General features: G+C 33.3%; 1 protein-coding gene across 3 annotated transcripts; it reads right to left on the bottom strand.

Moving 5' to 3' along the window:
* Positions 1-24,721: 24,721 nt before the first annotated feature.
* LOC131616690 (MADS-box protein SOC1-like) lies at positions 24,722-33,048 on the bottom strand. Of its 3 annotated transcripts, XM_058888098.1 has the most exons (9): positions 32,690-32,915; positions 32,411-32,473; positions 32,151-32,337; positions 26,202-26,286; positions 25,759-25,820; positions 25,568-25,667; positions 25,452-25,493; positions 25,328-25,369; positions 24,722-25,213 (listed from the first exon to the last, which is right to left on the bottom strand). In XM_058888098.1, exons 3-9 carry the CDS (start codon positions 32,330-32,332, stop codon positions 25,043-25,045), a joined length of 684 nt encoding a protein of 227 aa, XP_058744081.1. In that variant the 5' UTR covers positions 32,333-32,337; positions 32,411-32,473; positions 32,690-32,915; the 3' UTR covers positions 24,722-25,042. The 3 variants fall into 3 exon arrangements, with proteins under 3 accessions (XP_058744081.1, XP_058744082.1, XP_058744080.1); XM_058888099.1 differs by lacking the exons at positions 32,411-32,473; positions 32,690-32,915 and adding an exon at positions 32,928-33,048; XM_058888097.1 differs by lacking the exon at positions 32,411-32,473 and having other exon boundaries at positions 24,727-25,213; positions 32,690-32,914.
* Between the last annotated feature and the right edge of the window lie 20,477 nt (positions 33,049-53,525).

Below are 53,525 nucleotides of genomic sequence, written 5' to 3'. Positions count from 1 at the left end.
TAACAATCCGAAACTTTGACAAATATATGGCCTTGTGTTTCAAAGATCCACCAGAACATATCTATTGATCACTAGCTTATCCTCATTTTGAAAATGCAATTTGTATGCACCAGTCAAATGATAACCTATGAGCACCATGATCTAACTTTGATCATCTAGCTTCTTCCTCAATTGCTCAGATACATGTTTGAAACACATTGATCCATATACTCTAAGATGACTAATGTTTGGCTTCATTCCTAAACAAAACATAACAAACAAATAAAAATTAAATATTAATTTAGGAGAATTAGTGTATGCTCGAGTTGTATTGAGAATATGTTATGTTGAACGACTATAAGTTGTGATAAGTATATGTTGTTGTATGAGAGTGATAAATGATGATGACTCTAAAATAGTTATGTTGTTATTGTTGTTGCGGTTGGTGATTGTTGAATAATAATTTATTGCGGGATTATTATGTTGTTGCCAATGCATGTTGTTTACGGTCGGTGTGGACCTTAAACGTTGTAGTTGTTGTTGAGTTGCATTGACTTGTATGCCATGCATCATATGTTGGTGTTGGTGAAAGAGGCTGGTTATAAGTCTTTGTGATGGGACTTGTGGTTGTCCCAAGCTAGGTCCGAGGCTTGGAGGTTGGTGATGAGTTAGGTTCGCATTTGATTGGAACCTGGTTCGTATGAAGAGCCAAATATTTAGTCGGTATCACATGCATATGAGTAGTTGATGTGTTACAAGTCGCATTGCATAAATAGATGCATAAGATTGTGATGTGTTAAATTATGAATACTTGTTATTATGATGAACAATTGACATGTGTATGAATCCATATGTAGTTATCTACTTTGATTGTTTATGCACCATGTATTATGTGATCATATTCTCACTCATTTGTTGTTGTGGTATGTGCTTGTCTTTGGAGTGCATACAAGCATATAGTTGATTAGCTGCTTAGAGATGGGGGATGGTGTTGAGGTTCTTCTTATTTTCTTCATTTGCTTGTGCTCTTAGAATAACGTTGCTCAGATCTATAATACGGGACAGGGTGTGTTATAACAAGATTTGTTGCTACAATAAGTGAAGGATAGAAAAACACTTAGAAAGGGGGGGGGGGGGGTTTGAATAAGTGTAGTCTAAAAACTTGAACGATAAAAACAATTTGCACAGTTATTTTTATCCTGGTTCGTTGTTAACTAAACTACTTCAGTCCACCCCCACGGAGTGATTTACCTCACCTGAGGATTTAATCCACTAATCGCAACAGATTACAATGGTTTTCCACTTAGCCCACGACTAAGTCTTCTAGAGTATCCTGATCACAACCTGATCACTCTAGGAACAAATGCTTAGACACAAGCTAAGACTTTCTTAGAGTATCCTGACCACCACGTGATCACTCTAATTACAACTGCTTAGACACAAGCTAAGACTTCCTAGAGTATCCTGATCAACACTTGATCACTCTAGTTACTTACAAATTAATGTAATCAATTCTAAGAGTTTTACAATGCTTCTGAAAATCTATAATCACAACAGTGATATTTCTCTTAAAGTTTAAGCTTAATCTCACTAATATATTACAACAGCAATGTAGTGAGCTTTGATGAAGATGAAGTTTCTGAGCTTTGATTTGAACAGCGTTTCAGCAAGTTTTTCAGAGTAAGTTCGTTCAGGATTGGTTCACCTTGCTTCTCATCAGAACTTCATATTTATAGGAACTTGAGAAGATGACCGTTGGGAGCATTTAATGCTTTGCGTATTCCGTACAGCATTGCATTTAATGTTTCACGCTTTTGTCAACTACCTCGAGCCTTGTTCACGCTGTGTCTACTGACGTTGCCTTTAATAGCTTCCAACGTTCCTTTTGTCAGTCAGCGTAGCCTGCCACCTGTACTTTCTTCTGATCTGATGTTTGTGTATACAACGTTTGAATATCATCAGAGTCAAACAGCTTGGTGCATAGCATCTTCTTGTCTTCTGACCTTGAAGTGCTTCTGAGCGTGATACCATGAGAACTTCAGTGCTTCTGCTTCTGATCTCAAGTTCTTCTGATGCTTCCATAGACCCATGTTCTGATTCTGCCTTGACCATCTTCTGATGTGTTGCTAGACCATGTTCTGATGTTGCATGCTGAACCTTCTGAGACAAAGCTTCTGAGCGCTGATTTGTGCATACTCTTTATATATTTCCTGAAAGGGAAATTGCAATGTATTAGAGTACCACATTATCTCACACAAAATTCATATCCTTGTTATCATCAAAACTAAGAATATTGATCAGAGCAAATCTTGTTCTAACAATCTCCCCCTTTTTGATGATGACAAAAGCATATATAAATTATATGAATTTGCGATCAGAAAGAGCAGACGGCTAAAGACAATTTACACAGCTATAGCATAAGCATGTGAATATGTCTCCCCCTGAGATTAACAATCTCCCCCTGAAATTAATACTAGAAGAATTTTAATAATAAAAGACTTCCCTGAGTATTTCAGTAGAGACGTTCACAGTGCTTGATCTACAGAACATTCATGACTTCTGATTTCTGCTTCCATAGGACAGCTTCAGAACATTGAATTTTTTTAGATCCTCAGAACATTCACAGCTTCTGACTTCTGCTTCCATCGGACAGCTTCAGAACTTGAATTTCTTTGATCTTCAGAACATTCCCAGCTTCTGACTTCTGCTTCCATCGGACAGCTTCAAAACTTGAATTTCTTTAGATCTTCAGAACATCTACAGCTTCTGATTCTTGCTTCCATTGGGACAGCTTCAGAGCTTGAATTTCTTCTTACATCATTTCATGCTAGATTGTATCAGAACATTGTTGAATGTACCAGAGCATCATCAGAGCATCTCTACATCCTGAAATGTTACAGAACAAAACTAAACGACAAAAGTCAGCATGAATGAGTCAGAACATAGAATATGTTTCAGAACACATAATATGTATCAGAGCCATATAGAATATATCAGAACAAATAGACATAATGTTTCAGATCATATTCTATCATCAGAATATCTGAACATTCTTCCTTCTTGCTTCTGATTCTGATTCTGAAGCTTCATAGCACTCAGCTTGCTTCAAGAATCCAAGAACTTGATTCATCTTGTTGCTTCTTATATTGATCTTGAATCTTCAATTCCTGCAACAACGCAACTTAAAGCATAGAACTTTGCAAGTTCTATTAGTAATGTGGGGCCTTTTTACCCGGTAACTGATAATATTAATCAGATCATTTATCATATATTTTCTCCCCCTTTTTGTCATAACATCAAAAAGAATATAGAAGATTCAGATGTATAAAACGACAAAGGAAAGAAACAGAATCAAACTTTTCATTGATTAAACAAGCAGGATTACAAAAGATGTATGCAGAACAAGCAGATGCAACAAAGAAAGAAAAACTACAAAGACCAAAGACTAAGACCCTAGCTTAGACAAAATCTGCGCCAAAATGTCATGAACCCCGTCAGTGCTTGCAGTTTGCCTTACCATGAAGGAGCGAAACTCAGCGTTGGCTGCCTCTTGCGCGTCCAAACGAGAAGCCAGTATAGCTTGATTCTGATGCAGAGCTTCTAAGGTCTCCATCAGAGCTGAGGGTTCACCAGAAGAAGAAGCACCAGAACTTCTGCCAACAGGGACAGCAATCTCAGCAGGATGATCTTCTGGAAGGTCTTCAGCTTCTGTACCTTCCATCTCAACATCTGAGTTTGACTCAGGAGCAGCCTCAACATATTCTAGTTCAGGCAACTCAGAAGCTCCAACTTTCAATGCCTGAAGAATAGCTGCTAGGTTTGTTGGAGGAGTAGGACCAACAACTTCAGCAGGATAAACCACTTCTGGAAAGACCATGTGAGGAGCACTTTCAGAAGGGTTCATTCTGAACCAATCAAACAACCATTGAAAATCTCCAGTCAGCACAAGATATCTTGGTCTCCATACCACGATGTCTCTGCAGGGATTTTCTTCTACCATCTCATCTGCAGGTATCCTCTCTTCAAGAACTCTTCTGTTCCTGATGAGATGGTGATAGCTGCTTTCACCAACTTCCAAGAGAAGACCACGAGCCCCAGGTGCTTCAGTCATGATCATTCTCTGGACATCCGTAGCCCTAACCAGAAAATCCTGGCGAAAGGCTTCCCAGAGGTTGTAGGTAACATACTCATCCAGATGATTAAGGTGAGCAGCACCAAGAATCTCCAACCAGCTATTTACATCTGAGTGTAAAAGCTCTAGATAAGCATGAGTGGTAGGTGTAGGAGGGTTAACAGTGAACCTGGAGTCAGGAAACACAAAACTGTAGGGGTTAGGTGTTCTGGTGGGAAAAGGGTGTGAGAGAGATGAGGAGATATCTGTGGGATGGGTTGTAGGAGAAAGGATATCAGATGGTGAAGATGGTGGTTCCAGAGAAGTGAAAGAAGAGGAAGAGGTGGTGGAAGTCTGTGAAGAGGGAGGTGATTGAGGGATACCATCAAGGGGTTGATACACACGTCTAGAGTAGTTTCCAGACATCATAGCTTCAAAGGGATTCACCTTGAGAGGGTCATAGGTGATCCTTACTCTTTTTGGTTTGTTTTCTGGTTCATCAATTGCCTTTCTCTTTTGTTTACGATCAGTTTCTTGATTTGCAGAACTTGACGAGGGATTCATGATGAAGTTGCAGAAAGTGAAAACTGCTGGGGTTTATGATATGAATGCAAAGAGAGAGAGAGAGCGAAAAAGAAACTGAATGAAAGAAAGAGAAATATAAGAGGGAAAAGAAACGTTTGAAGAGTATTAAAAGAAAAAGAAATAAATGGAAATGATGGATAGCATTTAATGTTACGTGACGTGAGGAGAGATAATAATGACAAAAGAAGTGATTAGCACAGTTACCTAAGTAGGCGTCCCCTCAACTGCACGCACGCTTGTCCAGAAATAGTGAACACGTGTTTACCATCTGGATAGCCAGTTACAGCTGTTTTACTTTTAAAGATATTCTGAGTCAACTTAGACAATGAAACGTTAGTAATAACAGAATCACTACTTCTAATTGATTACAATCAGAACTTCTTATAAAAGACTAATCCAATCTCATTTCAGAAGATATTCATACATAAGATCTTCTCATCTTCTCATGCTGGGCATAAATCCATACTAATATTCTTCAGAATGAACTTAAATCTATCTTCAGCAAGGGGTTTTGTAAAGATATCAGCCCATTGATGGTCTGTATCCACAAAGTTTAAAGATATAACACCCTTCTGAACATAGTCCCTTATGAATGATGTTTGATCTCAATATGTTTAGCTTTTGAATGTAAGATAGGATTCTTAGATAAACATATAGCAGAAGTATTATCACAGAAAATAGGAATGTTACTCTCATATATCTGATAATCTTCTAGTTGACTTCTCATCCAGAGCATTTGTGTGCTACAACCAGCAGCAGCAACATATTCTGCTTCTGTTGTTGAGAGGGCAATTGTAGCTTGCTTCTTGCTGTATCATGAGATCAGATGACTTCCAAGAAATTGACAACTTCCAGAAGTGCTCTTCCTTTCTATTTTATCTCCAGCATAGTCAGCATCACAGAATCCTACTAAGTTGTAATATTTGGATCTTCTGTAAACTAAACCAACATTAGTAGTACCTTTCAGATACCTCAGAATTCTCTTAACCGCAGTTAAATGAGATTCTCTCGGATCTGATTGGAATCTAGCACACAAACAAACACTGAAGAGAATGTCAGGTCTAGAAGCAGTTAGGTATAGAAGAGATCCAATCATACCTCTGTACAACTTCTGATCTACCTTTTTACTTACCTCATCCTTACCTAGGACACATGTTGGATGCATAGGAGTTTTGGCTTCTTTACTTTCAGAAAGATTAAACTTCTTCAGAAGTTCTTTCACATACTTCGTTTGATGAACATAGGTTCCATCAGAAGTTTGGTTTATTTGAATCCCAAGGAAATACTTGAGTTCTCCCATCATGCTCATTTCAAATTCAGCCTGCATAGACTCAGCAAACTCCTTTCCAAGTGTAGCATTAGATGTTCCAAAGATGATATCATCAACATATATTTGACATATTAAAATATCCTTTTTAAAGGTTTTACAAAAAAGAGTAGTGTCCACTTTTCCTCTAGTAAAACCATTTTCCAGAAGGAAAGAACTTAAACGTTCATACCAAGCTCTAGGAGCTTGCTTCAATCCGTATAATGATTTCTTTAATTTAAAAAACATGATTTGGAGACTTGGAGTCTTCAAAACCAGGAGGTTGATGGACATAAACTTCTTCATCTATATAACCATTTAAGAAGGCACTCTTGACATCCATCTGATAAAGAGTGATGTTATGTTGAGTGGCAAAAGAAATTAATAGACGAATAGATTCTAACCTGGCCACTGGTGCAAAGGTTTCTGTGTAGTCAATTCCTTCTGTCTAACTATAACCTTGAGCAACCAGTCTGGCTTTGTTTCTTACCACTTCTCCCTTCTCGCTTAGCTTGTTTCTGAACACCCACTTAGTGCCGATGATGTTAAATCCTTTTGGTCTAGGAACCAAGTCCCATACATCATTCCTTGTAAACTGATTGAGTTCTTCTTGCATGGCAATTATCCAGTCTGGATCTTCTAGAGCTTGATCAACAGAAGTTGGCTCGATCAAAGAAACAAGACCTAATTGACATTCTGCATTGTTCTTAAGGAATGCCCTTGTTCTGATGGGATCATCTTTCTTCCCAAGGATCACATCTTCTGAATGAGCTGAAGCAAGTCTAGGTGATCTTCTGACTGTTGGCTCTTCAGAAATCTTGAGATTCTCTAAAGATGCAGCAACTTGATCTTCTAATCCATTGCTTCTGAGGCTATCAGCTTCCGCAGCTTTGCTTCTTGGTTCTACTACTTCTGATATATCAATATCAAAATCTGCAAAATTCTCAAACTGCTTTGGTTTTTCAAGACCAAGCTTATCATCAAACCTGATATTGATTGATTCTTCTACAATCAATGTTTCAGTATTGTATACTCTGTAGCTTTTAGAGCGTTCAGAATATCCAAGAAGGAAACACTTTTGTGCTTTAGAATAAAACTTACCAAGATGATCTTTAGTATTCAGAATAAAACATACACATCCAAAAGGATGGAAATACGAAATGTTGGGCTTTCTGTTCTTCCACAATTCATAAGGAGTCTTATTTAGAATAGGTCTGATAGAGATTCTATTCTGAATATAACATGCAGTGTTTATTGCTTCTGCCCAGAAATTCTTAGCCATATTGGTTTCATTGATCATGGTTCTGGCCATTTCTTGTAGAGTCCTATTCTTTCGCTCTACAACTCCATTTTGTTGTGGAGTTCTAGGGCAAGAGAAATCATGGGCAATACCATTTTCTTTGAAGAACTCCTCAAAGAATCTGTTCTCAAATTCGCCACCATGATCACTTCTGACCTTTATGATCTTGCACTCCTTCTCAGATTGGATCTGAGTGCAGAATTCAAAGAACACTGAATGAGACTCATCCTTGTGTTTCAAGAACTTTACCCATGTCCAGCGGCTATAATCATCTACGATGACTAATCCATATTTCTTCCCTCTGACAGATGTTGTTTTGACTGGGCCAAACAGATCAATGTGCAAGAGTTCTAACGGCCTTGAGGTAGACACAACATTCTTAGATTTGAATGCAGGTTTGGAGAACTTGCCCTTCTGACATGCTTCACAAAGAGCATCTGATTTGTATTTCAGATTTGGGAGTCCTCCGACCAGATTTAGTTTGTTAATTTGAGAAATCTTTCTCAAACTAGCATGACCTAATCTTCTGTGCCAGACCCATTGCTCCTCAGAAACAGACATAAGACAAGTCACCTTCTGCTTCTCAAGATCAGAAAGATCAATCTTATAAATGTTGTTCTTTCTCTTGTCTGTAAATAGGATTGAGCCATCCTTCTGACTTACAGCCTTGCAAGACTTTTGATTGAAGATTATATCATAACCATTGTCACTTAATTGACTTATGGACAATAGGTTATGCGTTAATCCTTCTACAAGAAGTACATTAGTTATGGAAGGAGAGTTACCAAGACTTATGGTTCCAGAGCCAATGATTTTGCCCTTCTGATCTCCTCCAAACTTGACTTCTCCACCTGGTTTAAGCACCAGGTCTTGGAATGTAGACCTTTTTCCCGTCATGTGTCGCGAGCACCCAGAGTCCAGGTACCATGACATTTTGCTTTTTGTCCTCTTTGCTGCCAAGGATATCTGCAACAGAAATTATCTTCTCCTTAGGTACCCACAATTTCTTGGGTCCTTTCTTGTTAGTTCTCCTCAAGTTCTGATTGAACTTGGGTTTAGCAAAATATTTAATAGGGGGAACAACATGATATTCTTTAGGTTTGTCAGCATGATATTTCTTAGGATGTGTCACATGCTTCTTGGTGTGAACAGTGTTAAACTTCTGTGCATGTGAAGTGAGCCTAATATCATGAGCATGGCCATATTTGAACTGATCATACAATGGCTTGTATGTGATCTTCAGATCATCAACAGGTTCAAATTTATGTGAGGTATCACCCTCATAGCCAAAACCAAACCTTCTGTTTCCAGAAACACCATATATCATAGAAGCAAGATGACTTCTGCCAATACTTCTAAATAAGAACTTTCTGAAGCTCGAGTCATATTCTTTCAGAATATGATTCATGTTAGGAACGGATTTTTCTGTTTCAGAAGGAGATCCACTATCTTTGGATAGATTTAAAACTTTTTCCTTCAGTTCAGAATTTTCCAATTCCAGCTTCATAGTTTCAAATTCAAACTGCTTTTTCAGCTTTTTGTATTTGATACTAAGATGAGCCTTGAGTTCCAGAAGTTCTGTTAAACTGGAAACTAACTCTTCTCTAGATAGTTCAGAAAATACCTCTTCAGAATCTGATTCTGATGTAGATTCTGATCCATCATCTTCTGTAGCCATCAGCGCGAAGTTGGCCTGCTCTCCTTCAGAGTCTGATTCTGATTCAGAATCATCCCATGTTGCCATAAGACCTTTCTTCTTATGAAACTTCTTCTTGGGATTCTCCTTCTGAAGTTTTGGACACTCGTTCTTGTAATGTCCAGGCTCATTGCACTCATAGCAGACAGCCTTCTTCTTGTCAGATCTTCTGTCAGAAGATTCTCCTTGTTCAAATCTCTTTGAACTTCTGAAGCCTCTGAACTTCCTTTGCTTGCTCTTCCAGAGTTGGTTTAACCTTCTGGAGATCATGGACAGTTCATCTTCTTCTTCAGATTCTGATTTTTCAGGATCTTCTTCTCTAGCCTGAAAAGCGTCAGTGCATTTTTTAACATTAGATTTTAATGCAATAGACTTACCTTTCTTCTGAGGCTCGTTTGCATCCAGCTCTATTTCATGGCTTCTCAAGGCACTGATAAGCTCTTCCAACGAAACTTCATTCAGATTATTGGCAATCTTGAATGCAGTCACCATGGGACCCCATCTTCTGGGTAAGCTTCTGATGATCTTCTTTACATGATCAGCCTTGGTGTAGCCTTTATCCAGAACTCTCAATCCAGCAGTTAGAGTTTGAAATCTTGAGAACATCTTCTCAATATCTTCATCACCCTCCATCTTGAAGGCTTCATATTTCTGGATTAGAGCAAGAGCTTTAGTCTCCTTGACTTGAGCATTTCCCTCATGGGTCATTTTCAATGACTCATATATATCATGGGCAGTTTCCCTGTTAGATATCTTCTCATACTTAGCATGAGAGATAGCATTCAGCAAAACAGTCCTACATTTATGATGATTCTTGAAAAGCTTCTTCTGATCATCATCCATTTCTTGCCTTGTAAGCCTTACGCCACTGGCTTTCACTAGATGTTTGTAACCATCCATCAGAAGATCCCATAATTCACCATCTAGACCAAGAAAGTAACTTTCCAGTTTATCTTTCCAGTATTCAAAGTTTTCACCATCAAATACTGGTGGTCTAGTATAACCATTGTTACCATTGTATTGCTCAGCAGAGCCAGATGTAGATGCAGATGTATTTGTTGGAATTTCACCAGCCATCTTTTACTGAAGCATTTTTCTCTTCCTGAATCCTTTCTAAACACGGTTAAGTGCTTGCACCTTAGAACCGGCGCTCTGATGCCAATTGAAGGATAGAAAAACACTTAGAAAGGGGGGGTTTGAATAAGGGTAGTCTAAAAACTTGAATGATAAAAACAATTTGCACAGTTATTTTTATCCTGGTTCGTTGTTAACTAAACTACTCTAGTCCACCCCCACAGAGTGATTTACCTCACCTGAGGATTTAATCCACTAATCGCAACAGATTACAATGGTTTTCCACTTAGCCCACGACTAAGTCTTCTAGAGTATCCTGATCACAACCTGATCACTCTAGGAACAAATGCTTAGACACAAGCTAAGACTTTCTTAGAGTATCCTGACCACCACGTGATCACTCTAATTACAACTGCTTAGACACAAGCTAAGACTTCCTAGAGTATCCTGATCAACACTTGATCACTCTGGTTACTTACAAATTAATGTAATCAATTCTAAGAGTTTTACAATGCTTCTGAAAAGCTATAATCACAACAGTGATATTTCTCTTAAAGTTTAAGCTTAATCTCACTAATATATTACAACACCAATGTAGTGAGCTTTGATGAAGATGAAGTTTCTGAGCTTTGATTTGAACAGCGTTTCAGCAAGTTTTTCAGAGTAAGTTCGTTCAGGATTGGTTCACCTTGCTTCTCATCAGAACTTCATATTTATAGGCACTTGAGAAGATGACCGTTGGGAGAATTTAATGCTTTGCGTATTCCGTACAACATTGCATTTAATGTTTCACGCTTTTGTCAACTACCTCGAGCCTTGTTCACGTTGTGTCTACTGACGTTGCCTTTAATAGCTTCCAACGTTCCTTTTGTCAGTCAGCTTAGCCTGCCACCTATACTTTCTTCTGATCTGATGTTTGTGTATACAACGTTTGAATATCATCAGAGTCAAACAACTTGGTGCATAGCATCTTCTTGTCTTCTGACCTTGAAGTGCTTCTGAGCGTGATACCATGAGAACTTCAGTGCTTCTGCTTCTGATCTCAAGTTCTTCTGATGCTTCCATAGAACCATGTTCTGATTCTGCCTTGACCATCTTCTGATGTCTTGCCAGACCATGTTCTGATGTTGCATGCTGAACCTTCTGAGACAAAGCTTCTGAGCGCTGATTTGTGCATACTCTTTATATATTTCCTGAAAGGGAAATTGCAATGTATTAGAGTACCACATTATCTCACACAAAATTCATATCCTTGTTATCATCAAAACTAAGAATATTGATAAGAACAAATCTTGTTCTAACAATCTCCCCCTTTTTGATGATGACAAAAACATATATAAATGATATGAATTTGCGATCAGAAAGAGCAGCCGGCTAAAGACAATTTACACAGCTATAGCATAAGCATGTGAATATGTCTCCCCCTGAAATTAATACTAGAAGAATTTTAATAATAAAAGACTTCCCTGAGTATTTCAGTAGAGACGTTCACAGTGCTTGATCTACAGAACATTCATGACTTCTGATTTCTGCTTCCATAGGACAGCTTCAGAACATTGAATTTCTTTAGATCCTCAGAACATTCACAGCTTCTGACTTCTACTTCCATCGGACAGCTTCAGAACTTGAATTTCTTTGATCTTCAGAACATTCCCAGCTTCTGACTTCTGCTTCCATCAGACAGCTTCAGAACTTGAATTTCTTTAGATCTTCCGAACATCCACAGCTTCTGATTCTTGCTTCCATTGCGACAGCTTCAGAGCTTGAATTTCTTCTTACATCACTTCATGCTAGATTGTATCAGAACATTGTTGAATGTACCAGAGCATCATCAAAGCATCTCTACATCCTGAAATGTTACAGAACAAAACTAAACGACAAAAGTCAGCATGAATGAGTCAGAACATAGAATATGTTTCAGAACACATAATATGTATCAGAGCCATATAAAATGTATCAGAACAAATAGACATAATGTTTCAGATCATATTCTATCATCAGAATATCTGAACATTCTTCCTTCTTGCTTCTGATTCTGATTCTGAAGCTTCAGCTTGCTTCAAGAATCCAAGAACTTGATTCATCTTGTTGCTTCTTATATTGATCTTGAATCTTCAATTCCTGCAACAACGCAACTTAAAGCATAGAACTTTGCAAGTTCTGTTAGTAATGTGGAGCCTTTTTACCCGGTAACTGATAATATTAATCAGATCATTTATCATATATTTTCTCCCCCTTTTTGTCATAACATCAAAAAGAATATAGAAGATTCAGATGTATAAAACGACAAAGGAAAGAAACAGAATCAAACTTTTCATTGATTAAACAAGCAGGATTACAAAAGATGTATGCAGAACAAGCAGATGCAACAAAGAAAGAAAAACTACAAAGACCAAAGACTAAGACCCTAGCTTAGACAAAATCTGCGCCAGAATGTCATGAACCCCGTCAGTGCTTGCAGTTTGCCTTGCCATGAAGGAGCGAAACTCAGCGTTGGCTGCCTCTTGCGCGTCCAAAAGAGAAGCCAACATAGCTTGATTCTGATGCAGAGCTTCTAAGGTCTCCATCAGAGCTGAGGGTTCACCAGAAGAAGAAGCACCAGAACTTCTGCCAACAGGGACAACAATATTTCCTGAAAGGGAAATTGCAATGTATTAGAGTACCACATTATCTCATACAAAATTCATATCCTTGTTATCATCAAAACTAAGAATATTGATCAGAACAAATCTTGTTCTAACAATAAGTATCTATGTTTTGATGATAACAATATATATTTCTTGTGTAACAATTTAGTTTCTAATAAGTTTCTTTAGTGTGCAGATATTGTGTTCTAAGAGATTCTGGATTGTTGTCCGTGAAGAATCATAAAAAACAAGCAAAGCAACTGAAAAACATCATTTGCATCTGATTCTGAAGAACATCAGTAGTTCTGAAGAATATTGAATAATCATTAGAAAGTGGAGTTGCGGTGTGCTTCTCATAGTAAGTTGTCGCTTCAGAAGTCACAAGTAATGAAAAGATATAATTTCGTTAGAGCTTCTGTTCCAAGATCATAAATCAACATACAAGGCCGAGCCTTCAGGTCAGAATCAGAAGCCGAGTTTTGTTCATCAGAACAAAGTCGATATTTGTTCATTAGAACAAAGTCGAGATTTGTTCATCAGAAAAGTTGTTGCTTCTAAATTCTTAAGACAAAGTCAAAGATTGTGAATACATCAAAGGTCAAGCCATGAATACAAGATTAGACTCAAGGATGTACTGAAGATCATAACTGAGATAATCAAGCAAAATATTAGATATCAAGATCCAAGAATCAAAAGCGCTCTCAATAATGAAAGAATTTATTGTCAGATTGGTTGTTGCCTATATATCTGGAAAACAATGTTCCAATTCTTATAGGATTCTGAAGCAAAATCTTGACAAGCTATAGCATCACAAGACCACTCCAGATCAAAACTCGAGTATCAATTTTTAGAAGAGCTGTTGCTACCAGTTCTAATATACGAGACTCTCACTTTTACGAGATAATGATTATATACTTCACAATAAAGTAGTTTCTGAACTACATATTAGAATAATTATCATAAAGATGAAGACAAGTTGATCTCTTCCAAGCTTGCTACTTCAGAACCAGAAGTACATTATTTGAAGATAAGATCAAAGAACTCGGTCAAGAAGAAAATAATACAATAGTACATTACAAATTCCACTATAATCAAAAGGGAGTACTATTTTACAGAAGCTGTCTTCCACCAACTCACAACGTATTAAGCTACAAGACAAAGGAAATACTATCTATAGTAATGCTTGATTTTATCCATTTGGAAACTAGCCGTTGGAAGTCAAATGGACCTTCTTATCCTTCAACATCTCTTTTGAGAGCTATAAAAGAAGACCAAATCATTCAACAAATGTGACGACATTTTTGGAAACACCCATGTTATTCACATCACAACCATTAATTTAAATGTAGCTGCTGTAACCATTGATGCCATTGGTATTGCTACTGAAGTTATTACTACTACTGATGTTAGAGCTGATGTTCATACTGCTATAATGGTTATTGTCGTTGCAGTTGTAAATTGTTGTTTGGCTTGAATGGAACTCAACCAACACTGATTGACAAAGACCAACACATGAAGAAAGAAGATTCTACAAGATGCTACTCAACTCTAATCATATATATCTTGATAGAAATTAGAAGAAGCAAGGGGTTATTGCTCGTGACTTGCTCAACATGAAGATGAAGAAGAAGACCACTATAAGATGCTACCCAACATACAATCACATACATATTTGTAGAACAATGTAACGAACACAAGAGTTGTTGCTCGTACTGTGTTATAGGTTAGGATTCTTCATGTAAATTGTTTTAACATTGGAGTTGTTGCTCAGAACTGTGTTAAAAATATGTGCTTAATTAGTTATGTAATATGCTTAGAAGAAGCAATCATGTAAACACAAAGTTTATCAACTGAATATTGAGGATACCTTGAGAGACCGAGGGAAGGTCATAAGCTCAAGAAAACAATGGTTGTGGTCATTATGGAAATCTTTATAAGAGACTAAGTTGGTCAGATCTTATTGGGTCAGTGATAATCATATCTCAACAGGGACCGAGTGAAGGTCAAACTCTTGTGAGATCATTGTGGAGAAAATCCTCTTGGATGACTTGGTAGTCAGATTCCTGATAGAGGTCAATGAATGTTATATCTATTAAATTAGATCACTGAACATGTCATTATGTGTTAGTCACCGGCGGTTGCCCGTGAATTGTTGTTAGTCACCTACAGTTGCTTGTGCATTGTATCGTTAGTCACTGGCACTTTCATGTGTAATTGTAATCAGTTTAGTTATAGTGAATTAAGACCTTGTATAAGGCAAAATCACGTTGGTAGGTGGACTGGACTAGCTTGAGGATTTCTCAAGTAAACCAGAATATATCGGGTGTTATTTACTTCTTTTTATTACTTTCTAATGGTCACAAGCTCTAAGAAGACTCAAGTTTCAAAGAAGGCTAAATGCTTCTGAGAAACATTAAGCTTCTGATAAGTAAAAGCTTAAAGCTTCTAATGAATAGCAACTACTTAAGCTTCAGCACAAAAGTTTTATGAAAGGAATATTTATTGAAAACCCAATTCAACACCCCCGTTTCTTGTGTTTTTCTCCACCATCAGGGTGAATGATGATTACCATTTATGTTTATGTTAATTAGAGAGTTGGATTCTAAACTATCGTCGTTGTGACACTTATGTTGTTTTATGAAGTCTTTCACTGTATTTGTTTAATTTTAGTAAAGTATTTTAGTGAGACTTATATGATTTGTGAAGCATGCTTATTTGCTAAATTTAACTGTAATGATACTCTAATGTGAAGTTGAGCATGCGATGACAGGTGTTGAGTATTTTATTTTAAATTTGCGTTATAGATCATGTAGTGATTTGAGATGCGTGATATCCTAATGTGAAATATGTGATATATTCTTGATTTATTTCGCTATATTACACGCGGGGAAATTAGGGTGTTACAACTTCTAGCGCTTAGGTTTCTCCTTCGCCTTCGATGTTGGGTAGGTCTTCCACATTTAGGATTTGGCGAACATACCTTCTACGGGTGAACCTAGTCTCCCTATCCCACCGAATCCTTTTGTTATGGTGTTGAGCGTGTGGAATGCATCTTTACTATCCTCCCTCTGTGACGCCTCTTTTGCTTTGTTAGGCCTAGGGCTTCCAGCGTCATCTCGCCTTTGCGAGTTAGACTTGTCTTACCCATGGGAAGAGTCGCCCTTCACATATTTCTTGAGGTGTCCCTCCTAGATTAGTCGCTCAATTTCTTCTGTGAGTTGGTAAAAATCCTCAGTGTGGTATCCCTTGACTCTATGGAACTTGCACCATCTTCCTGGTTTAAGTGAAGAACCTTGCGCTAGATCTGTTCACGACGGGTGTTCAGGGCCATGATGTTCTTCTATGTCTTTCCTACTCTCTTAAACACGGTATTTTATTTTATATGAGAGATATAATTACTCTTCCTTCGGTGGTGTGAATCCTCGATGTCGGGAACACATTTCTTGACATCACAATCCTTGTGTTCGGTGTTGCTCTCTTATCCTTTTATATACTATTATGCTCTGGTGACCATTTCTGCCAATGAAGGCGCTTACTTCTGGGCGAGAGAATCATTTAAGTGTCCTACATTGAGTCCATTTGGAACGCCCACACAAACATTTATTGGTCGGGTGGGACGACGATGATGGTGGCTTTGTTAAATTGGGTGAGGTAGTCCCTTAACGACTCTGATGGATCCTATCTTGTGTTATACATGCTGGTGGTGGACATTTTCTTGTGACGGATGGCAGCAAACTAGTCTACGTGTTTCTTTACCAGCTGTACTATTCGAGTTTGATCCATTATTGGCATATTAATACATTTTCCAACTGAGATTGATATAAAAAGCTTTTGTTGTTGAACTTAAAGATGAATCCACAAGACTTCTTAAGTCTACTATTAACATTTAAGAAACAACTAATAACATAAATGGCAAAAAGCATCTTTTCAACATCTTAACTCAACAAAAATAAGATAACACACCACAAAGAAATGATTTCCCCTATGTTGAAAAAGGATTTTACCTTAGTTTTTTTTGGAGAGGTAAAGAAGTATGTCATGAAAAGTGCACCACTTTTTCTCTTAAATGAGATTCAGATCGGGGGATAAAGTTTTAACTAGTCGTGAATTTGATCCCCAATAAATTTTTTTTCGCATTTTCTTAAAAATACACTACTTTTTCTCTCGGTTGTAAAAATATCCAAGTGTGTGTGTGTGTATATATATATATATATATTGTTTTATTAAAATATAAATTTTATTTATTTTATATTATTTTATATCATTTTAATTTTAATCTTAAAGTACAAATTTGTTAACAAATTCTAAATCTTCTTCATCGTCATCCTTTTGAATGCTGGGGAAGATTCAATGTTGGATTTTGTTGCATACCCATATATATGCAATATTTTTCAATGAATTTGCATGTATTTATTTCAGGTATAAAATTAGAAAAGGTTAAATAAAAAACATAACTTATCATGTTGCAACAAAAGAGATTATGTAAGGAACAACAACCTTGAACCATTAATTTTTCTGCTCTTGCAATCAATTTCAGAGATTGTTTCCACACTTCTTTGAGTTTCACTATTTTAAATCCAAGTGTTTTCATTATCAATGTTTGTCTTTCGCAACTTAATATTTAAGATATAGTTGTGCTTTCGCATTGTGATTGTTTGGTGTGAGGATTTCACGTAGATCACTAATGTTTATTGTGGGTTGATGCGTTGACTATGCGTTGAGCGTTGATACTATATAAATGGACGTCAAAGATTCGTTTATAGACAATAGTTATTTTTCCTCTCAAATATTTTTGAACATCGAGGTAAGCGATTATCTCTTTTTAAATTATTAAAAAAATAAAATGTAGATTTTTCCTCGGTTGTCAGTCTACCCGAGGGAATAGGTTACTTCTATTGCAGACTTAAAAAGAAAATGGTGAACTGTAAGGAATATCACTTACAACTACTTATTATATATATTTTTTGGGTTACAATATCTTTTCAGGATGATTAAGAGTAGGTTTGTTAATGTTGTTAGTCAAGAAAAAAATTAAATCATTAAAATTTTGTTTTGGATGATAACATTGAGAAACTTGTCCCAAATATAAAAATGCTTTGCAAGATGTGGACTCAACAACAACTACACAATTTTGTGTGATAGATTGCAAAAGGAAAAAATGTTTTATTCAAAGTTGATCAATTTAGTTTCTTTAAATGAATGTAACAACAACATCAATCATGATTTTCACTTTTAAGACAACACTTCTAAGATTGTCTTAAATTGTCTTGATCAACTTATAAATAGTTTTCAAACCAATGTTTTAAAAATTGGACCGAATCGATCGATCAAACGCAGAAAGAGTTCACTAATTTGGTCTGATTGCTGGTCTGGGTAAGCTATTGAACTAGTGGGAATCGACCAGAACCGACCAAAAACTGGTAAAAACTGGCAAACATGTGGTTTTGAAAACTGGTGGTTTAAATGCTTGCTTTTTTGTCTTTTAAATAAAACAACGCCGTTTTGATAATATTTTTAAAAAAATAAAATAAAAAAATAAGTAGACTTTGTTAAAATTTTATTTGCAACAAATTTTCCTCATTGAAATTAAATTTATTAAATATTGTAATTATGTTGTTATTCAATTTATGTTGCAATTATATTTGGATTTATATTTTGTAATATTTTGTTGTGTGTGTGATGACTATAACTTAAATTTGAATTTAAAGAATGATCTTTGAAATTATGATATTTTGAAATTTGTAGGTGTCGTGATTTTTTAGAGACTCAGTCATCCTGTTTGATCGTTTTAATAACTGTATATTTTTGTTATATCTACCAATTTATTCAATCGAATTATTTAATTTTAATTTGATTTAATCATGTAATAGTTGTTCCTTAACCAATATATCAGTGACTCGATACTCTCATAAATTTGCCGATCGATCCGGTTTTAAAAAATTGCTCTTACAAGAAAAAATATTATATACAATATCTCTCTCAATCTCTTGACTTCTCTTTGTTAACTAGTATTCCTCATTCCCAAGTACTATCTCTTACTCCCTCCGTCTCATAATAAGTGTCCTATTTAAGTTCTGCGCGGTTCTTAAAAAAATGATTGAATGTGTTAGTTTTAATGAAATGATTAACATCATTTACTAAAATACCCTTATTTATTATTTGTAGTGAAGTAGTTGAAAAACGTGAAAGTTAATAAATAGAGATATAGTAGTGAAAAAAGTTACTCCCTCCGTCTCATAATAAGTGTCTCATTTGTATTTTTTTTGTCTCAAATTAATTGTCCATTTACAATTCCAATGCATCAATCATTATTATTTTTCCACTATTATACCCCTATTTATTAACTTTCACGCTATTCAACTACTATTAATAGGGGTATTCTAGTAAATGACATTAACTTTTTTACTAAAACCAACTCATCCAATCATTTTCTTAAAAACCGCGCATTGCTCAAATAAGACATTTATTATGAGACGGAGGGAGTAATAAATATTGTATTGGTATTATAAAGGGACATTTATTTTGAGACATAGAAAAAATATAAATGAGACACTTCTTATGAGACGGAGGGATTACATTCAAATATAACTAGCTAATCCTCTAGAAGTGTAATGAATTGTAGAAAGTGCAATTGTCTGCCATGTCACGTGTCCTACAGTGGGAATGTAGAAAGAGAGCAGAAAATGCCATTTATGTCAAAGTACTAAGGTTACTTCAAATGTCGAAACGTGTTATGTTTCTGACAGCACCCACAAAGAGTAAAGTCAGTCAACTAATCAAATGAAGGAACCGTGAATTGTAATGCTTTGTATGGAGGGGACCACTTGGCGTGCTGAGTTGTTTCGATGTAATTTTATTGGTATCCACAAAAATGCTGCCTTTGAAAATCAATCAGATCATAGTAGTTGCATTGCAAAAATATATGTGTGCTCCCCATTAAATTTGATGCTGTTACCTTTTCCTTGATTTTTCATTCTTAAACTTCGTGCACACACAAACCCCATTATTTCTTTATTGTACATAATCTGCATATCAAGGAGTCTCTGATGACAATAGAACGAGACTAAATTTTTGCATTGTCTCATAAACAAAACTTAATTTCATAAATGTTTCAGTTTTGAAAAAAAATTCTGATCTTTCATAGGTTTACAATATTTTAATATTTAGTTGAATGGGTGAAAGAAGCCTTGACAAGTAAACCTCCATCCATATGCATAATTTTTGTTTGCTTTTTTATTTATTTAACACATTTAATCAATGTTTAACAATATAGATTATCAAAGAAAAATGTTTAATAATACAATAATAAAATAATTATTTTAATAATATAAAATTATTAAAAATTTGTATCAATTTTTTTGTATTTTAAAAAATATATTATAGTATTTAAAAAAATTAAAATTAAAAATGATGAAAAAATAAATGATAATTAACTTTATTTTTGTCAAATGAGTTGTTGAAAAGGTTTTTTCCCATTGTGTTTGATATAACACCTTTGCCTATTGATTTGTTTAGTGACCTTCTATATATAAACATAGTGCTAGAAAATAATATAATTATTATTCACTTCACTCACTAAACATATTTTGTAACCATGTCAGCTCAGGCTATTGTGTTCTTTCAGCAGGAGAAAGATATAAACCTTTGCAAAGATTCATATTGGAATTTTAGAACACTTGTTGCAATCATCAACACGAATTTTTGATAGTTACCTGGTCCAATTAGAAAAGTAAAAAATAAAATAAAATTTTGTTGTCCATACATAACCCTAAGCTATTTATGGCTTAGATGATACTTATCTATATACTTCACTCCCGTGATTTAGTGACGTAAAATTGACTCCGGCCACGTGATTTAGTGACGTGAAATTCACGTGGTTAGAAAGAAGAGTTGCGACGTGAACATCACGTCACTAACCAAAATTTTCAAATGGTGGAATTGTAACATTTTCAAAAAAAAAAAATAGTTGTGACATGTATTTTACGTCGCTAACCAAAATTCTAAAATGAAAAAGAAAATGTTGGCTTATTGAATTAATTGGGCCGAGAACTTTATCTATTTGTGGCGTGATTTTTGCGTGGCAAGTTCGTTGCGTGATTTTCTGGTGGGCAAGTTTATCAGTTTGTGGCATGATTTTCACGTGATAAGTTTGCTCTTCTCCACAGGTCATCAATTTCCCAGAATCTTCTTTTACTTCATATCAGTTTGTGGCGTAATTTTCACGTGACAAGTTTCAGTATAATAAAATAATCAAATAATCAATCTCAGATTTACTCAAGGAGGGAATTTTAAATTTTTTAAAATGGAACAACGAAGTCTTTATCACATCGATACTTAAATTTCAAATTTTAAAAAATTTGAGGGAGAAATGTTAATCGGTACAATAAAGTTGTTTGACATGCTTTTAAACTGCCTCATGAAAATCACGTCGCACCCAACAATGTTACTTTATTAGCAATGTGATTATCATGACAATGCTTGCCACGTGAAAGTAGTGCCACAACCAACAATATTATTTTAATAGCGACATGATTATCATATGACACTTCATGGTCTATTTATTAGTCCAACTGCATAGCTCCCCCATACATTTCTTATTATAATTTCTTCAACAAAAAATTTCATTTTCTTCCCCACTTCTTTCTCATCAGTTTTCTCCTTTCCACCGTTTTTCTTCCATCCGTTTTTGCAAAGCTTAATTTTATCAGGCTTTCACTTATAGGTACTATTTAGTAATTTTATTCATATTAAATTTTATTTTTGATATTTCTATAATTTTAGTTTTCTTTTATTTATTGATAAAGTCTAAAGAAGTTGATCATGATTTAACAAGCTTTGTTGATTTATTAAAGTTTCTCCAGTTTTGTTTAATTTCTTCATGAAAAGGTATATATTATCTTTGATTTTCATATATAAATATATATTAAATTGTAGGTTGTTTGATGTTTTTGTATATATTGTTGAAAAATATTGATTTTAAGTATTATATTGTTGATATTTAAATGATAATTAATTTTTTAATAATCATATATTGCTTTATATAAAAAATGATGCAAAACTATAAAAATTATGTAATTTGACAATTTTTTTAAAATGTTCTTAAATGACATTCTTTTTCATAAAAATATTTTTTTTGTTTGTAAGAACAATTGTTTATTTTAATATCGATATTTAAAAAAAAATCTAAAAAATGACAATATTTGTTTTACTCGTATGTTTTTTTAAACCAATTGAAAGTTAGTAATTCATTTCTAAAAGGATTATCTTTTTTTTACAAGTGTCTATGCGTATAAATCCAGAAAAATATTTTTTTAAAAATATTGTTGACTTTTACTTTTAAACATTAATTTTTGTATATTATAAAATACTTTTAAATTAAAATTTTTAAAAAATATATTCATATTTATAATTATTATTTAATCATTTTTATTATTTATTCATTTTTATTTTTTATTAATTATTAAATTTTTTTAACTAAAAAGTTATTTTGTGGCGGGATTTCCATGACAAAAATCTGACGCACATTCCTACCTGCGAATTTTACGTGGCAAAGTTTTGGCCTATATTTCGTTTAGGGGTGTGAAAATTACGTGACAAAATCATGTAGTAAATCTCACCTATATTCCGTTTAGTGGTGTAAAAATTACGTGACAAATCTATCACTTGCTCTACGCCTCTGAACATACCTGTAAACCATGTAAATGTTGTGGCATAAAATTTATAAGATAAAGTGTTGCGACGCGAATTTTACGTGGCAAATTTGTGACATGATTTTCATGTCGCAACTGAATTGCCACAAACGATACAGTCGTGTGATAAAAAAAAAACGTTGCTAAATAAAGGGTTGTTGCGTGATTTAGGTGGTTGTGGCGTAAAACTCATATTTTTTGAAGTGATAAATGAGATCGTATACAATATAATTTAAAGCTTGGAGAAGTAAAAAATGAAGTTAAATCTCCACTTATTTTATGTGTTATCGTTGATTATTTTATTAAGATTTTGATTAAACTTTAATTAATGTAACACTATTTTATATTTATCGCTTGTTGTGTTGTGACTTGAAGTTTTTAATTTCGAATATATTATGTAGTTCTGACAGGAAAGAAATTACATTCGACTGACTAATAATTTAATATAAGATGAACTAAAAGACATAATTATTTAGAAATGTCTATAACACACTATTACAAAAATTACATTTAACCTCGGTGCGAAAGGAATTTAATAGGTGAGGTAACGAACAACGTCATGAAAGAATGGTGGTGTTTGTGTTCTTATTGGTGTGGATGATTTCTTGTGGATTGATGTGTTGCAAATATTTTGAGCGTTGATACTTTAAGAATATATGACACATATGAGTTCTATGTTACTTTATAAATGCATAGCCCTTATTTGCTGACTAAAACGCAGGGAAATGTTATTTTCTTTTTAATTAAAAAATATAATAAAAAGAAACTTACCCCTCATTTACTTACAAAACCGAAAGAATATATCATTTAATTTACCAATAAAAATAAAAATAAAATAAATGAACCATTTCCCCTCAATTTTGACATTTAATCGACGGGTTAAATAAGACTGAGTTTATTATATCTGATATGGATTGTCTATTTCATTAAATCCTAAATGAATATATTACTTCTCAAAATTGGTTAGAAAATTAATTAGATGAACAATTATGTTATATATGAAGAACAACTTACACTAATATATGATTTTCTAACATCCTCTAACTCATCATTCACCTCACGCTTTTTAATTGTTAAAATCTCTTTAATGTTTCGAGTTTTTCATTGAACACTTCATATTCTATAAATTCATTCTTAAAAGCATAAAATTTGATTTTTTGAAAATTGAACAAATATGAAAAAAAGTTGAATGAAAACTAGAAGTACTGGAGAAATTTTATAAATAAAAAAAATATGAGATAAATAATGAGTTGTAGAATGCTAAAAAAGTATTAATCAGTGTAAGATATGTTTCAAATACAACATGATTTTTAATATGATAATTTTCAAAATCAATTTAATAGGTTATATGTTCAAAAAAGGGTTAATGAAACAAACAATCAACATTAGATATAATAACCTCAACTCAACGGAACAAGATCATATCTGCTAAAAATATAACATGAATATGAATAAGAATATCAATACTCAAACGCAACAACAACAACAACATCAAAATTAGAATTGATGCTTGACGTATAAGATCTCTGAACAAGAAGTGAAATAAAATGTTTTGGACATGAATAATGTTTTAAATGAAAGGATGTCCAAATAGTATTTGTATTAAAATCAAAATAGTATTTGTATTAAAATCCTTTCTATGAACTAAGTTTATAGGTTATAGAAATGTCTCAACAAAATGTTTTCTTACTTTATATATTCATCTATGAACTATGTTTTTGTAAATAGTTAATTGTATTATTTTTTTTAAACAAAACTTATATCATATTGATTTAAATAATTTATATATATTGAGTAGACGGATATAATTAATTTTATCTTTCAAGAATATATTAATAATCATGAAATAAATGAAAAGATTTCAAGAAAATATGTAAACTATTTTTTAAAGTTTATAAATTAGTTTTTATTGAAGTTATAATTAGTTGTTAAATTAATAGATTTTTATAGTTATTGGATGTTGAACTCATGACATTTAATATGAAATGTAACTTTTTTGAAAAATAAAGAAGAGTTTTTAGAGGTGCCACATATGAATATATTTGATGTGACATAAATTTTAATGATGTGGCAAAATTAAAACTATGTAATATAAAATGTTGGGGTCTGTTTTAATATAAATAATAGATTGTAGTTATGTTTCATTAAAGTACTACATCAACATAGAGAAAACTAATATAATCATAATCTAATGTACAATTATTAGTTTGCATCTGATAAAAGTTTTCAATTTATATTCAATTAATTGTCCAGTTACTATCTCATATTTTACCATTCAATTAAGAGTATGATGTCGATCCAATGTTATTCCATCGAAATTTATCAAAACCATTTATTATGGCATTGCTTCTTAAATCCTCATCCCTAGTTTTTAATTCTGTGAAGGACTGAAACCATTCAAACAAATATAAAAGCACCAAAACTACACACAATTCATGTTCGAATGACCAAAAATATAATTAAACTTTAATAGAATCACAATACTTTTTAAGACAGCAAATAATTCTTCAAGAGCATATAGTTAGGTTTGAGAATATTATGAAACAAATCACTACACTTAGTATTATTATTTATCATCCGAATGATGAGAGCATAATTAAGGAAACAAATCCAATTTAGAATATTGATGAGACATTTTGCCTTACCCTTATTTTCATTTTGCATGGTTAGAGGGATTAATTAGTCCTCAACTTCGGAGGAATTCGCCTTGTTCTTGTCTCTGGAAGACCAATGAATAATTCAGTTTCAACATCTGAACTTGGACTACTTTGATCTGCAAAAGGTTCAGCCTCAGCTTTATTTTCTCTATCATCTTTCTTTGCTTGCTGAGATGAATAACTATCATACTGCACAAAAATATAAATTTTCAGTATTTCATAACCGAAAGATATAGACTCTTTACATCGCCAAATTTCTGCGTTATTCAGAGGGAATTAATTCCATATAGAAAGTGAATTCACCTTCTCAGAAAGCATGACATTTTCAGCAATTAGGGTTTTTTCCTGAATTGTATTTAAAACAGCTTTAGTCAGAATTTTACATTTTCAGTTAAAAATAAAAACAGTTGTAAAAAGGAGAATTTACCTTTTCTTTTAGCTGATCAATTTGTTCTCTGAAAACCTGAGTCTGAAAAATAAACAGTTTAGATGTATAAATATCTATTAATTTTGTAATTAGGAATACCTTTTGATCATGCTAACCTTTTTTGCTCGAATTTTGGTTATACTCTTCTCCAACTGTTGCTCTATCTTTTGCAGTTCTTCAATGGAACAAGTTCCTAAACCTTCTCCTAAGAGTTTACTGCAAATGGCAAACGCGACATGTTTTCATCTTAGACATTGAATATTGTAAAAATACTTGCTAACATGAATAGAAATTCGGGATGTTTAACCGTTTTGAAGTCTCAAGAAGATCAATCTTTTTCATCATGTTTTCTGCTTCTTCCTTCAAATGCTGTAATAATATATATAACACAATTTCATTCAGACTTCAAGTCTTTTATTTAGCTGAAATTGAGTGTCTAAAAATAGAATATTCTATATTAATTGTAATAAAAATTGAATATAAGCAAATGAATAAAACATAAAGTAAGCTTTTCTTTAAAGAAAAAAAAAAACAAATAAGCTCTAATAAATCAATACCTAAAATTCATGCCCTAATAACTCAAAAGATTAATTGCTACGATTAACTGACAGTATAAAATTTCTTTACAGTATCAGTGCATACCAATTAAATTCATACATCAATACCTTAAATTATGTCAAAAATGTAGTAAAATTAAAAATAATGAATATGAAGACAGCCACATTAAGTGGTATATGTAATTAAGCAAACCTGAGTATTTTCAGCAGATTCAGATGTTGTTGGAGTATTATTAATCCTTGTATGACTGCGGTATCTTTCAATTGTTTCTAAAATGCTGTAACAATAAAGCTAATGTTACTGATGAATTCAATGTCCAAATCTATAAGTAGGCATTTGCTAATTTGGAGTTATGGAAACATAGCAATTCTGTAAAATAAAATATCAATAGAATAAGTAAAATGAAGAGAAAATTGAAAAGTCGAAGACATGCTCATTGCAGTTCTTCAATTTAAAATATACAAAGAGAATGAATTTTTTTATAATTTATAGATAGAAATGATTAATGCTCTAATTAGATTTCATTTTCGGGGAGATTATTGAATAAGGCATTCATTTTTATTCCCTCGTGTCATTTGAGAATCAATCCCAATTTGCGTCTGTATGAGATTATGATACTATAAAATCATTATGTAAGCCCTGCAACTCCACATAGAATGAATATACATCATGGTGTCAAATCGGTCTAAAGAAGAATGGGAGTTTCAACATTAAAAGGTATGTTTTTTATTATGAAGTATGTAGGATATATTATTTAAAATTATATTATCAATGGTACAAGTGCAATTGTATCGTGGTAGAAAATAAAGTTCATGATATTGGTATGACCATACTTAAAATGTCTGATGATCACGAGTTTCTTCTTTATAATATGAGGTATGTTCTAGAGCTCAGGCAAAATCTGTTATCCATATGCAGATTTGATGATCTAGACTATTGCATTAGAGTTGAACATACAATGTTGAGTACTTCACAAAGTGAAGTAATAATAGCTAAATGGTATAAAATATGTGGCTTATATATTTTAGAAGGTTCCAGTACCGGTGTTCATTCAACATTAGCTAGTGAAGACTTTATGAAAAGAACAAGCTATGAGATTTGAAGTCAAAGCATTGTAGATGCCCGATGGTTGATTCGGAGCACTTCAGCGAGTTTTGAAGAATACAAGGGATAAAAACACAGTTCACCATTGCGTTACTATGGAGTTTTTGGGGTGAGGTTGGTGTTAAAATAGCTTACATGATCGACATTTATTCCTTTATAAGAATGGACTTCCAAACATTTACGGAGGTCCAGAGTAGGAAGACGGTAACCTACCCTTTTCAAAAGGTTGTCAAGAATTTGGTTATTGATCAAATTAAGGAAATTCATCTTGATGGTAAAATTATGGATTTTATTTACATTGGTTATCCAAGAGAGAGGAAGGATTATGAGTTGTTGGGTGTGAAACCGGAAGGATCGAAGTTCATCAATCACATATGTATTAATTTCAATAAGTCCCATCAGGGGAAGAAGAGTAAATACATGGGGATGAAGCTTTTAGAAACTATGGAGGAGAAACTTTTACCTTTGGTGTTATGATTTAGATGGGGTTGAAGGGATGCAAAACTCAAAAACAGGATCTTCAGTTAGGTATTCAAAAGAAGCTGGAGTCAAAGATTGTTGAAGAAACATACTTGTGGGCTTGTTAGACTACTAAAGTAGAAAAAGGTGGTTGGAAGCAAGTGGCAAGATCACAAGGTTCAAGTTAGGCTTGACAGCTTTGATAAAAACTATTCAATAGATGTTGAATTGTCAGAGAACAGCAAGATAGTTGATGAGTAAATTGACATCACCGCGTTCAAGTCAAGGTTAAGATTGTTGAAATATGCCTTAAATTCTCAAGTGATAAAAAGAAAAAAAATATATATTTTGAAGTATAGTAAATTAGAAAGTTGCTCTCCCCTTAGGTAGATTGTTTGAGCCAACAAGATCAATAAAATATTGTGTTTCTTATCTTTTATCTTCTTCCGCCAAATTGAATTGTTGTAATATTGCGCATAATATATTTTTTGTTTAAGATCATTTATTTTGATTGTTATTGTTATATTCTCCCACACATCAAATTTTTTCGGTGCGATTAAACATTTCAATTTCACAACCCATCGTGTGAATTGTAAGGACTTATTAATTAGATATAATGAATGAATATCAAATTTAATTAAGATTTTTTGGGACTATTTATGGTTATATATCTTTACTGGATTCTTAAGAGATATTTTAGGATTTCTATCCCTTATACTTACTTTAATGCAATTTTCCTTATTAAAAAAATGTGTTATACATGCAATAAAGCCATGGATCGTCAAGAGAATTAGAAGATATCAAATAATATATACACGAGTATCAATTTTATTTTATTTTTATTTCTATTTTTATTTTTATTTTTATATTTTGCAATAAATGTTTCATATTAAGATCTTATTTTATAGTTATGTAACATATTATACAAAATTATTGGTTTTAATTTTCATAAATTATACATTACATGGTTTTAGAAGCATTTGTTTAGAATGACTATCTCTTTGAGCTTGTGATTAATGACTTGCATTTGCGAAAAATAAATCATTATTAACAAACATATGCAAAATATGTACTTAAAAAATAGGGTTAAATAAGTTTTTGGTCCCTATAAATATTGCAATTTTATTTTTCGTTTCTAGTGAGTTTTGGCGTTTTTTTTTTAAATGAAAAAATAAAAACTACAATATTTATAGAGACCCAAAACTTATTTAACCCTAAAAAAATACTATAAAACATATGTACATGTCATTGAAAAAAAAAAGAACAATACAACTCACGTTTTTCTTGGTGCTAAATATTTTTATAAGTAATTCCATTATTAGAGTATTAGGAATACTCAATCCAAAAATATAAAAATCAACTCAAATTTAAATACATCAAAGGAATTTTACTTAAATTGTAAAAAAGTGAACATACTCTAGTTTTAATGCATAAAGAATGCCATAACTGTGAAAATAATTTGTGTTAAAAATTCCATTTCCTATATCCGCAATTTCACCTCTAAAGAGAATATCGTTTCTCATGAACCAAATACTCTAAAAGACAAGAAATTTGTTGTAGGGAACCCGCCCCTTGTTGAGTTCCAATAAACGATAAATCTCGCCACCAAAGAGAAGAATTCTTCTTTTTAGTGCTACAATCCAGACCTACCATCTTTGCTTATATATTTCTATATCTCTGATTAATGATGTCAAACCAAACTGCACTGTGATCCACTAAAAATCGCCATTTTCATTTACCAATCAAAGCCAAATTAAAAGTTTCAATGTCTCTAATGCCTAGACCACCCTCCTTTTTATCCCTGCAAACATCTTTCCAGTTGACCTAACAAACTCCTTTTTTATTTGCAAAATCATTCTATAAAAAATCCCTCCGAGGTTTATTCAAACAATTCACTACTTGTTTTGGAGCCTTAAACAATGAAAAGAAATGTATACGGATTTTACTTAAAATAGAATTTAAGAGGGCAACCCTACCATTAAACAATAAGAGTCTTCCTCTCCAAATCGACAACTTTCTTTTAAAAGAGTCCACAATTGGTTTTCAAGTAGTCACCCTCCTATGATTCGAGCCTACCAGAATACAGAAGAATATGAAGGGAATTGAAATCAAACCACAAAAGAGAAGTTGAGAAGCACCTTGCAAGAAGTCTTCTGATAAGTTCACTCCATACAATTTATTCTTGAAGAAATTCACACAGAGATCGGAAACCAACTCAAACGCTCTTAGAAGAATCTTGACGCCCCAAACGTTTCTCCATGAACCACTACCCACAATAATTGTCATTGGCAAACAGTAAAATATTGTAATCCATTGTCTTATTGACACTAAAACCTGAAAAATAGACTAGCATCAATCACCTTAACCATCAATTCGGCTAAGCCCTCTACCACGATGGTATGGAGAGACAGAGAGAGTGGGTCTCCTTGCCTCAACCCTTTTTCCACGCCAAACTCTTTAGTAGGATTTTCGTTCACAAAAATTGAAAATCTACTTATCATCACACAAGCTTGCACCCATAAAATCCATTTCACCTTGAACCCCATCCTTCTCATCATGTAAAACAGAAAATTCTAATTAACATTCTCGTATGACTTTTCGAAGTCAACCTCAAACATCAAACAATATTTCTGACTGCTTTTCACTAGATCAATAATTTCATTTACCTCCACCGCACCATCTAGAATTTGTCTTTCCGTGATAAAAGCCACTTGATAACTAAAAATTAACTTACCACCACTCTTTTTAATCCAGTGGCCAACAGTTTAGACTGTTAAATGTTAAAATGTAATTATATTCTTGTATGAAAAAGTTATCAGTTAAATTATTTAAGTTACCTGACATGTAACTAACATACTAACAAAGTTGGTTATGATATTTTTGAGTCTCATTAGTGTTTGAAATTCTGATTCATATGTTATATAAGTAATCATTGAGATTATAAATGAACATAATTGAAGTGCATAACCACATTGAATGTGTTCTATAAGTACATCTAAAATAAAGTAAAAAGGTAGGAGTTTAGAGTTGAATCTTGATGAGAATATATTGTAATGGATAAATCGTTTGTCTCTTTATTCTGTGTCCGCACACTAGTCGATACCCCTTCATACATATCTTAGATATCTCGAACATATGAAATTCTCTATTTTATTAGTCTCTATTCAATCATTATATCTCATAACTTCATGGTATGACTCATAAGTTTATTCTTCCTATAATTTGTACAATTTTGTATATCCCTCTTGTTCTTATAGGTTAGAACTAAAGAACTTCTTCTCCCTTCATCCTAAATATGCTTTGATCTTATAATTTCATTAAAGAGTTTTATGAGTCACTCAATACTTCTATCTCCAAGAACTTTTCAAACTTCAATATAGGTGTGTCGTTTGGCCCAACCGTCAACTGTTAAGCATCCTTTTCAACGCTTATTTTATCTCTTGTTTCTGAATTCGACGATACTAATTATAATTTTTTTGACCAAATACTAATTATAATTTTAATCCTCTTCTCTAATGTCTAGTCAGCCAGAGTCCAGAGAGAAATCTTATCATTCATTAAATAAATTCTTGAAATATGTCTTCCGTCTATCCTTCATATCTTTTTTCTAACCAAGACTTTGCGTTCGTCATCTTTAACACACTTCATTTTTTCCTAACCAAGACTCTGCATTCGTCATCTTTAACACACTTCACTTGATCCGAATATCTTGCATTTCTTTCTCTTTTTGTAGCAAGCTTATATGTAGAATTTCACCCCTCTTTGAATTCTAAAAATTGGTACAATTCGTCAAAAGTTTGGGTTATTACTTCACTCACTATCTTCTTATTTTCGATCTTAACTTTCTTATACTTTTCCCAAGTTTCAACATTTTTATACTTATTCCATATTTTTAAACATCCCTTTTTATTTTAACTTTACTCTAAACACTTTCATTCCACTACCAAAATCCAAAGACCTCTCCATTCAATTTCTTTTAAAGGTCTCTTTTGTTTAAGAATGTACTAATTTATGTACTAAATTATATTTTTATGTTCAAAAAGTTCATTATCCTCTTGGATACAGTCCGTATACTAAAGACAAGACAATCTTAATTAATTGTATTGCATTATTACTATGCAAATAATAATAAGAATTGAATTCAAAATCACATTTTGAAAGAATTCAAATCCATTTTCTTCAAACTAACAAATGTTAGTTATATATTCTAGGTGTTTGTATATATTTGTCATGATAGCTTCACCAATATATATAAGAACTGTAACTATGTAACAGTTTGATCTCTCACTTCATTTCAATATAATAATAAGTCAGTACTTATAACATATGACACAACAACATGTGTTGGTTATGGTTGGGGTGCTAGGGTAATATTTAATATAAAAGAGTTAAAATTAATTATTCTTTAATATTTTAAGGTTGTTTTAATTTTTTTTTAGGGTTTGTCCTCATAAATTAAAGAACCCTTGTATGAAAAGGAGTGACATGTAAAATAATAACCAGATGCAATCAGATACAAATTGAGAAAAAAAATAGTTAATAAATAAAATATAAAACAAGTACAAGAGACATACATACCTTGAACTTGCAAATTCATAGAGTCTCCCTCTTGGTGAAAAAACAATAAGAGCAACTTCAGCATCACATAAAATTGATAACTCAAAAGCTTTCTTCATCAAACCATTTCTTCTCTTTGAAAATGTTACTTGCCTACTTGTTGCGTTCTCTATACGCTTCATCTGTGTCTTTCCTCTCACCATCTTTGCTGAAATCACAACAAAAAGTGGTATGAAAATTATAGAAAGAAAAGGGGATGAAAATAACAAGAGATTTCTCACCAAGAAGGGAAAGAACAAAAGGAAGAGGGGAGAAAGTATAATATCTTTTAAGATCTAGAAAATCTGTGGGAGATGAAAAAAAATGCAAGAGATTTATTAGAATCACTTACCAACCAGTGAAACCAAAAAAAAGTTTTCAACCAAAAAAGTGAGATAATTGTCAAAGCATTTTGATGAGAAATTAAATGGTGTAAAATAGCTTCCTAGGATAAGGTTCTATATAAAAACCTATATTAAACATTTATATCTCAAATCAAACAAGTGATTTTCTGAACTTACCAGAAAGAAAAGCAACTTCAAAAGGAAACAGATTTGCACCAAATTAGCAAAATCAAAGAAAGTAGAGATGGGAATAAAGAGTTGAGTCTAAAAAAGGAAAAGAAGGTTAAAAAACAATAAGAGCAAAGGAATCAAAAGACAGGAGAAACTAAGCACCCCCAAAAGTAGTAAGGTATGTTCAAAGGAAAAGGGTTGGATTTGGATTTTACATTCTTTTTCAGGAAATACAGAGAGCTACCTTTCCTAATTAATCAGCCTCATTCCATCTAGCTACCCCACCAAATTAAGAAACAAATCATTTATTTTTGTATTAAAAAATTGAAACCTCATATTTTTCTTGTTTTGGTAAAATCAGACTCTACTGGCCCATAAAGAGAAATTTCTAGATTAAAGTCAATTGTATTTTGAAAATAATACTGCCAAATTTTCTACGAAAGGAAAAATAAATGTATGCATGTGTGTAAAGAAAGGACAGATTTAGGTTTTTTTAATAATTTATTTATTGGTGCAAGGACACATATAGGTTGTAGTGTTATTAATGAAAATTATATATATATATATATATATATATATATATATATATATATATATATATATATATATATATATATATATATATATATATATATATATATAGGGACGACTCAAGTGAGAACACTTGGTTATTATGAGAAATGAGAACAATGAATCACGACCATTAAATTTTGATTTTGTTGATTTTAATGAACTGGATTGATTTCTCTTTCTATGTTGATTTAAAATAAATATTAAGGATCCTAGAAAGAGAAAACAATTCAGTCCATTAAAATCAACAAAATCACAATTTAATGGTCGAGATTCATTGTTCTCATTTCTTATAATAACCAAGTGTTCTCACTTGAGTCGTCCTATATATATATATATATATATATATATATATATATATATATATATATATATATATATATATATATATATATATATATATATATATATATATATATATATATATATATATCCACACGAAACGTATCCTACGAGAATATCATTTTTTACGTGATAACATAAGATTGAATCTAAACCGTTAGATTTTAAAATAAATGATAGAGGAGAGATAAAAAAGAATGACACATAATCTTTACTATTACATTCTCATATGATACGATATATATATATATATATATATATATATATATATATATATATATATATATATATATATATATATATATATATATATATATATATATATATATATATATATATATATATGACATATCATATGAGAATGCCATGTTTATATAAGAATGTGAGAATGAATCTAAACCATTGGATTTTAAAATAAATGGTAGAAATTACGGGTGAATCTTTTTTTCTCTCTCCTACATTTTGAAATAAATGAGGTAGGAGAGAGAGAAAAAAGATTCACATATAATCTCCACCATTTATTTTAAAATCCAATGATTCAGATTCATTCTCACATTCTCATATAAATATGTCATTCTCATATGATATGCCCTCATATAGAGGACATATCACATATTAGTACTCCTCCATTCACAATGAGTGAATTATTTCTAAAATAAATTGTTCTAAAATGAATTACTATTTTTAATTTCCAATGCAATATTAATTATTTTTTCAAATTCTACCATCTAATTAATACTACTTTCATCTTTTTCAATACTTGATATTGTAAACTTTAGTAAAAACATTATTCACTATTTTAATTATACATGTTTTCTAATATATATACATATATATATATATATATATATATATATATATATATATATATATATATATATATGTGTGTGTGTGTGTGTGTGTGTGTGTGTAAAATGGCCAACTGAGTCACTCATTGTTAGATAGAGTGACTACTACCATGAACGAAATAATATAAGTGATAAATAAATCTCATTGAATTATTAAGTATTTTTGTCACAGAATGACATATTGGTCGGATGGAGGGAGGGAGTTCTTTCGATACAGTGACAATAATTTTTTGTGAGATAAAGCGAGGTGGACCTGTAAAGTTAGCACTCTAATGCTAAAGTTAGTGAGATAATGGTAGAATAACTTGCAAAAGTGTGAATGAGATGATGCATGTAATGTCGCGTGGCAGGGCTTTTATACGAATAATGGTTGAAATAATCACTATTTGATTTGCCGTGTGTCGCAAAGATTCGTATGATCAGATCTAAAAATGGCCAATGCATCACTAACTCGGATAAGGTGTATAAGATTCCACTAGAATATTGGTATTCCATGATGTTGATTCGTGTTGAGCCCTTATAATTGGACTAGTGTTACTTGGCCTTTGGCAGATACAGAATAGTTGAACCCCAAGTCCTTAGTTTTGCGTGTGAAGCAAGGATTATGTTGGATGCTTTGGGACCAAATTCTAGGTTGCTCTTCTTATTGTTTGAAAAGTCTTCACATTGGGGAAAAGTATATGATCTTGTTGAATTAGAGCAGGTTGCTTCAGGACCTAGTGTATTAAATGCTCATCATATAGCCGAAACATTTCACAGAGCAAGCCATACACATTGATTTAAGTGTAGAGGCAGAAGTGACTTTTTAGTGTACTCAAGTGTCAAGGAAATCAAGGTTCAATCAGAACCATTAGTAGTGATGGTGCACTTGTCCATATCCTTATTCATTGATTGTTTGGTCGTCTGCAATCAATATATGAAGACTAAATGGTGAATCTGATATTTACTTGTGAGACTTACGGATCCTCATATTACATTATTCTTTTTCAGCCCCATATTTTACTTTAGCTTTTTCTACCAAATTTATTTTTTATTCCTAATTTTATTCTTTTTCTCGATATCTTTCGTGGCACCCATTAAACACTTAATTCTCTCACGCATATTTAAAGGTACTTCACTTAAAGGTAACGAATTTTCTCTTTTTTATAATGTTTGTTTCTCTTCGCTAGGGTTTTTGCATATATTGGCATAAAGGGCTCGAAAGAAAATGGTGATGTCAAAGATGGATGGGTGGTTGTTGGTCTCAATCGTAGGTAAATTGCTAGAGGTTTTGCTCTCTCAACTTACCTCTGACAAATCTAGTCAACGTAGGTGACTTCTTGCAAGAACGAAAAGCTCAAGTTTATACCAGGGTGCATTAACATGCTTTTTGTTATGACCCTACTTAAAACAAAATAATATGGTGGTTACAGTCTCAATCTCGTGCGTATACTTAATATCGTTCTTTTTTATATGTTGGCAGTGAAACATTGATGGATCAATGTAATCGTTAAATATTTCGGGACTCGAGTGACGAAGACCTAATGTCATGGGTGGATTAGGAGATGTTATACACCATTTCAATTTTTTTCGACAGTGGAGATATGGGTCATACTTTTATTGGGGTAGGTCCTTTCTCAAACTGGGGCCTACTCTCCCCAAAAGAGGACAAAAGATTATGCAACACATGGAATATGTGTTCTTATTATTCTTGAATGTTTATTATCATATGTACGCTTCTATATTCCTCTCTATGATTTTGAGGTGTGAGTTCTTAAATACATGGAGGTGGCCCCTTCACAACTGCACCCTGTGAACTAAGCCAATGTTAAGGTCTTGTAATACTGGTGCGAATATAAGAGTATCACACCAACTTTGATGCTCCTTTTCCATTTTGTTTAATATTAAACATAGCTCAATGTGTTGAACAATGTTCAATGTGCATATCGATAGTATGATGAATTTGAGAGGCCCATATTAGCTAGTCACATCCCTCGCGGGGGGGTTGTTCACGCAAGTATAAGTTATGCTTAACCTAGTACACCTCCAAGATGTTCTAACGAATTCCCCTAAATTCTAGCATCAAAATGCTTTTTGGCCGAATAACTTGCTTATGTTTACCTTCTTGACAACTTGTATCAAGAGGATACTTATTTGAAGAATAGGTTGGTAGCCATTTGGAAAGGTTTGGGCTTTATTTACAGTGTCAGGCCCTCTAAAATTTTGTTGAAGAGAGAAGAAACAAACATAGAAACTCGCCTGTTAGCGGAGGTGACCACCAAATGGGAGAGGTGTAACGTCTTTGGAGTAGAAGGCTTCCTTTTCCTTTATGTTCCTTTTCCCCAAATTGGGATTTTTCATTGCTTTTATCTATCCCTTTTGCTTTGTAGATAATATGGGTATTTATAAGACAATGATCTGATGAATAAGATATCCAGAGCTACTCCTTCACCCCTTGGAGTCGCTACATTAATGGTTTGAGACGGGGTCCACTCTGTAAGCACTCATGAGGTTTGTATATGTCTTATCCTTCCTTAGAATGGTCTAGTATAGAAAACATTTCTAAACATCTTTTGGGTGAGGATATTTGGAGGTTGTCCCCAAGGGTAGCTAACGAGGACCTTCTAATGGGAGATGTTGATGGAGTGCATTCATATGGTGAACTGGTTTTCAAAAGGCTCCAATATGAAGAAATGGATTATAGAAGGTCGAGGAGCGGGGGAAGCTCACATCTATCTTGAAAAACTTATCATTGATGGTCCTGAATTATCTTGGACCTCAGCCAACAAAGGAGCTCATGTTTCTGGGCTATAAATTGAATTGTAAAGGAATCATATATCACTTTTCAAGATTCGATACTTCCATAAAAAAAGATTTTAACCATGTCTTAGATGCTTCTTTGAGTGTCAAGACAAACAATTTGCATTTCACAGTGCTCCTAATGCAGTGACAATCAAGCTTAGTGTACATATGTCTAACATGTTCATTTGGATATGCGGTCTAGCCATAATTATCCAGCTTTAGTGGTTTATGAAGGGATTCGGGGATCCAACTATCAAGGACGCGCCTAGAGAGCTGATTTCTTCTTTGATTAGGAATTTGTGTTTTGATGTTTAGTCGATTATCTTTTAGAGGGTGGCATCATTGAGATATTCAAGGATAACATCCTTTAAGAGGAGTATGGCTTCTATTATCAATCATGCACAAATGCCATGGAAGCGAAGAAGAAGAGAGCTTGAAGCTCTGAAACAAAAAGAAGTGTAAAGAGAAAGAGTATAATCTTCCATGTATTGATCAAGAGAGAAAAGAGAGTATATATACAAGAGTATTGTTAACTTGGCATGCAAGTAACAAACTTAACTAACTCTCTAAAACAGTTACACAACTAACTACTTAGCTAACTAACTTTCTATATTGCTTATTAGGCCCCCACAAGTTGAAGGTTGGTAAATGTTTATCAAATTCAACTTGGTTTTGAGAGCTTGAAAAGGTTTTGGAAGAAGTGGTTTGGTGAAGAAGTCAGTTAGTTGATTTGTGGAGGAGACGGGAATAAGTTTCATGACACTAGCTATGAGTCTCTCGTGAAAAACAGGATTAGCCGCGATATGGAGAGCACTCTGGCTATCACAAAAGAGAACTGGAAGTTGTGTGCATGTAATGCTCATGTCTCAAAGCAAATAAAGGATCCATTGAAGCTCACAAGTTGCAGCAGCCAATGCCCGATATTCAACCTCATAGGAAGATCTTGAAACTGTTGTTTGTTTCTTGGTACGCCACGAGATAAGGGAGTTGCCAATGTAAAAGCATGAGCCAGAAACAGATCTTTGAGTGTCTATGCAACCAGCCCAGTCTGCATCAGAAAAACCTGTGACACGTAAAGTTGAATTGCGAGGAAATAACAATCCTTGACCTGGGCAGTGTTTCAGATATCGCAAAACCCTACAGGCAGCATTGTAGTGTTGAGTGGAAGGTTTTGAAATAAATTGACTAAGTTGCTGGGTGATGAAAGTGATGTCAGGTCTTGTAGTGTTGAGGTAGATTAATCTACCAATAAGTCTGCGGTAAGATGGAATATCCTCATAGGCAGGATTGTTGTCGTGGCATAGCTTGATTGATGGATCAGATGGTGTGGAAGCCGGTTTTGATCTAAGAAAACCTGAGTCACTGAGTAGATCAAGGCAATATTTTCGTTTGCATATAGATATCCCTTGTTTGGAGTGAGCTACTTCCAATCTAAGAAAATATTTCAGCACACCTAAGTATTTAATTTTGAATTGTTGGTCAAGTATGGTCTTCATGTCTTGGAATTCTTGTAAGGAGTTTCCTGCCAAAATCACATCATCAACATATACAAAAAAAATGGTATGACTAGAAGATGTTTGCTTGACAAACAAGGAATGATCAAAGGCAGCCTGTTTGTAACCATGGTGAATGAGAGTAGTAGTAAGCTTCTCAAACCATTGTCTACTAGCTTGTTTTAATCCATAGAGGGATTTGACAAGTTTGCAGACTTGGTTGGGTTTAGTGGTAGGAATGCCAGGTGGAATAACCATGTAGACGTCCTCATGCAAATCACCATGCAAAAACGCATTGTTAACGTCCAATTGATGAAGGTGCCAGTGGTGGATAGAAGCGAGGGCAAGGACAAGACGAACTGTGGCGAGCTTCGCAACTGGTGAGAAAGTATCTGAATAATCAAGCCCTTCAATATGGTTGTACCCTTTAGCTACAAGACGAGCTTTAAATCGTTCTATGCTGCCATCAGATTTATGCTTAATCTTGTAAACCCAGCGACAACCTATTGGCTTGACATTGGATGGAAGATCTACAATCCCCCAAGTACCAGTTTGCTCAAGAGCCTTAAGCTCAAGTTGCATAGCTTGATTCCAACATTCGAATTTACATGCCTCTTTGTATGTTTTGGGTTCAATGTTTGTGGAAACAGATAAACTAAAACGAGAATGAGAAGGAGAAACATTGGAATATGAAATAAAGTTGGAAATAGGGTAAGATGTACCTGATGATGATTGTGCTGAAGTATCATTGAAGGATGTACATACATAGTCTTTTAAGTGAGGTGGTGGTTGTCTTACTCGAGAGGAAATACGAGCAGAAGGAGGGATGGGAGCAGAATGAGGTAAAGGATCAACAGGATCCATAGAAGGATCAAGATTGTTAGGAATGGATGGTGGTGAGGTAATGGGGGATTGAGAGGAGTTAGGTAAGGCTTGGGAAGGAATGTCATGAGATTGGGAAGGATTGGTCTTAAGGTCTAGGTCACTAAAATATTCCCAGTTTTGAGTATTGGAAGGTGAGTCACTATGAAAAGGCAATATGTGCTCATGATGTGTAACATTTCTAGAAATGAAGATGTTGGAAGAGTGTGTGTTAAGTAAGATGCAACCTTTATAGCCAACAGCATAACCAAGAAAAATAGATTTTCTGGCTCGGGTTTCAAGTTTGGTTCTATGGTTTGATAATGTTGAAGCATAACATAATGAACCAAACACTTTAATAAGCTGTAGGTCAGGTGTAATGTTATAAAGAACATGGTAAGGAGATTGATGATTAAGCAAAGGAGTGTTTATACGATTGATGATGAAAGCTGCATAATTGACAGCATAGGACCAATGGGGTTTTGGTAAATTTGATTGATAGAGAAGAGAACGACCTACATTTAGAAGATGTTGGTGTTTTCTCTCAACTCTAGCATTTTGTTGAGGTGACTCAACACACGATCTTTGATGTACAATCCCTTTCAAGGCATAAAATTCAGGCATCAAGAACTCAGGTCCATTATCAGACCTAATGAATTTAGGACACAAATGAAACTGGTTTTCTATTAAGGTGATGAATTGTTGGACATGCTTAGATACTTCAGACTTGTGTTTCATTAAAATGATCCAAGTGAAACGACTAAAGTCATCTACAACTGTGAGAAAATACCTATGATTATGGATTGAAGTGATGGAAATAGGGCCCCATATATCAAAATGCAATAGTTTAAATTTTTGTGAAGATCTTGAATGACTCAAAGTGTAAGGCTTTTTCTTATGTCGAGCAAAATGACAAACATCACACACAGCTTTATTATCATTGGAAATAAAAGAGTACATTTGAGCCATTTTAGAAAGCCTATCATGAGATAGGTGACCTAATTTGAAGTGCCATAAGGCCTGTTTGGGAAGAACTTTACATGTATTAAGAAAAGTATTGGATAAAGGAATGTGGGAAGAAACATTGTTGGTATGCTTGGTAAGAAATGAGGTAGCTTCAGTAACAAGGCAAGCAGGGTTGGTGACAAGTCTGTACAGTCCTTCAATCTGTTTAGCCAAACCAATCATCTTCTTGGTTTTCACATCCTGAATACAACATTCATCATTAGAGAATATGCAAATACAATTAAGGGAAGCACATAATTTTGAAACAGATAAGAGGTTCAAAGAGAATTCAGGTGTGTATAAAACATTGGACAAATACAAGTGAGGGGAAAAATGAATCGTGCCTGCTTGTTGAGCGACAACAACAGAACCATTAGGCAAGTAAACATTGATAGGTTTAATATAATGACAAGAATTAAACCAATGCAGAGAAGAACAAACATGATCATTGGCTCCTAAATCGAGTATCCAAAATTCAGGTTTGGTATGACTAGAACATGAAATGGTTGAGATGAAGGATTTACCTGAGGTTTCATGTGTGGAATGATTAGATGTAGTAGAGATGTGGTTAGTGCTAGGGTTGGGGGTAGGGTTAAGAGGCAGTAACTTGGTTTGTTGCAACAAGCTAAGAGGTTGAGCATATTGCTCTTGAGTGATCCCAGTACCAGAGGAATTTGTTAGATTTTCTTCACCATTGCTAGCCAAAGATTGTGTATCACCCTGAGATGCATTAACTGAAGCCTGTTTCTTGTGAAAATTGGGAGGGAAGCCATGTTTGCGATAACACACATCAATAGTGTGTCCAGTCCTGTTACAAAAAGTGCAAACTCTACTATCTTTCTTGTTGTTAGAGTTGTAATTGTAGGAATTGGAAGGTTTACCTCGATCATTGAGTTTACGTGAATCATAAGCATTAACCAAGGTATTAGCTTCATCAATGGGAGAAGACGTATCAGGTTTAGGCAAAAGAGATACAGTGTTGCTTTCCTCTTGTATCACCATAGAGTAGACCTTATTGATGGATGGAAGAGGATCCATTAACAGAACTTGAGTCCTGATAACAGAAAATTTATCATTCAAACCGGTCAAGAATTTAATTATCTGATCTTCAAAACGTTAATTGCGTGCACTACGCATGGCTTCACAACGACATTGATGAGTGCATGTGCAATTAGGAATAGGTCTATGGGAATTCAACTCCTCCCATAATCCACGTAATTCAGTGAAATAATTAAGAACAGATTTGGTACCTTGCTTGAGATTTTTGATTTCAGTGCGAAGATTAGAGACACGAATACGATCAACTTTGGCAAATCATTCTTTAAGATCGTTCCATACTTCAAGAGCATTCTCCAAGAACACTATGGTTTGAACAATAGCTGGATTCACCGAATTTAAGATCCAAGAATGAACAAGATAATTGCACCTCTCCCATGCAGAACGATTGAGATCGTTAGAATTAGGAACGGGAATCGAACCATTGATGAATGCAAGCTTGTTCTTAGCGCCAAGAGCTCTTTCCATGGAACGTGACCAAGAAATTTAGTTAGATCCATTCAGTTGTGGTATAATGCTAACTGAATTGGGACCTTCACTAGGGTGAACGTAATACACGGATTCAATATCACCATTGGTGATTCGTGTGGTCTCGATTCGTGGTGGCATGATGAAGAAGACGATAGAGAAAAAGAGAAAGAAGAAGAACTGAGAAGAAGAGATAGAGATCAGAGTGAGATAACGTGCGGAAGAGTGGAGTGATGGATCGAAGACAATGATACCATATTATCAATCATGCACAAATGCCATGGAAGCGAAGAAGAAGAGAGCTTGAAGCTCTGAACAGAAATAAGTGTAAAGAGAAAGAGTATAATCTTCCATGTATTGATGAAGAGAGAAAAGAGAGTATATATACAAGAGTATTGTTAACTTGGCATGCAAGTAACAAACTTAACTAACTCTCTAAAACAGTTACACAACTAACTACTTAGCTAACTAACTTTCTATATTGCTTATTAGCTTCCACCTCTTCCCCTGGAGTCATGCAGATGAGGGTGGTGTGCCCTATATAGGTGACGATCCAATGATCCGAGAACAACTCAATCTCGCATTCATTAACAAAAGCTCCATTTAAAATAAAAATAAAGGCTTGTATAAATTAAATTAATGACAAAATTATGGACACATATAAAGTCAAATATATCACTTAAAAAACACTGTTAAGCTACAAGTCATTATTATTATATAAATTAAGGATTTCTGTAACCCAAAAATTCAAGCTAACTAAATCATAAATTGTTGCTCCTCCTCTTGTGATTGTGAATCTGATTTTGCCTATCATTTGAGTTAGTTGAGCTCTCTCTCTAAGGTGGTAATGTTTTCGTGTTAGCTTTTGCAAGACAAGTTTTATTCTAGAGATAATTTGCATAAGCGGAGGGTGATTATTGACCTAGTTGAAATTTCTTGTTCTTTGTGTGGGGGTTCGATAAAGTCGGCTATTATTGATTCTGATTGACAAATAAATGAATAACCAACTTTATCTCTGACTGATACTATTTTTTATTCCTCTTTCCCTCTAGTTTTAAGGATAAATTTTGTAAAAATATAGGCTAGGTTTGCATTTCTTTAAATTTATTTTTGATTAAGAGGGTCTTGGTATAATTCCCCTATTATGTATTTTTTTCCTTTTTATATTACAACATTATTAAAAAAAATCTTAGTTATTTGATTTTTTTTGATTTTTTTTGTTACTTTTGTTCATTTTCATTTCACTTTTTTGTATTGTGGGGTTCTTACCCCAATGTTTTTTTTTAATATATTATTTTATAAATAAAATTTTAATATGTCTAACTAACACATATTAAGAACCTTGTATAACTAAGACAATGTTTTTTTGAGGGTTGCTATATGTACACTCAAATTTTACACCAAATGGTTACACCATAAAAAATATTCCAAAATTACATTTGTTTGTTGGTGTCAATACAATGAAAAAATAATAATTAAACATTTTAAAATACAAAACAGTAGTATTATATGGTGTAGTTGTTACAATCAGTGTAACAATAAGATTTCTCATGTTTTTTTTGCTACTGTCTCAGTCATAAAGATGTAAAATAAAACAATTAAGAACCTTGTATAACTAAGACAATGAAAAAGAAAATGAGAGATTTGATAATAGTATTACTGGAAGTATGTATCAAACACCAAGAAAATGGTACAACGTTAGAAACAAGTTGGTTTGGTTCGTACAGCAACATACATGAATTGACCAATTAGAAATCGAAAACAAATCACCTTGTCTTCCGAGCATCACCATCACCATCATGTCCCACACAGATGCTTTTTCTATTGTTTTTTTTATATATCAGTAATACCTTTAAACTTTTCGTACAGATTATATTCTTAAATTATAGTTTATTTCTATATTAGTCTTTTACACCACTTGCTGGAGTAATAACTAACCATTCCATTTGCAGTGTAATCACATTAGCCATAGCATTTTCCTCCAATTCATTGTTCACTCAAGAATGTTGCTCCATGATCTAATTCATTGTATATTTAATAGAAGAGTGTTGCTATTATTACACTAAAATACTACACCGTATTCTAAACCATCTCAAATACAAACATGTGCATGTGTTTATGTATTTTGAAAAAGTGGAAAAAAATGATATTTATGATTGAAATATTTTTTATTCAAAATTGGCATACGGAAAAAATTTATTCAAAAAATCTATTATTGATCTAAATATTTTTATATACGAAAATTTAATATTAATCCAAATATTTTTGTAAATGATACATAAACAAAAATAATATTTGTATACGGAAAACATCTATTTTTTACGAAAAATAGTATTTATAATCGAAATATTTTTTATTCAAAAATGGTATATAGGAAAAAATCTACTATTGATCTAAATATTTTTATATACAAAAATTACTATTAATCCAAATATTTATGTAAATGATACCTAAACAAAAATGAAGTTCGTATACGGGAAAAAAAATTATTATTGATCTAAATATTTTTATATACGAAAATTGTTATTTATGATTCAAATATTTTTTATTCAAAAATGGCATAGGCCAAAAAATCTATTATTGATCGAAATATATTTTATATACAAAAATTTAATATTGATCGAAATATTTTTGTAAATGATACTTAAACAAAAATAATATTTGTATACGGAAAAAAATCTATTATTTACAAAAAAATTGTATTATGATCCACAATTTTTTATTCAAAAATGGTATACGGGAAAAAATCTACTATTGATCTAAATATTTTTATATACGAAGTTTACTATTGATTCAAATATTTTTGTAAATGACACATAAACAAAACTGAAGTCTGTATACGGGAAAAAAATTTATTATTGAACTAAATATTTTTATATATAAGAAATGGTATTTATGAACAAATATTTTTGATTCAAAAATGGTATACAGGAAAAAATCTATTATTGAACTAAATATTTTTATATATGAAAATTTAATATTGATCCAAATATTTTTGTAAATGATACCTGAACAAAAATAATATTTGTATACGAAAAAAAGTCTATTATTTACGAAAAATGGTATTTATGATCAAAAAAATTTTATTCAAAAATGGTATACAAAAGAAAAAATCTACTATTGATCTAAATATATTTATATACGAAATTTACTATTGATCAAAATATTTTTGTCAATGATACCTAGTTAAAAATAAAGTCTGTATACGAGAAAAAATCTATGATTGAAATATTTTTTATTCAAAATTGGTATACGGAAAAAATTTATTAAAAAAATCTATTATTGATCTAAATATTTTTATATACGAAAATTTAATATTGATCCAAAACTTTTGTAAATGATACATAAACAAAAATAATATTTGTATACGGAAAACATCTATTTTTTACGAAAAATAGTATTTATGATCCAAATATTTTTTATTCAAAAATGGTATACGGGAAAAAATTTACTATTGATCGAAATATTTTTATATACGAAATTTACTATTGATCCAAATATTTTTTCTAAATGATACCTAAACAAAAATGAAGATCGTATACGGAAAAAAATATCTATTATTGATCTAAATATTTTTATATACGAAAAATATTTTTTATGATCCAAATATATTTTATTCAAAAATTGTATAGACCAAAAAATCTATTATTGATCTAAATATTTTTATATACAAAAATTTAATATTGATTCAAATATTTTTGTAAATGATACCTAAACAAAAATAATATTTGTACGCGAAAAAATATATTATTTACAAAAAATGGTATTTATGATCCAAAAATTTTTATTCAAAAATGGTGTACGGGAAAAAATCTACTATTGATCTAAATATTTTTATATATAAAATTTATTATTGATCCAAATATTTTTGTAAATGATACATAAACAAAAATGAAGTCTGTATATAGGAAAATAATCTATTATTAATCTAAATATTTTTATATAGGAGATATGGTATTTATAATCAAATATTTTTGATCCAAAAATGGTATACGGGAAAATAATTATTGAACTAAATATTTTTATGTACGAAAATTTAATATTTATCCAAATATTTTTGTAAGTTATACCTGAACAAAAATAATATTTGTATATAGAAAAAGTCTATTATTTACGAAAAATGGTATTTATGATCCAAATATTTTTCTTCAAAAATTGTATACGGGAAAATAATCTACTATTGATCTAAATATTTTTATATACGAAATTTACTATTGATCCAAATATTTTTGTAAATGATACCTAAACAAAAATGAAGTCTGTATACGGGAAAAAATTTATTATTGATCTAAATATTTTTATATACGAGAAATATTATTTATGATCAAATATTTTTTATCCAAAAATGGTATACAAAAAGAAATCTATTATTAATCTAAATATTTTTATATACGAACTAATTAATTATTTATCTAAATTTTTTTTCTTTTTTAACATTTTATTTAAAATAAATGATATATCCAAATGCACGTAACAAAATAGAATCCGTGCGTATGTGTAGCAACCTGCCCTAAAAATTAAGACTTAGAGTCGCCACCTATTCTGAAGGGCGAATAGGAAACCCTACGCAGTATAGAGATCAGGGTAAGATACTATATTCAGGTCGAGGGAAGGTGTTAGGCACCCTCAACCCTTTCCTATGGCTTTGAATCTAAGGTCAGCAGTTTAATGGCTAAGAGTATTAAGGTAAGGTTTATGCTTTCGAGGGTTAAATAATTAAGGGAAATGAATCGGGAAAAAATGAGATTTAGAGGGAAGGGGACTCGTCTTGTTGCCAAGTGCCTACGTACCTCCTTATGGAGTATCAGAGTCTACGTAGTTCGGGGGACGGGTTGTACGCCCTTTGAGTTTGAAATTTGATTTGATATGGTTTTGGAGGCCTTTGAGTAGTCTATCGTAGTTTTGAATGAGGATGAAAATCCGTAGCTTGATATTGAGGTTTGATAGGTTTGAAAAGTGTTTTGAAAGGCATTTTGTGTTGCCTGATTGGAAAGGATGAAAATCCGTACTTTGGTATTAGTAGTTTGAAAAGGTTTGGGAAGTATTTTTTAGGATTTGGGCGTACAACCCTGATTTAATATGTTACCGTTAGTTGCGATGATCAATGGGTTTGATCACCATAGTTAACGGATTAGTAAAGAATTGTTGGCAATTCTAATCGATTGATTCGATTATTACTTTTAGCAAATTGGGGTATTTTAATTATTGACTTAGTAATTTATCATTACCTCTCATAATCGATAGATTCGATTACAAATGATAACGAATTGATAAGAAATGCTAATCATCATAACCAATAAGATGGTTACAACCTTTTAGCAAACTAAGTTTATTTTCATTTTAATTGATTTAAATAATTAAATGATCGATTATTACCCATCGCGACCAATAGATTTAGTCGAAACGAATAATAAATTAAATCCTATTATTTTGGTTAAGAAAAAACTAATGGGATTGGACAAACCCTAATGCCTTGATAACAATTTTCTAGGGTTTTCGTGATTTTTATAAGTTAAAACCTAATTAAATAAATTAAATCGAATAATCGAAATAATCGGGGAAATCATTCTAAACCCTAATTAGGATCCTAATCCTAATTTATATTCTAACCTTAATTAAAATAAATTAATGAAATTAAACCTAATTATCTAATACATTAATCTAAATAAATAATAAAATATATAAAAATATTAATATGGAAAACCTGGGTTTTGATCCTGCATGGTGCATTGATGAGTGAGCATGGTGGGGGCAACGTTTCCAGAGCGTTAGATCTGAGCTGACGAGATCTAAAGGCTATGATGATGAGGGTGTATGGCGAACCTTCCAACGTAACGCGCACTGGAACTATAAGTGAACTATAACACAAATTCATTAATAAACCAAAATGTCCCACAAAGGTTTCGAACCCAGGACGTTGTATTTGCCAACCTTTACGTTTTACCAGGTACTTTGCATGCTACAAGTGATATTAGAATGACTGCGCGTAATAATATAGAAAAAATAAACAACAAACTCAGATTTAAAAACGCGCGTTGGCCCTCATCATCTTCCTCGCTGCATTCTTCAGAAAAGTGAAACCTTTAGGCCACGGTTTTTAAACGTGGCCGTAGAGCTTTAACCTTGAAACCTGCAAATCAATCTCCAATAATACCAATTGATAGCCCAGATCGTCTAAGCGATGTCTCACGAATCCGATGGATATGTTAATTGGTCCTGTAATTGCCTTAAATCCAGAATCCCTCTTTTGAGAGGTATGAACCCTAACAATGGTGTTTGGTTATTTCTGCGTTGAAACTCAAATCAAATAGTCCAGGCACGATCTAAACCTCAATATTAACGCATATGTGTAATCAAATTGTATTTAAAACGTGTGAATCCTATAAATCGAACTTGAAAAAGAAGTTAACAAACCATGAACGACACTCCACTTTTCCGAAGGCCTTGAATGATGGTGACGATTGGGTTTGTCTTGGAATGCAACGAGGAACCTGGTTTTGCACTTAAGAGGTCCTGAATTCGTCTTGAAACTTGTCTGCCATGGCCATTTGAATGTACAACTTTTGAAGCTTTGCACTGTATGTATTTCGGCCAGAACCCCCCTCTCCATGTTCAGCATATGTTATCGTTATATATCAGAATCAAAATAGGTCAACAAAATTGGATGCAAATCTTAGCAAAATTGGATTTGGATATATGATTGAAAAATCAAATACAAACTATCCAATTTTGTTTTTTTTCCTTAATCAAGCCAATCTTTTTAGAAAACGCCTCTTTGCCACTTCAAAATTACATCCTTTGGCTTCTAGAAAAAAATTGTTTACCATTTAATCCATTTATATTACACATATATATATTTTTTTAATAATCTATTTAATATTTAAGTGAATAAAATCCACATAAACATAAATAAAATTATAAAAAATAAAAGGATGGATTTAGAGACCTTTCTTTGGGTCATGGGTGTGATTAGAATTCAAATTATGGGCCCATTAGCAAAAAAATCTCCAAATTACTCAAATTAACCCTTGCATTTTCTCACCAATATTGCCAACTTCAATGAGTCATAACTCTCTCAATTTTTATTGTATGGGAGAGTTTTGGGATTGAAGTTTGATGGAGATACTTTGATATATGAGCGAGTGACCTGGATAAGCCTTTGAAACTTGAGCCATTGAAGATGCATAGGGGAACCTTTGATTGAATATAGGAGGGCAAATTTTGGGGTATGACAGCTGCCCCTGTTCAATCTCCTTGAACCTGAAGAGGTAGAAGATGATTGGACACTGAAATGCCCTGAAATTTGCTTGCGTAGGGAACTTGTCTAAAGCATATGCTTTTCAGACCTGGATCATTTGATTGTATCTGAGGAGAGAAGAAGTAGTGTCTTACATAAGACCACCTGAAGAGGTTCCTGAATAGGGTATATCAAAGGATGATGCGAAGAAGCTTAGGCTTTGAACAAAGCTTAGGAAGAATGTCTTGGAGAAGACTAACCACGGAGTTCTTTAAAAGAATTAGGTATGTCTTAGAAAAGATTGGATAAACATTTTAAGAAGGCTACCTAGAAAGGCATGATATGGCTTAAATAAGACTCACCTAGAAAGGCTCCTAAAAAGATATGAAACGTCTTAAATAGGACTACCTAGACAGGTTATGGTACGTCTTAAACAAGACTAACCTAGAAAGGTTCTCGGGAATGATACGATACGCCTTAAATAAGACTATAAGGTTAACTTGGATATGTCTCAAACAGGACTGACCTATAGAGGCTCTTGGAGAGGATAAGGAGGGATTGGATACATGTCTTTAATAAGATTACCTAGAAAGGAATGATATGTCCTAAACAAGACTAACCTAGAACAGTTTTTGGAAATGGTGTGATACGTCTTACACAAGACTCACCTGGAAAGGCTCTTAGATAGGATACGGGATATCTTAAACAAGACTTACCTAGAGAGGTTCCTATAAAGGGAACGATACGTTTTAAACAAAACTACCTAGAAAGATTCCTATAAAGGGAACGATATGTTTTAAACAAAACTACCTAGAAAGGTTCCTATAAAGGGAACGATATGTTTTAAACAAGACTACCTAGAAAGGTTCCTATAAAGGGAACGATATGTTTTAAACAAAACTACCTAGAAAGGTTCCTATAAAGGGAACGATATGTTTTATACAAAACTACCTAGAAAGGTTCCTATAGAGGACATGAAACGTTTTAAACAAAACTACCTAGAAAGGTTCCTATAGAGGACATGAAACGTTTTAAACAAAACTACCTAGAAAGGTTCCTATAAAGGACGTGAAACGTTTTAAACAAAACTACCTAGAAAGGTTCCTATAAAGGTCGTGGGACGTTTTAAACAAACTACCTAGAAAAGGTCAGGATACGTCTCACACAAGACTGCTTGGAAAGGTTAAGATAATTGTCCTGGACAAGACTACCTGGAGAGGTGAGGAATTCTTAGATTGCATCTGGATTGTCTTTGAAGAAAGACTTGGAATGAGGTATTAGAATTGTATCTGTTAAGATTGAATCGTCGATACGATCGTATTTGCACTGTAATTGGATGATAACATCCTTTTGATTATGAAGTGACCTGAAAAGGCAGCGTTAGTTTTATGCGATGTCATGATGTATGTGTCATGTAATGAGATTCTCAAAATAAATGAGAATTATGCATGTATGCCGATCCTACACTGCGGGACGTAAATAGTACAGGCGTGGGAAGATCAATTACGCAACAATGCTCCTTGTGTGATACTAGTGTGACTTCCCGAATATCGGAAATTTTGAGACGTGCCCTTTAATCTGAAGGAAGGACCTTTTGAGAGAACCCGAACTTCACCATGTCTTGCCTGATATGCATTGCCCCAGTGTTTGAATTCTTGAAAGATATGCCCCTAGTCAATAGGATCCTTGATTGTAAGTATTGATTTGAATGTGAAGCGGATGCTTTTCAGAGTGAGTCATGCGTTTCGGTTGCGCCTGACGAACGGTGATTTACTGAGTACTCAGAATGAGATGATGTCTTCCATAAGATTACCTGAAGAGGTCCTTGGACAGAATGGGAGATTGTCTTAAACAATACTGCGCTTTAAACAAAGCTCAAAGGGATATGTTTGTGCAGAGGGTCAAAAATATTCCTATAGAGGATAGAGACTGTTTTTGTGGCGTTTTAAACAAAAATTAGGAAAAGACATCTTGAAGAAGATTACCCTAGAAAGGATGGTGAACTGCCTTAGAGAAGACTCTGTACTTTAAACAAAGTTTGACAAGGTTCTTGGAAGCATGAGAGAAGTTTGAATATGTCTTAAAAGACTAACTGAAAAAGTTAAGAGATGTCTTACAGAAGACTACCTAGAAAAGGTTCTTAGAAAGGAATATGTCTTAGAGAAGACTGTCTGAAAGGGTTTGAAAATAGAAAGGATAAGAAGATGGGTCTTAAAAAGACTATCTGGAAAAGGCTCCTAGAAAGGGTAAGAAGTATTTGAACATGTCTTAAAGAAGACTACATGGACAGGTTGAGAAATATCCTATAAAGGTTCCTGGAAAGGAATGTGAGAGTGGCATTGACGCCATCTGATACTGAGTGACCTTTGCAACATGCCCCCAAGTGATGGACTTGCCCCATGGGCTATTCAGCGTCCTTGAGAGATTCCATGGATCTTGATTAGATTGCCCCATGTAAATGGGATAATGACGGGTTATGCCCCGTGTACACATTAGCAATCCCAGTCATGCGTAAGAGATGTTTCTTCTTTTGACAAGCTTTTAAAGCTACTTCGTCAGTCAGTAGGATCTTTAGCCATTAGCCATGCCCCATGCAACTTCTCCCTGATGTTTAAACATTTGAATCCACATAGACAAGTGTACTTTATAATGAAATTCATAAGATGCGAATGCATATGTCTGTCTTAAAAGTTTAAAAACATTTTTGAGTAAAACAAAGTTTTTTTTTGTAAGAAAGTGATATCAACTCAAGAGTTATAGTAGACCTTAAGGAGTCGGGATACCTTTTGGTAACGGCATGCTTTCGAACTAACCATGCTTCAGTTAGGACTTTTAAGGGTTATAACGTGGCCTGGTTCACGGTTTAAAGAAACAAAAGATAGAGGCTCAAAGTTTATTTGTACCCATCCCCATCTTCGTGATGTTCTCCAGTCCTATGCTCAGTTAACTATGCATTTAGGCTCCAACAGACTTTGGGAATTGTAACATTGACATCTATGATGGTTCAAAAACCAAAGGTTTATCTGCAAAGACAGTCATCCTCCTTTTGTAATATTTTCCTTTTGTCAAGGGTATACAGTGACCCCTTTTTTTTACTTTATTATCCTTAATTTTTGCCTGAACTGTTTATTTAAAATTACAGTCAGCGGGATGCCCCAATTTTGCCTAACTCTCCTTAATAGGTTTTGACTTAGCAGGCCCTTGCATTGCTTTCTTTTTCTTTGCGGACATTGACTGCCGGACTTAATGATGACGGAGAACCATCGGTGATTATGTTCAAAGGAACAGTTTGGAATAATTAAGTTAACTGAGCAACTACCCTACCCCGGGTTATGTATTAAGGGTTTTATTTTATATGAAGGAAAACTCCTACTTCTTTAGGCTCAAAGGGGTTGACGAGGGATTAACATCCTTATATCTCCATTATTTGGGAATTGAAACAATGCCTGTACATCGTCAACACGGTCTGTTCGAAAGCGTAGTGTATGAAATTGTGGTATCGTTTTCGTCATTCTCCCTCTAAAGGTGTACGTTTTTTAACGAGAGTTGAATATCACAAAGAAGAAAACCAAGTAAAAACACAGTTTTAAATATAGTGAGAACACTAGGAATAAATCAAGACAAACGTAAGCAATGCATTAATGATTATTGTAAAGTACATAGCATATGTCGTAAGACTAATGTTTAAACAAACGGAAAGAAATTGCGAATGAAAACAAAACTAATGGTCTGAGAAATCCTCCTTCTAGCCACCTATGGCATTAGACTTATGAGGATTTTCGAACTCAATGAGCCGTTCTTCAATCAAATCTTGGATCTTGTGCTTTAACGGCCCATAATCCTCTGTATCATGACCAGGACTGTCTGAATGATAAGCGCACCTAGCATGATGTTTGTACCCAGGAGCGGGGTTAGCTGGAGCTGAGTATGGAGGCAGCAGAGTTACCAGGTTCTGTCTGAGCAGACGTTGCAAAGCTTGAGACAATGGCATGTACAACGGAGTGAATGATCGTTTTGGCTTGGACCTCCAGGTGCGTTGGCCACCCTGTTGCTTTTGCTGATCCCTTTGCTGTGATACTGGGGTTTGATTACCCATGATTGCCCCCACAGTGTTGGATTCCTTTTTTCCGTCATATGACTTCTTTGTGTGATAGGAACCTGAGGGTGCCCCTTGTATCTTC

Source organism: Vicia villosa, linkage group LG7 (assembly GCF_029867415.1).
Source record: "Vicia villosa cultivar HV-30 ecotype Madison, WI linkage group LG7, Vvil1.0, whole genome shotgun sequence".
Lineage (NCBI taxonomy): Eukaryota > Viridiplantae > Streptophyta > Magnoliopsida > Fabales > Fabaceae > Vicia > Vicia villosa.
The sequence above is the reverse complement of the archived record's forward strand: the minus strand, read 5'-3'. Positions and strand labels throughout refer to the sequence as shown.

Coding starts and splice junctions, on each gene's coding strand:
- LOC131616690 (XM_058888099.1), bottom strand. CDS start 32,332: ATGGTGAGAGGAAAGACACAGATGAAGCGTATAGAGAACGCAACAAGT. Junction 25,668..25,758: donor CTTCTTGAGACTTCAAAACG/GTTAAACATCCC, acceptor TGCCATTTGCAG/TAAACTCTTAGGAGAAGGTT. Junction 25,494..25,567: donor CCAAAATTCGAGCAAAAAAG/GTTAGCATGATC, acceptor TTTATTTTTCAG/ACTCAGGTTTTCAGAGAACA.